Below are 72,089 nucleotides of genomic sequence, written 5' to 3'. Positions count from 1 at the left end.
GAAGAGAGACATGTAATAATCACATACAGACTTGATCGTGCCACAATCCAGGAACTGTGTCTCCAGATGGAGCCAGACCTGATTTCAGCTATCCGCACACAGCAGACCTCCCAGTTCCCATGTTTTCCTGGGCCTCTGTCCCCTGAACCGTGTGCCCACTGCCACTGCCCCCAGGTCCCTGCTGTACTTGGGGTGGTGGGATTGTCTGGGTTCCCTGTAGTGGTGGACACACTGCTGCTTGACGTGTCCTCGGGACAGAGGGATGGTGCCGCTGGGTGGGTGCTGTGCTGGTGTTTCCTGAGGGGGGAGGCTCTGTGGTGGCCTGTGACCGTGTCAGGGGAACCGACTGTCCTGAGGTCCCAGATGGGCCTGGCTGGTGATCTAGATCCAGTTGGACGGAGCTGCTGTCATCACTGTGGGCCTCTTCTGTGGGGGGGTGGACATGTCTGGAACCTCCTGTCCAGTGACATTGGGTAGGGGTCCTACAGGGGTGTAAAGGCATGATTATTGCATGTGTGTGTGCCATTGGTGTGCAATGGGTGGGTGACCCTGTACACCAGTGTTTTCATTCTTGTGTAGGACCTTGTGTGATAATTGTTTTGGGGTCTGTGTGGGTATCTGTAGTGAACATGCTTTGGTGATGGGTGTCCGTGCTTTGCTGTTGCATGCAGGGCTTGGTGTTGGGATGTGTGGTTTGTGATAATGGGACATATGTGAGGAGCTGGAGTAATGGGGGTGAGGGTGAGGGTGGGGGTATGTGATAGCATGCAGGTAGGGTGGGGGATATGGTAGTTAAATATCTTACTTACCAGAGTCCATTCCTCCTGCTACTTCTGCAAGGCCCTCAGTATGCAGTATAGCCAAGACCTGCTCCTCCCATGTTGTTAGTTGTGGGGGAGGAGGTGGGGGTCCACCGCCAGTCCTCTGAACTGCAATCTGGTGTCTTGAGACCACGGAACGCACCTTCCCCCATAGGTCAATCCACCTCTTCCTGATGTCATCCTGTGTTCTTGGATGCTGTCCCACTGCGTTGACCCTGTCCATGATTCTGCGCCATAGCTCCATCTTCCTAGCTATGGAGGTGTGCTGCACCTGTGATCCGAATAGCTGTGGCTCTACCTGGATGATTTCCTCCACCATGACCCTGAGCTCCTCCTCAGAAAACCTGGGGTGTATTTGCGGTGCCATGGGGTGGTGTGGGTGATGTGTGAGGTGGTGTGTGTTGTAATATGTGAGGGGATGTGTTTGTGTGTGTTGTGTGAGGTGCGTGGATGTTGTGTGAGTGATGGTGTTGAATGCCTGTGGATGCTAGTTTGTTGATGGTGGTGTCTCTCTCTGGCCTTCTGTCGCAATTCTGTTCGTAAGGATTTGTGGGTGATGTGGGTGTGTGTTTTATATTGTATTGAGTGTGTGTGGTGTGTGTATGTGTATCAGGTGTGTGTATTTTGAATTGTCCAATGTGGTTGTGTTTTGTAAATGTGTGTGTATTTTGAGCGCAGCGGTGTGTACCGCCAATAGTTTACCGCAGTTGAAAGATCGCCACGTGGATTCGTGGGTCGTGATAGTGTGGGCGTATTCCTATTGGCGTGACAGTGGAGGTTTTGTTATCGCCAGTTCTTACTGACCATTGGTGTGGCGGACTTTTGTAGGTGTCTGGATTTTGGCAGACTCCGAGATGTAGGTCGTAATAGCTGTAGTGGAATTCGGTGGCCGCGGCGGTGTGTTGGTGGTCTTCTGCACGGCGGTAGGTGGGATTTACCGCCAAGGTTGTACTGAGGGCCATTGTGTTTTGTTGTTTACTTTAAAATTGTATTAATTGAACTTACCACACACTTCTTTGTGGATTGTCTGCTGCTTGTGCCATTTCCTATGGGGCTGAGCAGAGATTCTCTCAGAACTTCTTTGACTTACCAAAATTGGGTTAATTGAGCTATTCACAAGTAATTAATTCACAACACAACCAGTCGGCAACATGCATCCAACTCAACTACTGTCGACCTTCACAAATCTGGCCTGCAACCCTAAAATTGCAACTCCTCATGCTCTATCGAACACTAAAAATTCCCATAATATCAAGACACAAAAACCTACAGGAGGCTACTGTTTCCAATTTCCAATTGTGCTATGGATTAATCAATAAAACAAACCATATGCTTGAAAATGTACAGTTCCCCATAATGCTCCTGTAAAGATAATGGCAAAGAAACTTTAGATGCCAAAGGTTATGAATTTCCTAGAAGAGAGAACCAACCTCAGTCGCATAAAACTGAACAATTTTAAGAAAATTAAATGAATGAATATTTCCTCCTTAGCGATTGCACAAAATATATTTTTTAGAGTGAGCATGAAAACTTTGCCAGCCCATTACAGCATAGCATTTTATTTTTTATTATTGCTCCACTGTTCCTGATATCCTAGTGAACTTCTTCAAAGCCTTCTACCAATTACTGCAGACAGCATAGACACAGACCTCAAAAGCTTAAGGACTACTCACTGTATTCTTTAAATTTCACAATATGTGCAATTCATTAGATCAAACAAATTCTAGAGTTGAAAGAACAAAACATATGCAGAACAATCTTGCAATGTCAACCTTAATGCCTTTCTAAGGAACACGTTTTTGAATAAATATGTTATTTCTTACCAGTTTTACCCGACCCAATATTCATATTAATCATAATATTTTTGTTCTACTTAACTGTTTTACCAAACTGTACTCAACGTAAAAACAGAAACATCTTTAAAACTGACTGCAACATCTATAATTGATTCACCCACTGTTAACCACGCCAAGAGGATATATCAAATACTTTCTATGTAGAACATATTCATAAGAACAGTTGTGGAAAACACTACATTAATTCCTTCTTCCATCTTCATAGCCTTGGGGCATAGTCCTTTCTCCCTGTCTCTCATCACCTGTGTTTTCACTCTCACCACCTCATAGTCCAAATAAAAACTACCTCTGATAAATACAGTATCATTTCCAAAGTATACTCTCCTCCTCCTCAACGCTTATAGGTAAGGAGCATTACCGATGCACCTGTTATTTTAATCCCAGAACTGTTTTTTAAGTACCACACTCACCTTACAGAACACCTAGGCCACAAACCTTCTTTTTGATTGCATTCACACAAGCTACTTTTCCTTTAAGGGCAATTGCAAGAATAGTTTGCTGAGTCTAAGGCCACTAGCACACTTTGAGTAACTCACAGTTGATAGGTATTTCAAAGTTGAGTCAGAGCCCTTTGATGTTCCTGTCACAGTTGTGGCAGACACCTTGAACTCTCTGTTTCTGCATACTGTTCTCCTCACTCGCACCACAAACTGAAATATTGACACCATGCTTAAGGTAAAATCCACACACAGTAGAGTTTTAAAGTGGAATGAAGCATTGCTTGTTTGTGTGAGGCCGTAGAGGATTCCCTGACAACTAAATGCTGTGAGTCTTGTATACCAGCAAAAAAAGGTCCCTCTGGCTCCAAAAATAGAACATTTTATAATTCCCCTTGCACCTGCTCCTAAACAATGTCCAAACGATTACAGGTCTCTGTCTTGTCCACCTCCTCACTGAGCCCCTGCTGCCTAGAAGCCAACAAACAATTTGTTTCAGAAAACAAACAAAAGTTTGATCAGTGGGGCCAGAAATGTGCAAAAAGTAACACAATGCTGTGTTTCATCATTAAATGTTGTGCTGTGTTATACAACCTTTTAAGACAAGGGAAGCCCCAGATTTACTATGTGATGCACAAATATGCAAAGCTCTGCATTGTAGAGCAAGATGGTGTAACACGTCATCCATGCATGACACAAATCCTACTTGCATGTTGCACGTAAATATTGCATCACACTAGGGGCCTCATTTACAAGAATCTTATTCAATGGCTCTAATGCATAAAATTGTTTGCGCTGCCCTGCACTCCCCTAATGACACCATGGTATCACTGTGTTTACTATACAGAGCTCCATGGTGCACATTTTCCATAGCTGCATCAGAAATTCTGATGCATCTGTGGCTCTAAAGTCATGCATTGCTGTACTAGTGTAAAAAAATGATGCTACTTAAGCAATGCATGGAAGGCTCCCATTTAAAAAAACCTGGCATTAGTTTAACGCCTGCTCTGATATTATAGATTTCAGATATTATAGATTTTACTGCACCAGTTCTGGGTGGCTTTTAACAAGGGAACGTCTACCTTGCACACATTATACCTGGTGCAGGTATAATGTGGCACAAGGTTTTACCAACTGGCTTAATGGTCCCATTGCACTAGTTTGTAAATGAGGCGCATTCTAGGGGACTGCTTAGTGCCACTACTGTGGCAAATAAAATGACTCAACGGTGGTGCTAGGGGCTTGCAAATAAGCCCCTATGTGTCTTTGTTTCACTTTCCAGTTGAAAAAAGGTAAGCCAGGAAGATGCTATCACTCAGGAGTGTATCCATCAAGAAGGAGAGGTTGTCTAGGAGGGGAGCAGAAAAAGAAAGGTCAATTTTATGCAGGAGTGTTAGACCTGGCATCCTTGGCGTTGTCTACCCTAACATTTTGCCTCTGCTTCCCAGGTTGTTGCTATGTGCTGGACTCTGTTTTTGCTGTTTTTGTTACTCTGGGCACTTTCCAACTGCTGATCAGTGCTAAAGTGCAATTGTTATGTATGTGAAATTACATGTGTAATTGGGTTTTCCATGATTGGCATATTTGATTTACTAGTAAGTCCCTTGTAAAGTGCATTAGAGGTGCCTAGGGCCTGTAAATCAAATGCTACTAGTGGGCCTGCAGCACTGATTGTGCCACCCACATAAGTAGCCCTGTAGACATGGCTCAGACCTGTCACTGCCTGGCAAGTGTACCCAACCATGTTAAAGGTTGGACACGTACTGATGTGTTTTACATGTCCTTACAGAGAAATACTGATAAATTTGTTTTTCACTGTTGCAAGGCCTATCCCTCTCATAGGTTAACATGGGGGCTGCCTTTTAATATCCTTAAAGTGAAGAGTCCCTTTGAGAGTAGATAGAAATATGGAGTTTGGGGTCTCTGAACTCACAATTTAAAAATATATCTCTTAGTGAAGTTATTTTTTAGGCTGTTAGTTTGAAAATACCACTTTTAGAAAGTAGCTATTTTCTTGCTTTAACCATTCTGTGACTCTGCCCGTATGTGAATTCCCTGTCTGGGTCAAACTGACAATTGAGCTGTTTGTGAATCTCCTCTAGACAGTGACAGAAAGGGAGCTGGGGGGTAGCCTGCATATCCTGATGAGCCATCTGGGCTACAGTGGAGGGAGGAGTGGTCGCTTACACCTTAATGGGCTGTGCCTGCCCTCACACAATGAGGTCTCCAACCCCCTGGTGTGTGTCTGGGGCCTGGCCTGGGCAAGATAGGATCCTGTAAACAACAGAGACTTTCCTTTGAAGATTGCCTACTTCAAAGGCAGGAAGGGATATAAGTGTCCTATCCAGTTACTGGGCCCTTGAAAGGTAAAGTTGGCAGAACAAGGACAGAAATCCACGCACAGAACACCATGCAGGATTTTTCACGCACCACCTGCAACGCTGCTGAAAAACGACGCGGCATCCACTTTGTGGCTAAAATCGAAGCTACACCTGCATTGCGGCTAGGAGATCAATGCATTGCGGCTGTAGAAATGATGCAACACCCTCTTGCGGCTGCTGATAATGACGCAAACCTCACGCAGTGCGGTCTTCTATCACCCTGCCACCGGATTTCTCATGCATCATCGCTGGGCATCAAAGTCATCCTGAACCTGCGTAGATCTGAGGTGCGCTGTCTGGAAATCGACGCATTGCTCTCTTGTGAGGGAGAAGAACAACGCATCGCCTACCCAGCCAGAGAAGAAACAATGCACGACCTCACTTACTAGTAAGGAATCAACGCATCACTGACTTTTCCAATGCAAGCTAGCCCATGCGGCTTTATTTTTGACTCAAACCAGGTACTTCCATTGTTTTCTATGGAGTAAGAACATTCTTATCTTGACGTGTGTATGTTGGATTTTTGTTGTTTTGGTCTTATTTGATTAAGATAAGTATTACCTATTTTTCTAAACCTGTGTGTTGTCCATTTTTAGTGTGTTCAATGTATTACTGTGTGTCTTGGTACAAATACTTTACACATTGCTTCTGAGTTAAGCCTTTCTACTCGTGCCAAGCTACCAAGGGGGTGAGCAGGGGTTAACCAAGTGTGTTTCTCCTTTGCCCTGACTAGAGTGAGGCTCCTTGTTTGGACGGGGGATAACCTGACTGCCAACCAAAGACCCCATTTCTAACAAGGGGCAATGTGAAAGTTTAATTTCTAGGGTGCCAGAACAAGGGAAATATCTGTTTGTCACCTCCAAATTAATGTTATCCAAGAAGGAAGCTTTATGGAGACTTACGGCCTCATGAAAAGGCTGGCGGTCTTAAGACCGCCAACCTTGCGACGGCAGTCAGGACCGCCGCTGCTGTGGAGGACCGACCGCCATATTAAGACCCTGATGGTTAAACCGCCAAGTGTGTACCACCATCACCGCTGAGATCCATGATCCTGACAGCCTGGAGGGGCGGAGATCGCAATCAGCCAGGAGCGATGCTACATGCAGCACAGCCCTGCTGAATATGACCTCATTTTCTGCCAGCCTTTTCATGGCAGTTTTGCCACCATTAAAAGGCTGGCGGAGAACAGGTGCAGGGATCCACGGGGGGAGGCAGACAGTGAACATTGCTGGCGCATCCTGTGGCGGCAGCATTGCAGACGACTAGTTTATAGATCAGAGACAATGCTGCCGCGTGTTTCCCGCTTGGCTGATGGGCAGAAATCGAGGTTTCTGCCCATCAGCCTACAGGGAAACACTCAATAGGTCCAGCTGGGTGGTCACCACTATGGTGGTGGCAACCCTGTCGGGAGTTTGGCGGACAGGCTTTCCCGTCCGCCAAACTCAAAATGAGGCCCTTATTGTTGATTAAATATACACTGTAGCACAACACACAGAACTGTTGTAGAATGCAAGAAAATAAATTGGGAAGCATTGCGAAGGCAACTAGTGGGGTCCAGACATTCATGAAGAATTGATAACAATGGAAGAGAGAGTGGCAGCACCAAAAGAACCCAGGATAGTTGCTGGCATTGAGGGCACAAATGCGTCCAAAGTTGAGGACTTCTCAACATCTGAGGGTAAGTATGCATAACAAAAACAGATTGGAAATGTATATTTTCAGATTGATTTCCATGTATCTAAATATAAAATTTAGTTATTGTCCACATTGTTATCAGTGTGTAAAGTTACATCGCAACAAGTTGGTAAAGAAAAGCCTTTATTCAGCATAGCTTACATTATGCCACAATATAAAAATAAACTATTTTTCTCTGCATAACTAATTTGGAAATATTATGGGGGTCATTCTGACCCCGGCGGGCGGCAGGAGCCGCCCGCCTGGAGGGAACCGCCAGAATACCGCTGCGCGGTCAAAAGACCGCCGCGGGTATTCTGGGTTTCCCACTGGGCTGGCGGGCGACCGCCAACAGGCCGCCCGCCAGCCCAGTGGGAAACACCCCTCCATGAGGATGCCGGCTCCGAATGGAGCCGGCGGAGTGGAGGATGTGCGACGGGTGCAGTAGCACCCGTCGCGAATTTCAGTGTCTGCTGAGCAGACACTGAAATTCAGGGTGGGGCCCTCTTACGGGGGCCCCTGCAGTGCCCATGCCATAGGCATGGGCACTGCAGGGGCCCCCAGGGGCCCCACGACACCCCATACCGCCATCCTGTTCCTGGCGGCCGAAGCCGCCAGGAACAGGATGGCGGTATTGGGGTCAGAATCCCCATGGCGGCGCAGCAAGCTGCGCCGCCATGGAGGATTCTACAGGGCAGCGGAAAACCGGCGGGAGACCGCTGGTTTTCCCTTTCTGGCCGCGGCTGAACCGCCGCGGTCAGAATACCCTGTGGAGCACCGCCAGCCTGTTGGCGGTGCTCCCGCCGACCCTGGCCCCGGCGCTCCTTGACCGCCAGGGTCGGAATGACCCCCTATGTCTTGATATATTAGACTTTCACAATACATTTGTTATTGCCAAATTTCTGACAAATGAATAGAAATGTAAATCATAATTAATTTTGTTATTAAGAAATCAGGGGGTGCTAAATCATATAAAAAAATAGAAAATAGAAGGCTGAAACACTTACGTGTAGCAGGATAGTATTTAATTAATCAAAAACTGTGTCTAAGTTTTGTTATTTATTGCTATATAATAAATATGATACATAATGAAGGCATATTTTTAATTGGAAGCTTATAGTCCACACACCAATTATGTATGTTAAATCACTAACACACTTGTCTTAATATTAAAATGTCTCAATGTTGGTGCCTGTAGTAAACTTTTTTATATGCAGAGTGACATCCTTCAACAATTTTCACAATTAAAATTATATTTGTATTATCATAGAAAAAGTACATACATTTTCTGTATTGAACTGTATTTATTTTTATGTAGATGTATTTGCTGTGCTTTATGAATGGAATATTTATGTTTATAAATAAAGGTAGAAATATTTTGAATTTCAAAGAGGTCTGCTTCACTGCAGAGTATCATAAGCCAGTGTAAAAGAAACAAATGCAAAAATATTTTTTTTAATACTTGTTTCTTTGTTGAATAATTTGCTAAATTGACTGTAAAACATAAAGAGCCCAACTTAAATACAGAAGGTTGGGCCACCCTCCACCAGGACAACAAAGAATTTTACTCCATCACCTTGTTGAAAGTCCCAACAGCACAATTTAGAAATGTCTCTATGGCCGTCATTGTAACTTTGAAGTATGGATCTATGAAACATGAGGGAGCCATACAGCAAAGTTACAAAGTTTGTTTTAATTCCAAAAACACAACCCAAGAGTGGGATTAGCTTTTTGAAAAAAAAAATCACTGTGCCTCCGTACCCATGGGACTCATCACCTATACTGAGGAGGCATATTTATGTTTTTACTGCCACTTACCACCAGGGTTTTCCTGGTGGTGACGGGCAGTAAAAAAATGGCTATATGTCTGACCTTCTAAATTGGGCGGGCGGACATAAAGTCAATTGTCCAACAACCCTTACACTGGCAGACCATTTCAGATGACCAGAGCAGAGATGGAGTAGTCTCAGCTGTTGCTAAACTACGGACTGACAGTTTTTAAGTTTGGCAGGTGGACCATTATGTTGTGAAGCACACTCCTCCACTATTGTAATGGAGTACCTTTCAGCCAACATGTAACTCAGACCCAAAATAGTTTTATATGCTGTAAGTCATACATTGCAATTTAGTAACCATACTGCTGATAACAAATGATGTAATTTTGTTGCAGGTTTTGTAATGTCTGAAATACACATTATTCTCTCCTGTATTTCCATTGTAAATTTCAATATGCACTTGGCATGATATTTCATAATGTTTTTTTCAGAACCAGAGAATTATTCTCATGATGTAATTATTACTCATTGTGTATTTCAGACCTTTTATGCCACGATGATCTCCTGCGACTATGAAACATCGACTAAACCAGTGGTTCCCAACCTGTGGTCCGGGGACCCCTGGGGGTCCGCAAAGCCTTCTCAGGGGGTCCGCGACTGCTTACAAAATTAAAAAATATTAACAAATATTGAAAAATTAGGTCTCCTGCCTCCAGTAATTACTCAGTGGGGGTCCCCGGATTCCAATGATGATTCAGTGGGGGTCCCTGAGTTCCATTAATGATAAAGTGGGGGTCCACAGAAGTCAAAAGGTTGGGAACCACTGGACTAAACTCATGAATATTTTGGACAATGCTCCATCAATCTTGGCATGGGAATGGCAATATAACAGTGTCTTGACTAGTTCCGCAAGCTGCTTCTTCTGTAAGAAGAACTGATCAACGTGTCCTGTGAAAAGCGATGGCCCAGAAGTCATGTTCATGAGAGAAATCCACAGGATACATTAACTCATTTTTGAGGAATTCAAAAAGGGGATGGAAAAACTGACAGACACCCCGAGATGAGTCCAAAGCTCTCTAAGCACAACTAAGAAGTTAGGGCCTAATCACGAGTGTGGTGGTCCTAGGACAGCCACACTCATGGTGGCCATCGGACCGCAGCGGTTATGGCAGTCCAACCACCACATGACGAGGTTGTCGGGCAGCCCTTACAACCTACCACCATCTCTGCTGGTGCAGGTTGGAATCAGTCAGGGCAGCACTGAACTCAATGCTACCCTGCTGATTATAATGTGGCTCTCCACCAGCCTTTTTATGGCGGTTTAATCACCATAAAAGTTGGCGGGGAACTGGTGGAGGGGGCCACAGGGGGCCCCTGCACTTCCCATGCCAGTGACATAGGCAGTGCAGGGGGTCCCTTGCCCAGCACCCTTGTAATGCACATTGTCTGCTGTGCAGCTAGTGCACATTATAAGGGTGCAGGAGCTCCTGAGGGTGGCAGCATTGCTGCCGGCTCAATTACGAGCCAGCGACAATTCTGCCACCACTTTCCTGCAGGCTGATTGGCCCATTGGGAAAGTCTCAATGGGGCCAGCAGGGAGGAAGCCAGCACAGTGGCAACCACCCCGTTGGGAGTTTGGCGGACTGGTGTTCACGTCTGCCAAACTCATAATCGGACCCTTAATTCAGAACTAGAGACACTTATTCTGGGCTTTAAAGAATTTATGATTCTCTAGCTCATATAGCTGAAAAGAAACAAGAACCATGAACATCAAATTTGACACAAATTGAAATGCAGCGACAGAACACCAATTTCTCCATGAACATACTCCAGCAAGGACTGAAGGACAATATGGACTCCTTCATATCAGTAATAAGTGTCCTGAATAAAAACATTGCAACTGTATTAACATCTCAGCAGACCCTTACGAGGGATTTGAGTGTAGTGTTCACTACACTTACTGAGGTCTTAGGCAGCATGAGGCTTACAACTTCTTCCTCTGATGTATCATCAATACACATTGGTAAAAGTGTCTGCTCCAACTAAGCTGAGAGATGAGCACAAGCATTAATCAGAGTTCGCAGAAGAAGAGCATCAAACCTGGAGCCAGTAAGATTGATATATTATTCTACACATTATGGAGGGATTCACAAACAATAGAATTTGTTGATCCAAATTTGATGAATTAAACGGTTGAAGGCATATGTTAGTTGTTTTTTATAAATATATCTGAGAGGTGATTTCACAAAAGACACATAACAGGCACAGGAACTACAAGACCAACAATGTTTCATTGTTATAAATACTAAAACGTGCATGAAGTGGTGCAGGATTACATTATCTGTTATCTCACTAAAAGGAGATTTCTTAAAAGAAGTATTAATAGGTGAAGGAACTGCAAGACCCATAGTGCTTCCTTGTGACCAATACCAAAATGAGGGTAAATTAATTCAGAAATACTGACATACAGAACCGACAATGATCCACCTCAACACACACTATAGTCTTGTAGAGAAAAGTATTGTGTCTAAAACCTAGGATCACAAATGTACACAATTACTTGCATCAGATTGTTGAAAAGGAACACACAGCCAAGTAAAAAGAAGTAATATGATTGTTGAAGCAAAGAAAAAATGGCTATTGAAGAATTTCTAAAACAATTGTAGTACACATTCAAATACAGCTAATCAATTTATTAAGTCTACTTTTAGTAAAAAACTGAATTGATCACTGCATGAACTTTCATCTTAAACTGTTAGCAACTATGGTGGTCATTCTGACCCTGGCGGTCTTTGACCGCCAGGGCGGAGGACCGCGGGAGCACCGCCGACAGGCCGGCGGTGCTCCAATGGGGATTCCGACCGCGGCGGTAAAGCCGCGGTCGGACCGGCACCACTGGCGGGGTCCCGCCAGTGTACCGCCGCCCCATTGAATCCTCCGCGGCGGCGCAGCTTGCTGCACCGCCGCGGGGATTCCGACCCCCCCTACCGCCATCCAGATCCCGGCGGTCGGACCGCCGAGATCCGGATGGCGGTAGGGGGGGTCGCGGGGCCCCTACATGTATTTCACTGTCTGCTGCGCAGACAGTGAAATACGCGACGGGTGCAACTGCACCCGTCGCACAGCTTCCACTCCGCCGGCTCGATTCCGAGCCGGCTTCATCGTGGAAGCCTCTTTCCCGCTGGGCTGGCTGGCGGTCTGAAGGCGACCGCCCGCCAGCCCAGCGGGAAAGTCAGAATTACCGCCGCGGTCTTTCGACCGCGGAACGGTAACCTGACGGCGGGACTTTGGCGGGCGGCCTCCGCCACCCGCCAAGGTCAGAATGAGGGCCTATGTGTCCCAAAATGCCACATAGAGACATGTTAAAATATCAGTGTAAATAAGGGCATGAAAGAAGGATTTACTAATCTTGAACAAGGCCTGTTGGTTGAAATATGTAAAAAACTGTATCTGTGATTTATTTATGGGTGGAATTAAATATTAAACATACTCATTGATTAGTGTGCTCTTCCTCTTTATTTTCCCTGGATGTGAGGAGTTGGGATCTGCCTTAAGCTGGCACATACTAAAATTGAAAACTGCTTTATTATTGAACACTGCATTGTTTTACAGATATATACATATATATGTTGCAATTGTTGCCACAGAAAGACATCAATCCCTTCCAGCACTTTGTGGTGGTGCCTGCTGGGAGCTGTAGAACCACAAAGCATTATAAAAGGTAATCGACTTAATGAAAGAAACAGCACTCCAGTTACAAATGTACTTATTTATTGTGAAGACACACAAAACAATGCATTGTGGCTTCACAGAAGCATTTGATAAGCTGTATGTGAAAGCACTGAAAAAAAGGGTGGAAAAAAAGAGAAAAATAGAGATAAAAATAATGTTTGTGCCAGAGACTAGGCAGGGGGCTAGGATAAGAAAAGAACATGCAGTTCCTCATCTCTGTTCAATACATTGAGGCTTTGGTGTTCATAATGAGGCATGATTCCAATATTTGGGGTCATTTCTCAAAACAGTTTGGTAATCCTGTCACAACCATTAAACTTGTGTCATGTTTCTCAAAGACAAGTCTTGCTACTGGGTAGCTTTCACCAATATTCTTGATAGCCTATAGACTTTCTAATATCCTTTTGTAAATTGGAAGTATTATACTGCCAATGAATACAGAATAGTCAGAGGCACATGTGTTGTATTTGAGTATCATCCTCATTTTGGCTGTTGATAATCTATACCTTGTCTGTTTTGGCATTTGGACAAGCCCTTTTGAGTGTTAGGCCATAGCTTTGGGAATCTTAAATGACTCTGCCCCTATATGTCACCTAAAGCGCTAGGTTTCCTGTATATAATGGGTTGATGTGTTCCTACCTCATTGCCTAAAATAGGATCTGTTTTGAGAATATCTCAATGTTTAGTCAGAATGGATCTAAAATGTGAGACTTGCTGTTGTCTGTGGAAATTTATCTGACTTGCTCTATGGCGTTGGGCTGTCTTAGATGTACTATTCCCACTTTAGTAAAAGCAAAATCAGGGAAACTGTTGGACTTTGGAGGATTAAGATTTACTATTCCCACTCCATTCTTATCAACAGTAAGGAAAGTGTTTCATTTGTGTGGGGTTAGGTTTTTTACTTCTGACTCCACTTTAGCAACAGTGACAAGTAAAGTGTTAAAGTGTTGGACTTTAGAGAGGTTATGTTTACTATTCGCACTACAATCTAAGCAACAGTATGGGAAGTGTTGGACTTTGGTGGGATTAGCTTTACTATTTGCATTCCAGTGTGGGCAAAATCAGCAGAGTGTTGGGCTATGATGGGGTTAAATTTGCTATTCCTGCTCCAGTCCAAGCAACAATAGGGAGGGTTGTACTTTTGAAGTTTAGATAAACTATTCCCACTCCAACCTAAGCAAAAGCAGAGAAAATGATGGCCTTAGAAAGGGTTACATGTACCATTCCAATTACTAATAACTTTTTATTTAAAAAAACATTTTAAGTCCTAACAATGGAAATGTTGAAACATATTCACAATAAAAATATACACATTATGAACAAAATGAAATGTAATTGAAGAGAATATTAAAAGAATAGTATATGAATTTCAAAGAAATATGCTTCTCTCTCTACTACCTAAAATACAAACTACAACTTTAAAATAAAGTGTAAAAAATAATAATATAATAACATGATTAAGATAGTAATTAGATAAAACAAACGCAATGAAAACAAAATAACATTCGTTTAAAAAATGTATTTTTTACATATTCTTATCAATAAAAGAATAATTAACATAAAAAAATTGTTGACATAAATAATCAATTGAATATTCTCCATAATACTTATTAATTAAATATTTAATTAACATGAAATTAATTCAAACAAAACAAAAATGAATACATTAAGTAATGTCCTAAACTGTTCTCATGCAAACCCAATACAACAATACTAAATTATTAATTAAAAATTAAATTATAGAAAATTAAAATTAAACATCACCACTCACATTTAGAAATGTAAAATATTAGTTTATGAAATAAATAATTTATATGATTAATATAAAATCTGGGTTATGTTGGATGACTGCTTCTTCAGTAATTGAATCAGTATAATTGCATACAATGTCATTTACTTGCAATAGGTGTTCAAAGCATTTTATTACTTGGTCTTATATAAAGATTTAACCATCTTATTAAACGTTTAACTTCCTTATATTCCAACAACTCAAATAATGCTTATATTTCTACAGCAAATCATAAGTCTGAAAACGGATTTAGTAAGTAACAATATAAAAATAACACCCTGAAATTGTATATGAATATCTACTTAATTGAATGTTATTCAATTTCAGCCAACTGACTATAACTTTAAATTGTCATTACTACTTTTATATACGAATAGTATTCTAATTCTGTTTATAGTCTTACAGTAATATCAAATGCATATTAATTTATTTCTATAGTTTACTTTTCACATAGACATCTTGAAAGGTTTGCATATGTTTAGGTTAAAAATTTAAAATATTTGAAATGTAGTTTAGGTTATTATAAGATAACACATGTATTCAAAATGTACATATGCATACAGTATAAAAAACTGTTATATATATGAAATTATCAATCCAAATTTAAAGTCTGGCTCACATGACATAGTTTTGTGTGATGCAACTTAGTATTTGCGTGCAAATGCATGACTTTTACCACACATTCGCACACCTCTACGCTTTGATTGGGAAAAGTCATGCAATATGCTGCAAAACATAACATATGGAAAAACATTTGCAAAGAGTGCAGTGAGTATTTTCTTTAAAAGTTTGAGCTTTAGGAGGGTGTGGAAATCTATAGTGGATTGTGGGTTGATTGGTGGATGTTGGAGGTTTTCAGAGCATTTGACTGGTGTGAGAGTTTGTACTTTTGTGAGTTATTTCACGGAGCCTAGATGGGCAGGGTATCCCTACCGAGCTCCATTATACATTTTGTTTTACTTTAGAACTGGTGGCCATGTCTTTGAGTCCTGTAATGGCTGCCCACAAGATTTTTCTCATGTTGCTGACAGCCAATCAGTGTGCTCACTCTCACAGGAGTCTGACTCCCATGGGAACAAATTGGCCAAAGGAGAAAAAATCTCTCTGGGTCAATCAGAATGCTCTATTTTTAAATTCATGCTGCTGTGAGAGTCTTGTGGGAGTCCCTCGGACCCAGTGATCCAGATGTACAAATATTTTTGTATCTTAATTTTTCACAAACTACCAAATGGATTTACACCAAACCATACAGAGCACAATCTGCGGGCCAAGCTCTAGCTTCCTGCAAAATTCAGTTTAATTCCCTTTAGCAGTTTTTGTGGTAGCACCGCTTAAAGAAGTCTATGAAAAATGCATGGGGAAATTTGCTTTTGGGACCTCCCTTTTTCTCAGACTCACTTGACATATATTTTTTTTCCAGGAATGTGCTGAATTTGCTTTTTTGGGAAAGTTTCATGATGATTTGTCAGACAGTGCCAAAGTTATTAGCAAACCAAAAACACCTTGTAAATGGAAAAGCAATCCTAACTATATAACTACCCAGTGGCAACAGCACAGCACATTACATATATTTTTATACATGTTTAACAATTACATACATTTGTGTTATTTCTTTATCATTCATTTATATATCAAACAGCATTTTAATAAACCATGGGCCTCATTACGAGTTTGACAGTCGGTCCGCCAGACTACCAGAGTGGCAGACACCAAAAGACCTCCATGTTGGCGATCTCACAGACCTCTGTATTACAAGTTACACAGGGAGGCACGCCAAAAGCCAGCCAAAAACCCAACCCTGTCAGGACTCTGGAAGGTGGGAAATAGGCGGTCCAATCACAGGCACTGCCAGTCCGCCAACCAACCACTAAACCTATTACAAGTCAAAAATCACAATGGCAGTCTCATCATGGCGGTCCTCCAATGGTGGTTCAAACCATGGTGGTCGGCGGTCACCACAGTACTACACAACACCACATTGGATGCATTTGAAAACAACACAGCTGGCACACATTCCCACACTTGACACACCTGCAAAGCACCATATAAAACACACTCCTTCACACACCACAATCCTTTGCAACTTCCACGCAATATACACCATTCCAAGCACTCACCCATACAAACTTTCCAACTAAATAGGCACCCCCCATCTCTCACTGAGCACACATCCCACACCCTCAACACACCCACATCACACACATTTGCACATCTCAACTGTAGATACTCCCCGTCACCTGTTTAGCACCCAGCACCCACCCTTTTATTTTTATGATCACCACCATGTCACCCCAGAAAATTCCCTGTTTCACAATTGACGAGTGAAGAGTCACAGTCAATTAAATTATCAGAGTTGGGCCACAACTATTTGGAGCCCAAGTCCAGCAAACTACTATCTCTGGGATAATGGAAATGTGGCAAAGGATAGTCGACAGAGTGAATTCTCTAGGCAGCTCCCCGCACGCAAGGGTCGACATCAGGAAGAGGTGGAGCGACCTCAGAGGGATGGTCCATTCCATGGTGCCCAGGCACCAGCTTGCGGTCCTGAAGACTGGCATTGGTCCCCCACTTCCTCCCCTACAGCTCACATCATGGGAGAAGGTCTTGGCCATCCTGCATCCTGACGGCTTGACAGGAATATCCTGGGTAAGTCACAACCACAAAAAGGGCACACAAAGGTATTGTCATGCATACTTACTGACCACCCTTAGCCACCTTCACTGCCAATCCACCCACCAGCCCAGTCACCATCAGTCCAAAAACCACTGTCTACCACCTCACACGGGAACTAGACCCACCTAAGGGAACCATATCTCTGTATACTGAGTTTAGCACAGGAAATGACTGTACCACAAATCCCAGCAGGCACTGTACCATGTCCTTCAATTCCCTAGTGAACACTGCACACCTGAGAGGAGGACAACTCTCCAGTGTGTGGGAGTAGGGCAGGCACAGACAAGAATGCCAAGGCTGGGAGCAAACGTAGTGTTACCCACCCTGACCCAATACAGAGTACCCCCATACAAAACACCATTCCCCCCTACCCTCCCACTCAACTGTACTCACCTGAGAGGAGGACAACTCTACAATGCGTGGATCCCTTACTCACACACCAAGCAACAGTACACTGTACACCTGCTAAAATCCTTTACCTGGGAACACACACATGACATGCACACACCCGTGTCGAAGGATGAATGTCTGAGATATGGCCCCATTCACTACCGCCTGTGTGAGCAGGTAAGTGTAGAGGAGTCACACCCATGCTGCAAATCGGGGGCCGGAGCCCAGCCTCTCCAGCACATCAAATAGGTATGGCCATTTCACTGTGTCGAAGGCCATACGAGCATTGAGCGAGAAGACCACTGCGTCTTCTTTCAGTGTTCCAGCCTGGCCGAGTACTCCATGTAATCTACGGAAGTTTAGTGCTGTGTTCCGGCCAGAAATAAAGCGGACTGGTCAGGGTGTATCAGCATGTATATGATCGGGTTAAGTTGGAAGGTCAATATTTTAGCTAGTATTTACACCTCTGTAATGAGCAGAGAGATTGGTTGGTAGGCACCTCATTCTCCCTCCGGTTTCCCTTTCTTATGTATTACTACTATGGAGGCCAGGTGTTGATCGCCGCACATCTTTTGTAAGTGGAGGGCAGGCTTAGTGGCTGACATTTAATATAATTAAATTGGGACACCATTGGTGCCCTTTGCCTTGCCATGCTTCAACTCCCTGCTATTTCCTCTGGTGAGAGTTCCCTCTCTAATGCCTCTCTATCTTCTGCGGGTAAGGTTGAGAGGTGTATATCGGCTAGGAGCTCACCTGAGTCCTCTCTCATGGCTGTAACTCCCAGCAGGTGTAGCCTAATATAGGATGACACAAAGGTCTCCGCAATACTCTCTCTATTGCTGATCAGCTCTCTGGTAGTGGTCCAGATTCCCCGAACCCATCTATTTGCTGCTTCTCTTCTATCTAGCTAGGCCGGGAGTTTCCCGGCCTTGGCAACAGTCTCATGAAGACACAGTTGTACTGCTCTGTGGTAGATCTTGGCCACCTTCTGTGCTACGTCCCAGTACTCTTGTTCCTTGAGTACCAATATATGGGCTGTGTCTGTTTCCTCTTGCATCAAGAGCCTCGTTGCAAGGGCCATCATTTACTTGTCTGTGCTGAGTCTACCGATAAGGCGTTTTCCTCAAAGTGGCATCCTATCGCTTCTGTCAATGTGGCTCATACCTTTGGCACCTTGAGTTGCCAAGGTTTCCGTATAATACCTCTAAGGCTGCTACTGTCCCTATAGCTGTAGGTCATCCACAAGGGAGAGTGGCCGGAGATGCCCTATGTTCTGTGGTAGTGTTAGTTGGTGGGCCAACGTAATAAAGTAGTCAACACAGGAGAAACTACTGTGCGCCTCAGAGTGAAATGTAAAGTGTTTCTCAGTGGGATGGAAGGCTGGCTATACATCCATTAGTTCCTGGTATTCAATGAAGTCGGCCAAGGGTCATAGTGTTGGTTTTGTCTGTTGGGGGCCTGTCGATCTCTAACATCACAGAATGTTGCATTAAAATCCCCTGTCATTATTAATTCCTCCTCGGGGAGCTTGGGCAGGAGTGTATTCAGCACTGGAAGCGTGGAGTCGTGGGGGGATGTACACTGAGAGTATATTCACAGTGGCCCCTTCCCAGAAACCAGAGAGGGACATGTTTTCTCCCTGTGCATTGGGCCAAATGTGTTGGATGGAGAAGGAGAGCAATGTTTTTCACTACAATGCTTAACCCACTAGTGGCAGTATCAAAGCCAGCGTGTGCGACCATTTTATACCCCCACCTGTCTAATGGCTGACATTTATTTCTCATTAGGTGGGTCTCCTGTAGGAGGACCACATCAGGGGAGTGTCTTTTGAGATTCTGCAGGACTAACCCCTGTTTGATCTTGTCTCCAAGTCCATAGAAATTCCAGGATAGAAGGTGCAGTGTTGGCGTGTTTATATGTGCATGCATGTAATAGAGTATGTGGTCGACTGTGGGCTATTGAGACTGGCAGCGAGGCCTTCGGTGGGCAGTTTCAATTTATCAATAGTGGTGTAACAGTGTCTCTCTTCTGTTATAGGGACAGAAATGCATCTTGCCTTTGCATCAACAGTAATAACTTACAAACAAAAATCCCAAGTAACTGCCTCCCTGCAAAGCATTTTTTTTCACTACAATGCCTAACCCCCTAGAAATCTAAGAGATTTCTTTACGTCATTTTTTTGGCTCTTTTGACGCGTGCTCTGAGCAAGCATTAAAAGGAGGCTCCCATTGGTTACAATAGGCCTCTGGGTGCTTTGCAGGATTAGCGTCAAAGTTTTTGATGCAATAAAAAATTCTGATACCAGTTCGCTAATTACCACCATGGTGTGCCGTATATTAAATACAACGCACACATGGTGCCGTTAGGGGGGCGCTAAGGGGAGAAAGAAAAGTGGTGCTGCACTAGTTGCATCACCACTTTTCATAAATATGCACCTTAGCGCTACTATTCCTAGAGGTGGGCAACAGTCAACCCCAAATAATGATCCACTTTATCACAGTCAATTAAACATTAATATACAGAATGATGACACTTTTGTTGCACTGATCCTGTAAGAAGTGTTTTATACAATTTTCTTTTTTCCATTTTGACCAAAAAATATGTGTTACATGTGAAATACTCTGGAGATGCCATGACATTCAAATGTTATAAATAAATTAATCTCTTAGACACATTTTCAAAAACAAATCATTTACCTTTAAATAATATTGTCATCATATGTGAATATGTATCATTTGCATAATTACTGAAACTGGAGAGCTCCACATCATCAAGAGTTTCTGGTGAACTTGCAAGTAAGAAACATTTTTTTTTAGTTATATATATAAACAAAAATATTTTTTGCTCAAAAAATGTGTGAGCTACTGATTTTTAATCAACATTTTTTAAAATACCTTATTCAGTCTACTGGTTTCATTGAATGTCCTTTGGGCTTTCTGCTTTTCATCACAAATTCATAATTACATTTGTAGAATTTCAGATACGTCTTTTAAAACTGATTATTTCAATTTAAGGTATAGGGCACCAAGGAAGAAAAATGTATAGGGAACGCCAAACATATTATTAAGACTTACCAACTTCTCCACCAGTTTAATTGTCAAAATGGTCAAGGAGTTCTCTTCATACGATACAAAATTGGTTCCTTTGTGCTGCAACTGCTGAAGGCTTCTGGACATGTTAGACATATAAGCTAGGTGGCTGGTTACCCTCTTCTAGTCTATCTTGCAACAGGTAACCCTGACCCACTCTTTCTCCAGCAGCAGTGTTTGCTTGGCAAAAATTAGAAGAGTACAATATAAGCGCTCTCCTTGTCTCTTTCCCAAGCCAAGGGTAGCCCCATAGACCCCATCCCCCAGAGCTGATTAAATAAAAAAGTGGTAGGGGGGCCAAGTGAACTCCTTTCCTGAGCTTTGTTAGGCCTACAGGATCCCATACCCTGGGCCAAAATAGAGTTTAAAGGGAGAACGGTAAATGGCACCCCTGAATGAGCAGAAGGATGCCTGGGGTCCCCATTCCCAGGGGCCAAAATAAACTTAAAAGGGAGGGAGACCATGCGGCCCCCTCCCTGAGCTTTTAAAAGCACCTCAGACCCCACACCCTGGGGCCGGTTCACTTACTTTGTTCCTGGAAACTCACCCCCAAGACACAGTAGTGTCCCTGTCTGCGCTACCAGGGGCAGGGATAAATGTGTTTTCTCCTATGTGGCTGGACCATTTTTAAAACTCCCACCAAATGAGAGCAAACATTTAGAGGGTCATTCCAACTTCGGCGGGCGGTGGAGGCCGCCCGCCAAAGTTCCCCCGCCAGAAGACCGCACCGCGGTCATTTGACCGCGGCGGTCATTCTGACTTTCCCGCTGGGCGGGCGGGCGACCGCCAAAAGGCCGCCCGCCCACCCAGCGGGAAAGACCCAGCAACGATGAAGCCGGCTCCGAATGGAGCCGGCGGAGTTGCTGGGGTGCGACGGGTGCAGTGACACCCGTCGTGATTTTCAGCGTCTGCTAAGCAGACACTGAAAATCATTATGGGGCCCTGTTAGGGGGCCCCACGACACCCGTTCCCACCATCCTGTTCCTGGCGGTAAGAACCGCCAGGAACAGGATGGCGGGAAGGGGGTCGGAATCCCCATGGCGGCGCTGCTTGCATGCGCCGCCATGGAGGATTCCTATGGCCAGGGGAAAACCGGCGGGAAACCGCCGGTTTCCCTTTTCTGACCGTGGCTTTACCGCCGCGGTCAGAATTGGCCAGGAAGCACCGCAAGCCTGTTGGCGGTGCCTCTGCGGTCGTTGGCCCTGGCGGTCCATGACCGCCAGGGTCAGAATGACCCCCTTAGTCTGCTCCCAAACAGCATGAGATTTAAAATTGCTGCCACAGGCTGGGAACAGACTTGTGTTCTGTTTCCCTGCTCACACCAATGCAGGCAGGAAAACAGAACACAGATTGCTCCCCCCCTGCAGAGGCCAAACAGAGATAGCTTCTCCCTCCGGGTGGGAACAAAGCCGGCTCCTGCACCATGCGAGGAGTCGGGAGAGGTATGGGGTCTCTGGGCTCCCACCGTGACTCCCAACATGTGGTGTGTGGATACGCTGGGTTGGCAACGGGGCACCAGCCTCTGGACCTGGGAAATGGGGGTTCACAGAGCCTGCAGCCTCCCTCCCCTTTCTGGTTACATGCCACCCCTGGGGGTTGGTAAGGCTCAGGAGGAAGGCTGCCCTATGGCCAACACCCCACTGGGCACTGCTAAACAGTGAGGGTGGCTGCCTGTGTTGGAGGTTGGCTACCTGCATGGGGTGGCCAGGCCCTGTGGCCAACCCTGCTCACATGGTTTGGCTTTCGTATGGTAATAAAATATTAATTTACATTAAAAAAAGCAACCAAAGGTTAAAATAACGTTATAGGTAGGAGAAATGCTCAGTTAAAACGTAATGTTTGAAGCTAAAAATAAAAAAACACAGAAAATCACTAGTTATAGCTATAGTTATCTCAAGTAACTGTAACTCATGCCCCATGGTGACAATATCGCGATCCTTCATCATATACTGCTTATTCCTCTGCATATTACATCACTTTTGACATCTTCAATGACATTGTTGATAGTATCACTGCAACATTTGCAATGAATTGTGTATTTATTACCAACGTTTTATTTTGAAGAAATTGATAAGTTACATGTATTAGGACTGTATCAAGCTGGCTCCGTACATACCATATCAAAATGCGATATAGTATGCACAGAGTCCAGGGGTTCCCCAGGCCTGTCTCCTGCTGTCTCCTGCTTCAAAGAACCTGCAAGAAGAACAGCGACACATTCAGCGGGCCCAGCGACCTCTGACAACTCCAGATGACTGTCCTGCACCCCAAAGGACCAACATCTCCCGAGGACAGTGGCTATGTCCAAAAGAAACTTTCAACCAAGGACTTCCACCTCACTCCAGATGCATGAGTCCTGACCCCTGTGCACCCGACGTCCATGGCTCGTGTCCAGGTGGTCCACCCAGCAAGAAAGGCTTCCCAGGCGATTGGGTGCAAAAGTCCACCCTGGGTAGACCCCTCCAAACTTCCATGATGACACCTGCAGAGGAAATCCAGAGGACCCATCTGACCGTGAGCTCCGGACGAAGATATCCGACGCCTAAAGAACCCACTGCACTCTCAGCCACCAGGCCTTGGAGAACCTGACCTCCGGTGCAGCATCGACCAGCAGGCGGCTCTCTTTCCTGTCCAGCCGGTGGTTTGCCCAAGAAGCCCCCCTTGAGCCCCCCAGACCCTGTCTGCAGCCTCAGAATGACCCCCAGGGTCCCCTCATAGAAGTGCATTGAAAACCTGATGCCCTGTTTGCACCCTGCACCCGTAAGCCCTAGTGCCGCTGTGGGTGTGAGTTTGGTGCTTACTTGAGGCCCCTCCAGTGCTCTCTTGAAACCCCCTGGTCCGCCCTCCGAGACATGGGTACTTACCTGCTGGCTGACCGGATTCCGAGTACCCCCTGTCTCCATAGGAGCCCACATTAATTTAGTTCCTTTTTGACCTCTGCATCCGACCGGCCCTGTGTTGCTGGTGGTGAGTGTTTGGGGTTAACTTGAACCCCCCACGACGGACTACCTGTAAAACTGTATAAGCTTTTCTTCCCCAGGGAAACTGTTGAAAATTGCAGTGTCCACTTTTAAAATAGCTTTTTGGCATTTTAAAGAAAACGGTATACATTGTTGATTCCATTCAAAGTCCTGATTATATCTATGCAAAGTACCTTTCATGTTATGTAATTACCTGCAAACTGAATCTTTTGGTTCTAGAAATAAATTATGACCATGGCGGTGATATCTCCGATAGACTGCCAATGTACCACAATGACTGCAAGGGCGGAAACAACAGGCACCACGGCGGAGGCCGCCTAAGCCAGATGGAAGACATAGTACCGTCCAGCATATTATGACCCTGCAAACCTCCACTTTTTCCGGGACGGTACCAACGCTTTCAAAAGCCTGGTGGAAACAGAGCACAAAAGTCAAAGGACTCACCATTGGAGACACAGAGAGGAACCACGCCACCATGGAACCAGAACTGCAAGTTTTCCTGATGATCTTCTACGTTATGATCCACCTGGGACACCAATGCCAGCGAAGATGACAACGATGAGTACAGTCGTCTAGCACACAAGGGAGGGGGAGGAAAATGACAGTGACACACCCCCGCACGACACACACCCGACACACACACACACACCATACACGCAACCATATGCATTACAAAAACAATTTGATCACGAAAATCTGCAGAATAATGCGAAGGCAACAGGAATTTACGAAAAAGATTGTAATCAGTCCAACAATAAATTCAACAATCTGATTTACACACTGAACAGATCTGATCACGTGAATAAAAAAGGGACACTGCCCAGTCCATAGTTCACAGGGCCCAAATGGCCAAAGGGCAAAGTCCAAGGCCCCACTCGAATCCTGCCCCAATACAGAGTGAACACTGCTCAGGCATCAGTTGGCAAATAGGCAGGCACCTCAGGTTATGGAGGTGGCAACATGCCCTGTGCTTGGTCCTGGGGAGTGCAAGGCCACAGTCTCTCAAGTGGGTGTCTTCCCCACTGGTTCTGGAGGGGGCAGCATGCCGTGTGCTTGGTCCTGGGCAGTACAAGGCCACAGCTTCTTGAGAGGGTGAATACCCCACTGGTTCTTGAGGTCGCAAGCCGCACAGTAGCCCTTGGAGGCTGGACTATATGGCGTCCGACGGCAGTGACGGCTGCACTGTGGTGGTTCTTGTGGGCACCTCCTGCTTAGCCCCTGCACACGCCGATGGCTGCACTGTGGTGGTGGTTATGGAAGGCTCCTGCTCAGCCCCTGCACCCTCCGATGGCTGCACTGTGGTGGTGGTTGTGGGAGGCTCCTTCTCAGCCACTGCACCCACCGATGGCTGCACTGTGGTGGTGGTTATGGGAGGCTCCCGCTCAGCCCCTGCACCCTCCGATGGCTGCACTGTGGTGTTGGTTGTGAGAGGCTCCTGCTCAGCCCCTGCACTCTCTGATGGCTGCACAACCACTGCTGGCGGTGGGTGCTCAGTGACAGCTTCTGGTGCAGGCTCCTTCCCCTTCTTTGTGGCTGGTGTAGGCTCCTGCCCCTTCTTTGTGGCTGGTGCAGGCTCCTTCCCCTTCTTTGTGGCTGGTGCAGGCCCCTTCCCCTTCTTTGTGGCTGGTGCAGGCTCATTCCCCTTCTTTGTGGCTGGTGCAGGCTCCTTCCCCTTCAGTATTTGTGGCCTGGAATCCTTTCCACCACAAGTAGGTACTGCTACCACTGGGCCAGTGGACTGTTTGGCTGAGGTGCCTGGCTGGGTCCAGGCTAACCTGCCCATACGTGAAGGACGGGAGGATGAAGGGGTAGGGAAGAGGTCAATCTGGGAAAGGAAAATCTTTTTAGCGACATTGGGGCGGGAAGAGGGAGATGTAATGGGAGTGGAGGATGAGGGAGTGGTTGTTGGAGGTGTTTGTCTGCTTGATTAGGGTGCAGGTGCATGGGCTGTATACTGTTATGAGGTGGATGGCTTTTGGGTGTCTGAGTGCTTGCATCTGTGTACTTTGGGAGTGGGGACCGAAACAGTGGGGGAGGACACAGGGGACGTGTGCATGGATGTTGTGGAGGTGTCTGCCAGTGAGGTGTGTGTTCTGCTTGGTGTGGTGATGATGCTAGTAGTGGATAATGATGTAGTGCATGCAGGTGTGAGTGTGGACGTAACTGGGTGGGAGGTGGAGGACGAGGAGGAGGGGGAGACAATGGAAAGAGTGGATGTTGTTGTGTCTGAAAATGAATGTTGTTTGTGTGAGAGCCTGTGGGATGAAGTGTGGCGTTTGTGTTTGCCTGAGACACTATTGGGTGTTGTCTTGTGAGCATGCTCGTATGGCTGTGTGCTTGGGATGGGTTGGGGTTGAGGAGAATGGGACTGGGGAGTGGAAGTTGGAGGGGGGACAGTTGAAACAGGGACAATGGCTGCCATCAGAGAGGAGGCCAGAGCCTCAAACGATCTCTTTTGGGCCACCAATCCACTGTGAATGCCCTCCAGGAATGCATTAGATTGCTGCATCTGGGCTGCCTGCCCCTGGCTGGCATTTACCATGGTTGACTGCCCTACAGAGATGGATCTCAGGAGGTCAACAGCCTCCTCACTCAGGGTAGCAGGGCTCACTGGGACAGGGCCTGAGATGCCTGGGGTGAAGGAGATGCCCACCCTCCTGGGTGAGCAGGCACGGGCAACTCGCTGAGGGACTACTGGGAGGGTGGTGCTGGCACGGGGGTGGCGGCTGTACTTGCAGCTGGGGTGGTCACAGAGGTGTCCGCCACCACCTGGGAGCTCCCATCGGAGGAGGTATCAGAGTCTGTGTTGTCCTCTCCAATCTCCGCAGTGGTGCTCCCCTCGCCCTCCCTCCCACTGTTGCCCTCAGCATCAGTGGACTCTGCCATCAGGGTCAGGTGGGATGCAGCTCCCTCTGTCACTAGTGCCTCCGCTCCTCTGCCAGATGATGTTAATACACACAAGGACAGGATGACAAAACAAGAAAGGGGGGAGCGAGACAAAGCATACACTGGGTCAATGACTGCACCAACACCATCGTTGACGTACACAGCACCCTCACATACAGGGAGCAGGCCTATGCACTATGCATTGCACTACCAGTGAAATGGCTATTCAACAAGGAATGATGAGTGGTACACATCTCCCACTGCAACACACCTGTGACCCACCCAGCCCTGACCAGTAGTGAATACCAACAAGCTAGGTAAGTAGTATTCCCCCTTCAGACCCTTAGCCACCAGAGGACCTCCACTGCTATGTCTGGCCTGGCCTAGTGACACTGACACACAACCACCACCCGGACACCACCCCTCCAGCCGTGAGCTTCAATGATGGCCACTGTACTCACCCTCTTGTGGTGATATGATGGTGGAGTGTGTGGGATGGAGTGGAGAGATGGGAGTGAGGGTGAGGGTAAGTGATGGCATGCAGGTATGGGGGGTGATAATGGTTGTACTTTGACTTACCGGAGTTCAGTCCTCCTCTGAATCTGGCCAGGCCCTAAGGATGCAGTATTGCCAAGACTTGCTCCTCCCATGCTGTGAGTTGTGGGGGAGGGGGTCCACCACCAGTCCTCTGTATAGCGAGCTGGTGTCTTGCTGCTATGGAACGTACCTTCCTCCGTAGGTTGTTCCATCCCTTCCTGATGTTGTCCCTTGTTCTGGGGTGCCGTCCCATGGCGTTGAACCTGTCCACTATTCTCCACCATAGCTCCGTCTTCCTAACTATTGATATTTGCTGCACCTGTGCTCCAAATAGCTGTGGCTCTACCCTGTTGATTTCCTCCTCCATGACCCTTAACTTCTCCTCAGTGAAACTGAGGTGCCTTTGTGGTGCCATGGGTGTTGTGTAATGTGTGTTGATGAGGGTGTGTTGGGTAATGTGAATGGGGTGTGTGATGTGGAGTTCGTGAGGGGTGTAGGGGTGTGAGTGGTCTGTGGCTCAAGTTGGCTCTAGTTGTGGCAGTGGTCTTGATTTCAATCTTGTGCCAATGATTTGTATTTGTAAGGGGGGGTGAATGTGGGTGGGTGTTTTATAGTAGTGTGGGTGTGTGGGTGTGGTGTATGTATGGGTGTCAGGTGTGTGTTGCTTGAATTGTCCACTGTGGTGTTGTTTTGTCTGTGGGTGGCCATTGTGAGCGCAGTGGTATGTACTGGCAATGGTTTACCGCCGTTGAATGTCCGTCGTGGTGATTTGTGGGTCATAATGTGATGGGGGTTGTTCTGTTGGTGTTAATGGCGTGGGTTTTGGGACCGCCAGTTTATCACTGACCTTTGGTCTGGCGGATTTGTGTATGTGGCTGTATTCTGTCGGATTGCTGTGTGTGTGTCATAATATGGTGAACGGATATTTGCCACCGCTGATTTACCGCCGGTGTCATAATGAGGGCCTATATCTCATTTTGATATAGTATATACAGATCCAGCTTCCTAAATTGGTGGATCAGCGGTAGGGTCTACGACTTTGCATTTGCTGGACTACTCAGCCAATACCTGATCACAAGACTAAATTCCAAAATTGCCTTTAGAAAACGGATATTTGAATTTGATTATTTTTTCTAATTTTTTAAAAGTCCTACTAGGGCCATGGTTTAGTCCCTTTTAGCATCTCTTTTTAAGTTTAAAAGTTTTTGTAAAGTTAGGATTCAGTCAATAAAAGTAGTTTTTAGTTTCTAAAAAGTAATACCAACTTTAGTAGCATAATCAACAGCTCAGAGGAAATAGTGATGAACTCATCCTCAGTCCTTACCTCCATCTAGGGGTGGCAGAGCGAAGGTCCCTCTGTAAGCTGAAAATGATTAGAACTGGTTCCAATCCTACCCAAGTAGAGTACAACAGGGATCACCCTACTGAAGAGGAATAACTCCCCTCAGAAGGAGAAGATGTTAGAGATGAGGAGGATGATCTCCCCTCTCCTCACCTAACTAGGGAGACCAGGGTCCCCAGACCCTTGTCTCCAAGGATAGTACTCACTGGATCTGGATCTGGTCAAAACACCAGGTCGGTAGGGCTGGGGCCAAAGTAGTTATCGTCTTCCTTCTTCTCTGCTGGGGTTTTCAGGTTAGCAGTCCTTCTTCTTCTTATAGGTCGCCAGGAATCTGGTGAGCTGGGTTCAGGGAGGCCCTTAAATCCTGGATTTAGGGGCATTACAGGTGTCAGAGGGCAGTAGCCAATGGCTACTGTCCCTGAGGGTGGCTGCACCCTCCTTGTGCCCACTCCTTTTGGAGAGAGGAGCACATTCCGATCCCTATTGGTTCCTGTCCTCCAAACCAAGATGGAGGATTCTGCAGGGAGGGGCTCACCTCATCTCTGGACACCTTAGGGGTGGTCACTCCCCCCTGTGGTGGTCACTCCCCCCTGTGGTGGTCACTCCTCCCTGTTTTCCCTAATTTTTCCACCGGACTTGCTGCCAAAAGTGGGGCTTTGTCCAGAGGGCGGGCATGTCCACTAGCTTGAGTGCCCTGGGGCACTGTAATCTGAGGCTTGAGCCTTTGAGGCTCACCACGAGGTGTTACAGTTCCTGCAGGGGGAGGTGTCAAGCACCTACACCAAGGATAGGCTTTGTTTCTAACCACAGATTGCACAAAGGCACTCGCCCAATGTGGTCAGAAACTCATTTGAAAGTGGCAGGCTGGCACAGACCAGCCAGTCCTACAGTACCAGTACTCACAACCTGCAAGGCAGTGTGCATGTGCTGAGTGAGGGGTTCCCCGGGGTGGCATAATACATGCTGCAGCCTTTAGAGACCTTCCCTGGCCACAGGGCCCTTGGTACCATGGGTACCTTTTACAAGGTACTTAACTGTGTGCCAGGGCTGTGCCAATTGTGGGAACAAAAGAACACTGGTGTTGGGGCCTGGTTAGCAGGGTCCCAGCACATGTTCAATTAAAGTTGGCATCAACACTGGCAAAAAGTGTGGGGGTAACCATGCCAACAGTGGCACTTTGCTACAAGGATATAATAGATATTTAAAACTACATAGGTAAATATGTATGCTACCAACTATTAGAGAATTTCCGTACACTCCAGGCTGGAAGCAATGATTAATGGTAGAGTGCCTAAATATTTATAGATCATAGCCACTTTCTAGGATATTTTGCAACAATATTTGTGAAATACTATTTTAAATCCACAATAGCTTGCAAATTGATGGAGTAGCTGTGCTTGATGTTCGTAAAGAGGTGCTGCTGCTGGAGGTACTAATTGATATGAGTACAGTCTACTGCTCTCAATATATGGGGACATTGAACAATCAGATAAAATTGTTGCTCACTTTTGATGTGGTGGACCCCAATTATATTAGGGCACCTAGGGGGAAAACTGTGCTCTGGCGTTTTTGCCCTATGCATGTCCCCTTCCCCCATTGGGATGAGTAGAACTTTGCATACATCCTGAGGTTATTTTGAAGATGTCACAAAGCACTTTACAGTTTGTTCTCTGACTGGTCTCCCCTTAGATTCATTGTTCTCCTGGTAATGAACCCTCATTCAGATTCCTGCCTCCGAAAGGTGTAGTTTTCATGGGGAAATTGATTTTTACCGCTCCCTGTGCCAAAAATGTCCTCTGTCTGGCCTTCTGGTGCTCTCTCCTGCTATGGGACTGTCTTCCACAGCCCCTTCACAGCTAGCCAGGCTTTTCGAGGGGCACCTGTGTGTCAGCAATGGCACTGGGGTCAAACATCAATCAACAGAACTCCCAGGGAAATTCTCCAGAGTCCTTCAGCACATTCATTGCCCCAACTGTTCCTTTGAGAGCATAAGAGGGCCAGCATCACTGGGCCTGGAGAAAACCATTGTAGGCCTGGGGTCAGCTGGAGTCAAAGTACTTGAGTCCATCATTGCTGGAGCATCAGGTGGCTACTCCTCTTCCAGCTGGGCAATCTTTTTCCATTGTCACTCTCTCATCCAGCTCATCTGTCTCTCTCTTGTGCAGGGGTTTTAGAAGAGGGATGGAAAGTTCTAGAAGCCAGGTACCCTGGCTAATCAAAGGGTGTCACATTATCACTCCAGCCATGTCCCAATCCTCCAGCATGGTATTGAGGGACAGCCCAACATGGCAACTTCAAGTTGTCTCTGGAAAGTGCTTCCCTGAGAGTCTTAACTCCACACCTAGCTGTCACAATTGCCTGATCCTGGGCCACCAAAACTTCAAAGGCGAGCCCTTCCTGGGTTGATCCACAGATCTGGCCCTCCTCCTTTGTTTCTGTGGGGCTGGGCTTTCCCAGCCCAGGTGCAGTGTGACAAACTAATTAACAGATGCAGATTTCCTCCCCACCCCTTCCTTTCCCATGAACAGGGTCAAACACTGTTAATGGCCTGATTGTCTTATGAGGCCTTACATCTTTCTGCAGGGCAGCATTGTAATTAAATTGGTACGGGAGTGGGGACAAAGGCCTGGAATCTGATTATAAGCTGAGCCAGGAATATATGACAAGTCAAAGGAAATGACAAGTGCCATAAGGAGTGCATGTGTGATGTTAGTGACCGTAAATCTACACTCAGGTGCATGTTTACCTATAGGTCAATACCTCAGTAAGCCAATATAGCGCAAAACTCTACTTAAGTGCAGATTTCACCTATAATGTAAGCACCACAGAACTTCAGTAAGCACTACAGACCTACACTATAAATGACCACTCACATTAAAAGGCTTATCCTAGGTTAGTACCAATCCTTGAACAGTTTCTTCTGTGACAGGCTACCTGTGTGTACAGCCTGGGCAGGCAAGACACGTGCATGCAGATAGGAACCTATTACCCTATATGCATAACAGATTTTTATCATAAAAGACAGCCACTGGTGATGAACACTCTCAGTTCATTTACCATGAGTTTACTATGAGTGAGACTCAGGTTGTGAGGCTCACTCACAGTATAAGTTCAAACGCCGAGTAGTCAAATGCAGACAATCCAAGGGCATTAAATAGGAGGAACCCACTTTGCAACAGTTACATATGTTGTTCTCTTGTGCAATGCATATACCTCACTAGTGTTTTGTAAATCTGGACCGTTGTGGCTGCTAAACATTCTTCTCTGCCTACAGAAGATCAATAGATGCTGACTAACTGTAGCTGCTCCTCCTCTGCCAGAGGAGCAGAGGTGAGGGCCTTCCCTAGCTTTTAAGGACAACCCACCCAGCCATAAATGAGGTCCTTATTCAAAAATTATGAATTATGGGTCCATCTATATTGAACAGGATCTCTATACATGTATAGAAGAAACGCATTGCTTCATTATGAGTTCAGCTGCAATTTTAATTTATAAGCAAATGTAGGTTGTGAAATTCAGACTCAACTTGCACAGTTTTACCCTGCTTAAAACTTCTAGGATCTGTATGTGGAATCTACAGTCTTAATTTTGCAACTCTGAAAAGTGAAGCATTGCAAAATCACTGCTTTATCTCCCATTCTGAGGTGAGGATCTCAGAACCGGAAGGTAATACCATACACAGTATTTTGGAATTTACTGAATGTGATATTACCACCAAAATATCAGGATACTTGGAATGAATTTCTTAGTGGTAGGATTACTGGGAGGCAACCATGGTGGATACTTTTCAACACAGGGAAAGCTGAATACGTTTGTGAGGGTGAGATGTTCTCTGAGGTAGTATGTCTTTCCATTCTAGAAGTGATAGAAGTATACAGCCCAATGGATTTGCATGTAAATGCATTTACAGTATCTGGGTGCATAACATATGAATGCCTAGCATCTCCTCCTCTCTTCCATTAACTTTTTTGATTTGAGTCGAGCAATATTGGTATTGTCTAAGCTATTTTTTCCTTGCAGAGTATGCATGTGGAGTGTTCAAGCTCACTGCCTTGAATCAGATGAAGCAGATTTTGAAGTTCTTGCAGGTGGGGAGGGAGAGGGAGCCATGCATTTCTTGCGGGTGGGACATTTGACTGTATTTATTCAGACACTTGATCAGTCTCATGTTGCATGAATGTTACTCTTCTGAAGGTCATGTAGGAGGTTAGGATGCCAGAGTTGCCTCCAGATGGACTAAAGAAATGATGACTATTGGAATCTTTTCTCTCCAGAATATGAATAGCTGGCACCAGGCAATCTATGATTTCTTCTTGAAGGGGCTTCAGGCAATGTGAAACCTTAGAAATGTTTTGTAGGCGGACAGTTAGAAGACATTTCTGTTCATTGCAGAATACCAAACTTCAACTTTCACTTGCTTGCTGTCACTGACATTAAACCCAAATCCTGCTTGTAGGAGCTTACACTTGAAATTAGTCTTCTGCTTATGATTCTACTCACTTTATGTTAAACAGCCTAACTATATCATCTCATAGAGCCCCCTTTTTCTCACCAAAATCTAAAACCCATTCTAACTAGCTAGCTTTTTTCTGCCCATGCTCACTAGCACTTCCTTGTTGTCATTTAGTTTCTCAGAGTATCTGACTTTGCCTTATTTTTTACTTTTTTCAAAAACTTTTTTACCCAGTGCTTTTATAACTGTTGCTTAAAAACCTGACAAACGTCTGTACACGGTTCATGTTTCTGGCCAATTCTGCCCCATCTCAATTTCCCTAGCCTAACTTTCTGCAGTTGTTTTTGTCTTTGAAAATGAAATCTTTCCCTTATTGTGATTACAAGAGTTTTCCTAGTTTAGCTTTGAAGAAGTCTAAGATCTTATTAAAGACAATGGGGTAAAAACAAGAACAATGTAACTTAAAGGCAGAATCCAGTTCAGAGCACAGCATTCAAAGGAATCCAGTTCAATGAATACCAAGCTAAAGGGATCCAGTCACTCGAAAGTCATGTAAAAGGTATACTACCCAGAGAATAATCTAAAAAAAAACTTGGATTTCTTCTTTGTTAAAGTTAAGAAAATGTGAGATGGAAATATATGCAAGCTCTAATGTGATCAACAACTTTAAACTCAGTGGCCCTACGTGCTTCATTCGGGAAAAGGGTCACTGTAGGACCAAAGTGTGGACACCAGCACCACCAATGAAGGGAAATAGCTTTTGAGAGCTTAGGATAGCGCAGCGTAAGCAAGCAGAGAATTAGAACAAAATTTCTCTCTCATACTGGTGAATATTGCAAAAAGACAGCATATAATTTGAAGGTGATTTTAAGGGGGTGATGAGGGTTGGAAGCTATATCCCTCTGAGGAAAGCTTCTTAAGAACACTCAGAACAGGGTAGCAAAGTGGAGCCACAAACGTGTCCCATATCATAAAACACCTTGTGTTAATCTCAGCTTTTACCCAAAAGCACTTGCATTCTTGTTCCAATTGACCAACATACCACACAGCCCATGTTAATAGGCAGTGCCTAAGCTTAGAAGAAATGCAAAAAGAAGTAAGTTGATTTATCCAAACCATGGGCAACTAGGCTAAGAGCACACTACTTACTCTAAATATTAACATGAAGGGGTTTTTTGCCTTGTTTTTTTGCTATTTTATATAACACGAACAATATCCAAGGCCATTGGAGTGATTTACATGAGCACCAGATAACATTACACAAAGTCAGCCCCATTTTTAAGGGACGGGGAAAAAAAGGGATTTGCCCAGAATCACAGAATGTTGAGCAGGATCCCCAGTTTCAAAGTGAGCAGCTCCAGCTATTGGACCACATCCCAGCTCAGTTAAGATCCCTGAAAAGACAGAGGGAAAGAAACCAAATAGATTTGCATGTGTTTTCCCACAAGAGAGGAAGCAAAACCCAGGCAGGTGGTGAGATGAGGAGGAAACAAGCAGAGCTGGGAAAGGAAAAGTATGGCCACAAAAAGAGAGTGATTTTGATATGGAAGAAGGTCTCATTGGAACAGCCTTATACTTGAGGTATCCAGAGGTATCCCGGATCCTAACCAAGGTTCTATAAAAAATCAGAATATCTGTGAACACTTGGCCCGAGCACTGTAAGAGGAGTTGCAAAAAGATTTGAGTAAGCATCAAATTTGTTGGAACACTAGATCCAAGAAAAACCTGAATTAGACAGGCCACAAGCATCATTTTGGAGGTATGAAGAAAGATCCAGGGCCCTGATCAAGATTTTATGCACAGTCAATATCTTTGTCAATACTTGGCCTTAGTATTATAAGAAGACCAGCAAAAAGTGTTGCTTAAATCAAAACTAGCCAGAAATGTGGCAGTGGGGGCAGTCTGAGTCAAGAGTAGCACAGTCTGACTTCTCCAGATAGGACGAGTACCATGACTGAGGGGCATGGAAGGAACTCAGATGTGGAATGTGGCAATCCACAGCCCTGACACCCGCACGGGTGAGTAGCGCGCTTTATAAATGTTAATGATTTGATTTGATTTGATTTGACAATTCAAATATTGGTTTGTCTTGAGGATCTAGGAAGCGAGAAGAGGACCACTGAAAAGAGAGAAGTTGGAAATTAAAGTGTGGTACATATATTTTGAAAATAAAACATAGCTACCATCTTCATTGCTGGGTCTCAATAGAAGAGCTTCTTTAACAACATTATAATCCTTCATGATATAGGCTTCAAGGGAGAGTCTCAAACAAAATTTGGGATGCCTTGCTGGGCCTTTTTGAAGTCCTAAAGGCCAGCTTCTCTCAGACCCTGAGGAAAGGCTCTTGCTGTTGATTGGACTTTTAACTACTATCTTAGAACTGCTGGTCTCTTGGAAGGGAATGCAGACATAACAATATCGATACCAAATAGATTATTGATAAAGGCTCAGTTGGGCCGTCACCTGAATTCAGTTCTGGAATAGACTGTTTACTTCCACTCCAGCATCCTATAATGAAATATGGCTTTCCGTTCTCAGTGTTGTCAAATCAACTGCGCTGTTCTCGCCCCCTTCCATTTGTTTTAAATGTAAGAAAATTGAAAAGTAAGGTAAATGTAACAACCTCCAAGCATCTCTATTTGCCTCCAGGAGAAGTGTCAAAGCTATTAAGAAACATAGCATCTGCAATTTTGGCAACATAAAATAATTTTATTATATAAGGTTGTCTGCCTGGGTGTCTTCATGCTAACTTTAATTTTAAGTTACTCACTTTCATTAGCCTGTTTTAGTCCAGAAGGCAGTGTATGTATTAAGATAAATGCAAATACAATTTTACTGATTCCTTGCTTTGACTGTATGAAGATAATTTTGTAAGCAACAATTTCTTTTGGTTACTATCACCATCACAATTTTAAAATGTCAGACCACTAAAAGGAAACATTTAACAGTAAAACAAACATCAAAACAATCCACTTGTGTTTTACTACATTTTGCTTCAATATTTCTGTATCTTGCTTACTTTATTTCGGAACATTGGAATGTTGGGCGCTCTCTTGAAGACAGTCAAGTAGCTCAGGGCTAACATCGGCTTGTATAAGTGTTTTGCTTCAACACTTTAATGTTTGTTTTTCTGTTTCTCCTTTTTTACTTTAGAACATTCTACCCTCAATACGTGAAATGTCTAATACCATTAGAGCACTTCAGTCATAGGCCATACCAGTTGACAGAGTCCCTCTCCCTCATTATAGGCCTCAACGATTTTACTACTGGCACCTAGGACTTTGAAGGTTTCATACATATCTCATTGTGCTTCTGGTGATCTCTTGTTATTCTCTGCTGAGCTGAGCTGCTGAATTCTCTTTGTACTCACCTGTTCCTGTGCTGATTCATCCCAGTGTTTCACTCAATTTATAATGGGTACTGTTGATACCGACAATCATCCAATAAAGCTTCTGTTGGAGGTACTGTGCTCCTTCATTATTGGTCTGACACAAATTCCTTCAATGATAGCCACCCTGAAAAAGTATAGCAACACAACCACAATGAAGTATACAATTTGAATGTCTCTTCAACTGCTGACAGTTTCAAGTCTGACTATGTGTGTGCTGTCATCCGAAGATTATCATTACTTACTTATGCATATTACCCCTTTGGGGGTATAGGACATCAACCAGGACTCTCCAGCTATGTCTGTCCTTTTCTGTAAATCTGACTCCAGATGTATCACATTTCCTTGTACTCAGTCTTGAGGCCTCAGAGCCAGATGGTTCTTGGTCTCCCTCTTTTCCTTTTCACTTGAGAGTTTCAGGTCAAAGCTTGCTTGGTAGTATTAGATGTGGGTTTGTGGAGGCTGTGACCTGTCCAGCCCAGTGTCTTCTCAGGATTTCCTCATGAGCAAGGAGTTGGAAAGTCTGCTGTCATAGGTCATTGTTGCTGATGGTATTTGGCCAGCGGAGTTGGAGGATTTTCTTCAGAGAGGTGTTGATGAAGGTCTGGACTTTATTGGTGATGGTCACTGTTGTCCTCTACATACAGAAGGACTGATTTTAAGTTGCTATTAAAAAGCGTGATCATGGTTTGAAGCGTTAGGTCTTTGGAGCACCAGACCTTGTTTAGCTGAATCAAGGCAGCTCTTGCATTGCAGATTCTTACTTTGACTTTGGCATCTGTGTCACCCTGCTGTTCTATGACACTGCCCAAATAAATGAAGGCCTCAACCTCTTCCAGTGCATTGTCTGCAAGAGTGGCTGCAGTTGTGTTGACCTTATTAGTCTTCATAATCTTGTTTTTCCCCTGTGGATGTTGCTTGAGGCCAATGTGTGCTGATGTAGCTGCCACATTGTAGCTTGCTATGGGAGAGTAGGGCCAGGTCATCTGCAAAGTGCAGGTCAGTAAGCTGCGACCAAGGTGTCCATTGGATCCCATTTCTTCTCCTTGCTGTGAACGTCTTTATGATCCAGTCTATGGCCAACAGTCAAAGAAAAGGTGAGAGCAAACAACTCTAGTGGACACCAGTCTTCACTTGGAAGGCTAACAAAACTTGTCTTCCATGGACAATCTTGCATGTCAGTCCCTTGTAAGTGTTCCTGAAGTTTATCTGGCACACCATTGTTGCAGAGGAGTTCGAAGGAGTCTTTCTGTCCACTCTACCGAATGTCTTCTTTTAGTCGATGAGGTTAACATAGAGGGGAAGTTACATTCTATTGACTGTTCAATGATGATGTGGAGTGTTGCAATCTGGTCTGTGCTGATTCTATCTTTATGGAAGTCTGATTCTTGGTCTTGCAACTGAACTTCAACTTGTTCCTTCATTCTGTTTAGGAAGACTCTGTTGAATGCTTTGCCTAGGGTTGATAGAAGAGTTCTCCCTCTGTCATTTACACAGTTACTCAGGTTACCTTCATTAGGGATCTTGATGAGATATCCCTTTCCAGTCTGATGGCACTGTTTACCTTTCCTTCCAAACATAGGGTAGAGCATGTCTGATGTTTCAATGTCTGCCTTCAGTGTCTTTGAAGGAATCTTTTCATGTCCTGCTGCCTTACCATTTCTCAGACGTTTGATGGCTTGCAGTATTTCTTCCTTCATTGGTCTGCTGCAGTCGATTGGCAAGTCCTTGTTAACGGGCTATATGTCTGGTGGAGACTGCAACAAGGGCTGGTTCAGCAATTCTTCAAAGTGTTCCACCCATCTTCTTTGTTGGCCTTCCTTACCCATGATTGTCTTCACAGCTTTGTCTTTAACAGTTCTTTCTAACTTGCTGTATCTGGGGGAGAGTTTACTTGTTCTGTCCTAGAGTTCTTTCAAGTTTCTATGGCTTGCTGCTTCATTATTTACTGTGGCACGACCATCTGTGAATCTTTGCCTGTCTGCTGTTAAGTTTCTCTTTGTGTCTTTGTTGGTTTTTTGTTATTCTTCTTGAGCTTTTGTTTTTTTCTGCTGTTGTTTGGCTAGTGTTGAAGGCAGCTTTCCTTTCCTTTCTCTCTTGAATTTTGCGGAGAGTCTAGGTGGAGATCCATTCTTTATGCTGGGCTTTCTTGGAACACAGTATTTCCTTGCAAATTGATGTCACTGTTTATTTCATCTTCTCTCGCTGACTTTCAACTGGGTCTGTGTGATTAGCTAGCTCTTGTAGCACTTGAAACCTGTTACTGAGAATGACTGAGTATTCACTCCAGTTCTGTGCATCCTTGAGGAGGGTAGTTTTATATTGCTAGCATTGGTTTGGTCCATCCATGCTTTCTTCAGCTTTAGCTCTAGGCTGGACATGACAAGGTGATGGTCTGACACCATGTCCGCTTATCTCATCACTTCCACATCCTTCAGTGACCTCCGGAACTTCTTGGTAATGCAGACCTGGTTGATCTGATCCTCTGTTGAATGGTCTGGTGACACCCACAGTGCCTTGTGTATTATTTTGTGTGGGAATATACTACAGCCTATCATCAGGCTTTTCAGAGTATATAGATCTGTGAGCCTTTCACCATTCTTGTTCATGTCACCAAGGCCATGGTTGCCCATGAGTTCTTTGTACCCAGTGTTGTCACTTCCAGTCTTGGCATTGAGATCCCCCATCAGTATGGTGATGTCTTTCTCAAGGCATTTCTCCAGGATGGACTGGAGACTGTTGTAAAATTGTTCTTTTTCTTCTTCTTTGTCTTCATTTGTAGGTGTAGAGCACTAGATAACATTCATGTTCATCCTCTTTTTCACTGTGATGATTCTGGGACCATGAGCTTCCCATCCAATCAGAGCTCTGTTGGCAGCCGGTGTTAGCATCAGTGCTAAGCCCTGAATGTGTGGGACATTCTATTTCTCGTATCCAGAATACAGCAGCATTCCTCCTTGAGACAGTCTTTTCCATCAGGTCTCACTGATGCCAAGCTTGGCAAGGTTGCGTTTTGACATCTCTGTTGCCACTGGAGCTGTCTTGCTTGCCTCATACATGGTCCCCACATTCCATGTCCCAGCAGTGGCGATGACTGGTGGATTGGCCTTATGGCATCCAGAGATTTACATCAAAAAATAAGGGGATTCGGAGGGTTATGAGGTCCAGTGTATGTCCTCCAATAACGGTTATTTATAATGTGATACACTGTTCCTAGAAAGCAAGGAAACGACAGGGAGAGTAAAAAAGGATCCCATTAAGTAGGAGCAAGAGTCCTCACACACCTAGTTAGGTGTCATGCTTCATCATTGGACCAGCTCCTCGCCAGACTGGCGCTGCAATGTCTGGCGGGCACCACCCTTTCGGGGGGCTCTTTGCCGGAGATCTTTTTGATGATGCCAGCCTTTCCCACAAATCGGTGAAGGGGAAAGGAGAAAGAGAGAGCAAAAACTAAGATGGAAAAATTAAAATTGGCTCAAGAACCCTACTCAAAGTTACCTTTTATTAATGTGGGGTCTTGGACAAGATTAAAACGGTAAACAGGAGGGTAGAGTCGATATAATGCTCGACTACTCTCAGACTGTATTATACATAACGAGGAAGTCAAGGTATTACAAGACCCACCTCAACAATGGGTCGACATGTTTCGCGTCTATGAGGTCCCACAGGATCCAGCGACGCTTCTTCAGGACCTAGTTACAAGACATGATGCTTCTCTACAAATAAACTAGAGTGACTGTTGCCTCTGTCAACTGATAATCAGAAAGGGGAGGAGTATGATTATCACCAGTCACTTACATAAGTCCATTATGACCCAGTCTTTCGTTCCTATTCGTCCTATTCTACCATGTAGACGGCAGTACCACCTACCCCTTCGTCGCGCTCCCGCTTTCCGGGAGCGCGACGAAGGGGTAGGTGGTACTGCCGTCTACATGGTCCAAACAAAGCCTTGGAGACCAGGTATATGGTCAGCGTTATCCCATGAAGCCCTGTCTCAGTGTAGGAGGGGCGACGAATAGGAACGAAAGACTGGGTCATAATGGACTTATGTAAGTGACTGGTGATAATTATACTCCTCCCCTTTCTGATTATCAGTTGACAGAGGCAAGAGTCACTCTAGTTTATTTGTAGAGAAGCATCATGTCTTGTAACTAGGTCCTGAAGAAGCGTCGCTGGATCCTGTGGGACCTCATAGACGCGAAACATGTCGACCCATTGTTGAGGTGGGTCTTGTAATACCTTGACTTCCTCGTTATGTATAATACAGTCTGAGAGTAGTCGAGCATTATATCGACTCTACCCTCCTGTTTACCGTTTTAATCTTGTCCAAGACCCCACATTAATAAAAGGTAACTTTGAGTAGGGTTCTTGAGCCAATTTTAATTTTTCCATCTTAGTTTTTGCTCTCTCTTTCTCCTTTCCCCTTCACCGATTTGTGGGAAAGGCTGGCATCATCAAAAAGATCTCCGGCAAAGAGCCCCCCGAAAGGGTGGTGCCCGCCAGACATTGCAGCGCCAGTCTGGCGAGGAGCTGGTCCAATGATGAAGCATGACACCTAACTTGGTGTGTGAGGACTCTTGCTCCTACTTAATGGGATCCTTTTTGACTCTCCCTGTCGTTTCCTTGCTTTCTAGGAACAGTGTATCACATTATAAATATCCAGAGATTTACTACAAGTCGTTATAACTCTCAGTGAAGGATATTCTTCTCTTCCCGAGGCTGGGATGTCTTTTGTTCTCGTGGTTGACATTTTTAGGTAGCTATGATTTTGTTTTACTTGATAGGGTAGCTATCCCATACATAACCATACTTCTTTCGCAAATGTGCTTTTAAGCGGCCATGGTGGAGATGATTATTATAGGCATGTATTTTTCAGAGATTCTTAAACGCAGTGTAAATGTGCCACCTAAAAGTTGTTTTTATTATCGTGCACATCATTCAATGGTTTCTTTTGATCTGTGTACTCAGTATCCAAGGAGTGTTAACCCTCTGCCATCACTTTTAAATTAGATTTTGATATTGGCATTGAGTATTGGTTGTGAAACTCACAATGCAGTGTGGCAGTCAGTCCCACCTTTTCTGAAACAACATGGAGAGCAATCGATGAATGGAGCAAAAGGGCTCAGGCTCTTTAACAGTTACAATGTCACTATGGATAGGAAGTAATGTGACACCATGTGCAGGCAATGCAGTAAGTCATTGTGATGTTTTAGTGAGACTCTGGATCAAGTAAAAAGAAAATCACTGAGGCGGTAACCAGTAGAAGCTTTTGTTTACCTTTAAGAATATTGGCTTCAAATTGTGACTTTGAACATTTAGTTGATGTGTTGAGTGACCAAATAGACATATTTTTTCATAGTAAAATAATCAAGGGACAACTTTCTAGACACTGTAATCCATATTTGTTGGAAGTTATTGACATAGTCAAGACTGTTGAGTTGTGGATGATATCTCTAAAAGTGCTTAGTGAAAATGCAGGTACAGATAAAATAGGGGTTTTGGAGGTCATGGCTGCTATTAATAAAAAAGGTGGAAATACTGGAGAAAAGGATTGGTAAGTAGATTAAAATGTTTTAAATATGGATCCAGAAGTCATCTTGCTGAACAAAGTTTGTTAAGTTTAGGGCAAGAAACTTTTTAGATTTTATACAATTGCCCCTTTGCCCCTGTTTGCAATAGTAAGAATAGAACCATTAATGTTTTACATAATACAGACTTAGAATCTGGAGTAAAGGTCAAGGTAGTTTTGAATGTTCAAGACAAGTAAAGTGATCATATAAAGAGATGGCAAGTGGCAGGAAAAAGATTCTGGGGTTAGATGGGCAATCATATGACCCTCCATTATGCAAAGTTAAAATCAATTAAAAGGAATTAGAAGTATTGCCAATTCAGGTTGACCATTTACTATTATTGTTAATTATACTTTCACAAAAACTGATAAAACAAAAATAGTAAGCCAATGAAGCCAAAGGTTTGCACGTCGCATAAGTGTAAAGAAAAGTATTGGGTTTTTTGTCACCACTGCTCATTATCGGGATGGATGTGTTTGGGGGAGAGTAGATATAGCTATTAAGTCGCAGCATGTGTTGAGTTGGAAGAGCCAAGGAAATGTTGTTATTACTGGTTACATAATAGCTAACCATAGTATGTGTTTGAGAATTAAGTTGAGGTGTTAATTTACAAGTAGAGTAATGAACGCAAATGCCATTTCGGTCAAACACGAGTTTAGAAACATACCACTCAGTGCTATAAAAGAATGAAAAAAGATGTTAAAGGACATGCTTCAAGAAAACAATATAGAAGCAGTAAAAGCTTCATAGTGTCTTTCTCAAATTGATTTAGCTAAAAAAGGTCTGACTCAATGAGATGTTGTGCCAATTTGCACTGGTAAAGAAGCAAGTTTTTGTTCATTGCCACCCTCTTCCAAGGATTCAGGATACATTGGCCAAACTAGAAAGAGAAAGGTTTTCTATGACAGATTTGAAGATAGATCATCATCAGATCAGCTTTATTACAGGTGGTAGCCACAATGCCGCATTTATTGCACCAGATGATGCAATTCAGTTTCAGCATATGGCGTTAGGACTGTCTTTTGCTGCTTCTGTGTTCCAGAAATTAAAGTTCTCCTAGTTTGGGGACAGGGAAGTGGTGGGTGCCTTCCAAGATGCTATGTTGTTTTTTTCATCACCTGTAGCACAGCATAACATTAGATAGGAAAATGTTTTGTTGGTATTACAAGATAAAGGAATTAATGTTCAATTAGAAAAGTGAGGATACAAACATAGGTCACTTACTATAGGCCATTCCTGGATTACTGTGACTGTTATTCAAGGTTTGTAGTATGGTTTTCTATGATAAATCGTTCACTTGAGATGTTATTTTAAAAAATCCAGATTTTGTGGCTAGAGTAGCAGGACATTGCATTTAATTCTCTAAAAGTGTTGGTGATTAAAAGTCCTGCTGTGTCACCTTGTTCACATCATGCCATGTGTGCTTTAACAGGGAGTAGTGTTGTTCTTTCCAGAAAGCGGTGAATAAGAAAAACTGTTGCATATGCATCTTGAATCTTGAGTGAATCAGCAACCAGATACTCCACTATTGAATGAGAAGATCTAACTTGGTACACGTTTAGGGCTTCTAAAATAAGAAATGATCCTAAGCCTTTAATAAATATGCTCAACAATAACGGTACTGAAAAAGCATCAGCACAAACAATTCAAATTTTATTCAAATTATATGAGTGCAGTTTTAAACTTGATTACATTCCTGCTCTTACCCATCAGTATCAGAGTACATTTTGATGAAGGTGAAACCCAATAAGAATGTGTAGTGTCATATGTGAATGATGCTGATATGTTTGCCAATTATGATTTTAAAGAAGAATTGTGGTTGGAAGGGCTGAAGAGCAATGATGTCTTGCCACAGGGAGATGTTGTTGAGGCCTGAGTTACAAGTGTTTTGGAATGTAAGAGACATCGACCAAAAGAAAGACAAGAGAACATTTTTGGTGGCTATATAAGGATACGTACATTTCAATGATTTTGAGGTTAGTAAGTGTTCTCAGGAGGCAGCTAAAAGTCTTAACGCCCAAAGTTTTCCACCATTCTGACATGATGAGGTAACCATGTGGGGTTCTGACTTAGGATTTTCTTGACACATTTGAGACTCTCAGAAGTGGATGTAAAATGTACATTATTTTTTTTCCTTATGTTTTTGATGGACTTGGTATTACATTATACCATGGAAAGTGTCATTGGATTTCACTATGATATAATTTTGAAGGTGGATGTGCCAAAGTCCATTACAATTGATAACAGAGTTTGTTTTGAATAAGATGAGATGGATAATGGGAGGATTGAGAATTTGCCTTAAGAAGACAGCTTTATACACGCTTCACATAAATGGGATAGTTGAACATTTAACCTAGGTGATTATTAAGAGTGTGAATTTGGCAACGATATCTAGGCTCGGTGTTTGGAGTTTAAATGTGTGTTGCCTGAATTGTATTAAAAATTTCAAATGTTATACTTTTCAGCTTACATTCAAAGTCCATGAGTTACAACAAGTTGTTCAATTGCATTTTAAATGGCATTATATTCACATTTTACCATCATCCATGCATATGAGTATCGATGTATTCAGACATTTTCTGTCATATGACAGTGTGAACATGTGCATGGTGAATGTAGAGTCTATGCCATGCCATTAGATAATCTAACTTAGGATCTGCCATAATTAACATTGCCATAATTAACATAATTAGCACACATTCTGTAAAAAAATCAAATTAGTAATAAACAATGAACAAGAACAGTTTCCTAGAGGCTAAGGTTGAGGGGTATTGGTATTTGGATGGTTAGATGTGAGTCAGTGGTTTGATTCTTGTAATATATCTTTAAAGGCTGCTGGTATGTTGGGTGTTTAAGAGGAAAATTAATGAAGTGGGAGTCAATGTTGTTTTCATTATGAGAGCCATGCAGCGGCATTACCCAGATGTTATCCTGCTAGGAAACACTTATGTAGTGATAGCTTTGGGGGTGTAGCATAACAAGGGCAATCCATTCTGATTTTCAGGGGGAGTCCTGTGTCATTATTTCTAGCCTAAGCTAGGGCTACGCACAGCTTGTGCCATTCTTTGGTGATAGGGAAGTTGCAGAGACCACTAGCCTGCTTTCTGGATAATACTATGTTTTCACTGGTCATGATTTTTTTACAGCTACTTTCCACTGTCTAATATGTAGATCTGAAGAGCATTTCCAGTGCATAGTTGTAAGAAATGGGGTCTTTGGTTGGCAGTCAGGTTACCCCCTGTCCAAGCAAGGACCCTCACTCTAGACAGGGTAAGGAGAATCACCCTCAGTTAACCCCCGCTCACTAAAAAATGACTCAACACAGGTTTAGAAAAATAGGTAATATTCATCTAAACAAAACAAGACCAAAACACCCAAAATCCAACATACACAAGCAAAGTTATGAACTTTTAAAGAATAAGAGTTTTAAATCCTTTAGAAAACAGTGAGAACACTGTTAGCGTGAAAAAGTGCCTAGGTTGCATCAAAATAACACCGCACGGGCTAGTGTGCGTCGGAAAAGGCCAGTGATGCATCGATTTCTCACTCTCAAGTAAGACTGTGAGTCGTTCCTCCTCCGGTTGGGTTGGCATGTGTGGTTTTCCCTCTCTGCAAGAGAGCGCTGCGTCGATCCGGACAGGCACGTTGGATCCAGGCAGACTTTGCCTTGATTTTCGGTGCCCAGCAAGGTTGCGTCGAAATCCGGTCGCACAGTGTCAAGAAACTGTGCTGTGTTGGGCTTGCATTGTTAACAGCAGCCACTGCGGGTGTTGCGCGTCCTTTCCCAAGCCATGTTGTGCCAAATTTGTGTGGATTTCTGTCCTTTTCCAACAGCTGAACCTTTCAAGGTCCCAGAGACAGGTTAGGGCACTACCTGGCAGGCAGGACTCTCAGCAGAAAGCCCAAGTGCTGGCAGAGAGAAGTCTTTGCTGTCCCTGAGACTTCAACAACAGGAGGCAAGCTCAGTTTTAAGCCCTTGGAGATGCTTCACCAGTGGGAAGTCACACAAAAGTCAGTCTTTGTCCTCTCTCAGGTAGCAGCAGCTACTGCAGGCCTACCCAGCAAAGCACAGTCACAGGTAAAGGGGCAGTACTACTCCTCCTCCAGTTTCTCCAGCTCCTTTCCTTGGCAGAGCTTCCTCTTGGTTTCAGAAGAAATCTAATTTCCAGGGTTTTGGGTGCTCTTCTTATACCCATTTCTGCCTTTGAAGTAGGCCAACTTCAAAGAGAAATCTCTGTTGTTTTCAAGATCCTGCCTTGCCCAGGCCATGCCCCAGACACACACCAGGGGGTTGGAGACAGCATTGTGTGAGGGCAGGCACAGTCCTTTCAGGTATAAGTGACCACTCCTCCCCTCTCCTCATCCCAGATGGCTCATCAGGATATGCAGGCTACACCCCAGCTCCCTTTGTGTCACTGTCTAGAGGAGAGGTGCAAACAGCCAGCTGTCAAATTGACTCAGACAGGGAATCCACAAACAAGCAGAGTCACAGAATGGTTTAAGCAAGAAAATGTCTGCTTTCTCAAAGTGGCATTTTCAAACACACAATCTAAAAACCAACTTCACTAAAAGATGTATTTTTAAATTGTGAGTTCAGAGACCCCAAACTCCACGTCGATCTGCTCCCAAAGGGAATCTACACTTTAATCATATTTAAAAGCACCCCCAGGTTAACCTGTGGGAGAGATGGGCCTTGCGACAGTGAAACCCGAATTTGGCAGTATTTCACTGTCAGGACACAAAAAACACATTAGTATATGTCCTACCTTAAACATACCTTGACCCTGCCTATGGGTCTACCCAGGGCCTACCTTAGGGGTGTCTTAAATGTAAGAAAAGGGAAGGTTTATGCCTGGCAATTGGGTACACTTGCCAAGTCAAATTGGCAGTTTAAAACTGCACTCACAGACACCACAGTGTCAGGTCTGAGCCATGTTTACAGGGCTACTAAAGCAGGTGGCACAACCAGTGCTACAGGCCCACTAGTAGCATTTGATTTACAGGCCCTGGGAACTTCTAGTGCACTTCACTAGGGACTTACTAGTAAATCAAATATGCCAATCATGAATAAGCCAATGTACACATATAATTTATACAGGGAACACTTGTCAGCAGTGATAAAGTGTCCAGCACAAACAAAACACAGAAACAACCTGGGAAGTAGAGGCAAAAAGTAAGGAGAGACCATGTCAATGATGCCAAGTCTAACAACAGTAATGACATGCTTATCATATTAAATCAGAAAATGTAGCTACAGCCTTGCCTCTCTTAGTGCGAGGTGAGGTATAGAGACAATTGGTAAATGGAATGCTTGAAATAATCTCAGCCACTGGTAATTACTCAGGCTGCATCCCAGTCAATTTTTATTTTCCACACCATGCCACATCAGTTGAGACCCAGCCATATGCAATTCAGTCTTGACCCTGCTCCAATGGGAACAGTCCAGCACAAACTGCCATGTCCTCTCGGAGCCATAACACATGCAACTCAGGACCAGTTTTGCCCTTATTAAAGCTCATCTGCAATTTACAGCTTGGTTCCAGTGGCACAGTATGCACAGGACCCACGTATGTGCATGCCAAACACACTTAAGGTGACACACAGAAGTATACAAAAAAATGATGGATGGAATGCTTGAATTCATATCAGCCACTTGTTATTTCTTGGAATCATATTCCAGTCTATCAACATTTTGTCTGGAGGCATGGCAAGGCCCATAGAAAAGGCTTCTAGAGCTGTGTAGCTCTGTTTTTGCTGAAGCCTGGCACTACAAAAGATTTTCTAAGGGTATTCAAGGAACGTATTCCAGTCCTTGTCAGTGAAAGGGTCATCTAAGTCCTTCTTCCAGAAAAGTTTCAGCTCGATTAAATGGGCGGTGAATAAATTGAACAATGATCTATATAACCATCTTATAGGCTTGCAACCTGTGCCTATAGTGAAAAGTCTGGATGTACATGTGCTGTTGAGGTTTGGTGCTAGTAGTGCACCATTAAGTGTGTATCAATGCTACAACCTCTCTGTGGATTACGAACAAGATTGGTGCTCGTTCTGTTCCGGCTAGTAATGAGTCAAAATGGGTCAAAGTTCCAGGCTCAAAAAAGGTCCCCCCACTGTGGTGAGTCTGGCTTGTTCCCACCGAGCTTTTGCAATACTGCCCTTCTTTGTCATCAGGGTGAAAAACAGGAAAAGCGGTATATTAGGAGTATAGGACTGAGTATCCCTTGCATAGTCTTCCAATGACAGTATTATGCCACTCTTGAAGTGATGTGTGGTATTCTTCAGTCTTGATAATCTCAAGACCCATTGTGCCACTTGCATTACCTGCAGGTCATTCCCAAGCTCATTCAAGTTTTGCTGAGCTAACCAACATGAGTCGATTGTATTTGGGCTGCTAAATAATATAGTTCAAAATTAGGGACCTCCCCCAACCTCCCTGCTCTGTCCTTCACTTTAAAATAGGTAGAGCCACCCTAGGAAAACTGTCATTTTAAATACAGTCTAATAACACTAACCAAACAATAAATCAATCCATCAAAAATGTGTTTCATACAAACAGAACAAAGCAAAAAATTCTAGAAAGTAAAAAAAAATGTAGATCAAAGCAAAAGTGCAGTCTGAAAAAGCGCAATACGTGATTTTTTTAGTGCCTCTGACACTGCCGAAATCTCAAAGTAGTCAAAAATTAGGAATGTAGAGTGAATTAGACAGTTTCCATACTTGAATATAATAAAGAGTACAGATATTCAAAGTGCAAGCTAGAAAGAGAAACCTGTAAATTACTAGTAACGCCATTGGTGCTGGCAGAATCATTGAATACTTAAGATTTAAGAAGGTTGGATTGCTCCAGTCTATTTCCATGTCCTATTTAATGTCCAACTAATGTTAAGGGCAACTCTTCCAGGCAGGAGATTTATATCAGTTGGAAGGCAGAAAGATAATGCCTCTCTACATCTGATGTTGTAAGTTACAAACAACATCAAACAATAGAATCTCCTTTTTCATCTCCAGCATGTAACCACATAAAAGCATAAAATGTAGAACAATTTCCAGACCACCCAGCTTACATGTCCATTGGCCTGAATTGGTCGGGCTATTAGTCCTATGGCTTGTGTAGGCCATCTCTGGTAAGATACTCAGAATTTCAAGTACAGAGTTCACCTCACTATTGGGACCAGAGAGCTTAGATATGGTTGGTAAATTAATGACAGCTTGAGACAGGGGATGGTCCTCCAGTGGTGGTGCGTCTCCCCCTGCCAGCAGAGGCAAAACCTGAAAAATAAAATGATAATTAACCATGTTTATTAACATTTTTTCATCGCTAACCGAGTCTTGGGGCGGGGTCATCATCGTGATTACAGGCATGAAGGGGGAGTAGTGTGTACTGCTGTCAGTGTGCATATGAGTTTGGCCGACCTTCTCAGGACCGCCAAACCGACATGTGCACTGAGATGTCTCCAACCTGAGCTATGTTGCTGGGTTGGAGACAGCAGGTACAGGCTCCCAGTCTGTCTGGGAGTGGAAATCGAAGACACTCAGGCCAATCCTGATGCTGCTGTCATGCTGGTGGCAGCATGAGAGCAGCATTAAGGTTGGCTGCAGGGCAGTCTGGGAGCCTGTGCCTGCCTTGAAGCAAGAGGAGCAGAAGAGTGGTGATCCGTCGGGAGGCAGGTAAGTTGTTTTTTTGTTTTATTTACTTATTGTAGTGCACCATGCACCCCCCAGCCCTTGTCCCACCTCCTGCCCCACCACCTTCCTCTGACATCAGCCCCTACTGTCTTGAGATTAAAGCATGTTTTCGATAAACTGCCTCCATTAGTGCCCATTGCACTCTGGTGTATTGAAGGTGTAATTGCTCAACAATTATTTCAGTGTGCTGAAACAATATGATAGGGTTGGGTCAAAATCAGGACAGCCTATATGTTTTTAAGTGTTGGCAATATGAGCCAACCAGGCAGGTTTGTAGAGCATTTAATAGAAGTGATATCCAGAAGGGCCGCTCTATAGCTTATTGTCCTTTTGTTGGCCCACAGTCTGTTCCAATATAAAATTGACTTAATGGAAACTAAGGATTCCATTTCAGGGAGTCCCAGCTTTGCTTCTAGAGCTTTCATTGGTTTTCAAGGACCTAGAGGCAAAAGCTGGAATAATAATTTCAGCCTGCAGCAGGTCTTCTAACCCTAAAGTTCTGCCCCATAAGAAGCAGTCAGAATGGCTTGGGTTTTGTAAATGCTAATGAGTGGTTCAGGAGACCTTCCTCCACCTTTGCTATCAAAGCGTAAAATGGCACCAGTGCATTGGCTCAGCACAGTTTCACTCCTGGTAACCTGGGCCAGCTAGTAAAGGTCTTCATCAAATCGTATTTCCAAGTAGTCTGCATTTTTTACCCTCTACAGTTTTGCTCCATAGATTCAGTAAATCATTCTTAAATTTACTTTTAGAAGTAGTGATCAATTGTATTTCATTGGGCAATATTTCTCATCACCCAGGAATAGTTGATATATGGATTGTTTTGCCTGTGCTAAAATTACTGCATCATTGAGGAAGTGTATTATTGGAAGTTGACACCTCCTATTTTTGGGTCATCCAAATCCAAATCTGTAAGCATTTTGCACATCACTGATGAGGAGATTAATAATCAAGGGCGAAGTACACAACCTTGATGCACACCTTGGTTGATTTCTATTTCAGGGATGCACTCACCACACCACAGTGGCAAATCATTGCGGTGTTCTTTTCAGCTTATACTGAAAACTCAACCTCACAAAATAAACCTTTTGCCTGGCCTAAACCTTCTCCCTTTTTATATATAAAAGTCACCCTAAAGGTAGTCCCTAAACAACTCAAATGACAGGATGCAGTATATTTAAAAAGTTGGACATTTACTTTTAGATTTTATATGTCCTGGTAATGAAAAACTCCCAAATTATTTTTCACTACTGTGAGGGTCTACCTTTCCCATAAAAATAACATTGTGTTACCTTATTACATTTAATAAGTGATAACTTTCAATTCGGAGCTAGTGGAAATGCTGAGTTTGCTGCTAATAAATTGTAATTTAAAATCCTCTTTAATGGTAAAGTAATTTTAGGTCACAATTCCGAAAATTACACTTTTAGAAAGTTGGCATTTTCTTGTCCTAACTATTTTGTGCTGGCAGGCAATTATAATAACCATGACTGTGAATAAAGTGACAGTTGGCTTTTGTGTATTCTTCCCAGACAGTGATTCAAAAGGGTACTAGATGTTGGTAGGATGTGCAATCCTGCGAGAATAAGAGAGGCAGAGTTGTTCCCTGCCCCACTTACATTTCAAAGGGGCTGCCTCAGTACACTAACAAAGAACTTGACACTAGTCCTTTGTCACTGCTAGGTAAACAGACCTCTTATTGGACTCTATCTTCTGTACTTATTCTGGTCTTTCTAAATGTTCATATCTTTCCTGGTAGACTTTTCATCATTGGCATGGCCTCCCTTAACGTTTTTTCCCTGTTTCCCAGGTTGTTGATGTGTGCTGGACTCTGATTTTGCTGTTTTTTTATTTGTTTTTTTATGTCCTCATCCATCCGTCCGGCACACAGCATATAATCCTAGGAGCCTCCTCATCTACCATTAGAGGCTCCCATCTGGGAATATCCAGGTCTCTGATTGATACACTCAATGGCTCTCCCCCGGAGCCCTTCTAAGACCGGCTGTTAATGTAATCATGGGACACAGTGAATTATTTCCTTTCCAACTATCTTTTTAATGGAGCCCAAAACTTATTTCTCCTATTTTCACTCTCGCTGACTCCTGCATCGAAAGTTAAGTTATACACCAGGGTGTCTATCCACTCAATGAAAGTGGGAGGGAAGGTACTAATCCATTTCCTACAAATCTCCCTCCTGGTCAGCAGTATCATATAAAAAAGCAGTTTGGTGTAATTCCTACTCAACCCTGCTGGGCCAGGAAGGCATCCAAAGATAACCAATGGAAGGCTTACCTGGCAGGTGATTGATAGAATATTATTGATTCTTTCCCCAATCTCTTTCCAAAACCGGGAGAGCTGAGGGCACTCCCAGAACATGTGCCCGTCATCTGCCAGGCCCAGACCACACTTCTTACAGCTAATCAAGCTGCCTTGTGAACACTTGGATAGCTTCTCTGGGGTCCAGAAGGCTGTATGAATTGAAAACAAATGATTCCTTTTTAGGTGAGCAGGTTCAACTGTGGAGTACAATAAAGCTGTGGATATTTGCCATAATTCTTTTGCCTGTGATCCTGGGAGACGATCCCTCCAGATTTCTTCTGGCATGTTGAATTCTCTCTCAATGACTTCCATTAACATCCAGTACCTTCTCAGCAGTTCTTTCTTCCGAGGTTTGCTCTTGTAAAATAACTCCTCTATCTCATTCGAATCAACTTTCCCTCCTTCACACTCTTGCCCCAGCTTGCGATTTGAAGATACTTAAATTTGGCTAGCTTGCCCTCTGTTACCACATTCAGATCTTCATATGGTATCAACTTCCCGTCATTAAACAGTTGCCCCAAACACACAAATCCTATTTAGCTAAAATATCCTTAGTCTATTCCAGTGAGCCCGGGGAATCCCAGAAAGGGGCATATTTGCTATAGTATGGCCATTTGGTGGCCTTCCTTATCCCAGACCACTGCTTTGCAAAATCATACATAAGTTTAAATCTAACTTTATAAAGTATTTGGGGTCTCCAAATTTGTAAAGAAAATTTCCTTGCGTTCCGTGGATAATCTCTATCATTTCTTTTACGATCTGTGCCAGCTCCATGGTCCCTGTCCGGTTCATTACCCCCCCATATTTTTTAGAAAAAGCGCCCAGGCATAAAGTTGGAGATCGCTATCCCCCCTTTCTCCTTCCTTCTCAGTTTCTTCCATAAAATACGTACACCCTTCAAAGCCCATATGAAGCTACTAATCTTGCCCTGTAATTTACTCAGGCACTCTTTATTATATTTTAAAGGTGCTGTATTGAAAATAAATAGAAGTTTGGGTAGTATTAGCATTTTAACCAGATTGGCCCTGCCCATGATTGTGAAGGGTAAGTTTGCACAGTTCTTCATTAATTTGGAGGAATCTCTCATAACTCTCAAGAAATTAAATTTCGCTAGTCTTGCTGTGTCCTGGGTTATCGTAATCCCCAAATATCTTATCTCACTCTTAATTGGAATACCCTCCATCTGCATGTTCCACGCAATGATTTCAGTTTTTTCATTGTTAACTGCATACCAGCAATCTCTCCGAATTTATTTGTGTGTTCTTTTAAAGCTGGTAGAGTTTGTTGTAAATTTGTGGTACATATCATTAAATCATCTGTGTACAAAGCTACCTTCCTGCACCAACCACTATACCTAAATGGGGATATCCTCTGCTCCCTTCTAATTTTGGAAGCAAAGGGCTCTATATACAGGTTAAATAGCAACAGAGACAATGGGCACCCATGCCTGGTTCCTCTTCCAATTTTAAAAGAACACGTTAATGAGCCATTAACCAAGACTCTGGCAGCCGGGTCTTGAGATATCTTCTGCAATACCCTTGTAAACCTCCCTCCCAGATTAAAAACTTTGCATACAGTATCCAAATACACCCAGTTGACCCTATCAAATGCCTCAGTAGCATCAATTGTTACTAGAGCTAAAGGTTCCTTACACGAGTGAGCTAAATCTATGGAACCTATCAAGCTGTGGGTCAGTTCGTGCATATATCTACTTTTCAAAAAGCCCTCTTGATCTCCCTGGATAAGACTACCTAGGACACCCCCTAACCTATCTGCCAGTTTTTTGGTGAAAATTTTATAGTCGCAGTTTAACAGAGAAATCGGCCTATTTGAATCGCAACTTCTGGGATCTTACCCCGGCTTTAGAATTAACGTAATAATGGCCTCCTTCTACGAGGTGGGTAATGAACCACCTTCCTCCAGAATGTTATTATGTAGGCCCACCAAATGCTTCATAATACTTTCTCCTAGCGCTTTATATATTTCCAAGGCTGGGCCATCTGGGCCAGGCGCCTTCCCCAATTTCACCAACTTTATGACTTGTTCTATTTTGACATGCCCTATTTGTTCAATTAAAACTTTATTATCTTCCTTCTCCAAAACTGTCAGGTCGAGGTCATTTAACCATCATTTCACTAATTCCGATTACACCACAAGGTTCTCTGAATAAAGCTCCTTATAGTAATCCTGAATGACTTCCCCAATCTCCCTGCTACTACTACAGATCTCCCCTGTTTTTATTACCATAACTTTCTACCACCTTGTTCCTGACCTGATTTGTCCTTATTTTCCAAGCTAATAGTTTCCCACAATTTTCTCCATATTCAAAATGCCCAATCCTATTAGCTTCAAATCTTACTCTTATCCTCTTATCAACTACAGCTACCAATTTCAGCCTCAGATCTTGGCGAAGCCTATTTCGTTTTTCAACCTTCTCTTCTTTATGATCCAGGGCTATCAGCTCTTGCTTTACCTGGTGTAGCCGGTATTCTAGCCGTATAATCTCTCCCTTGTAGGTCTTCCTTTAAATAGAGGAAACTGTTATCAATCTACGTCTCAGGAAAGCCTTAAATGTATCCCAAACTATAGCTGGTGATGATGATCTGGAGTTAGTGCTAACAAACTCTTCTGTGTCTGTTTTTAAATCTGCTGCTAACTTCTCATCTAATAATAGGCTCCTATCCAGTGTCCACCTTCTCTGAATATCCCTTGTCTGCAATCGGATATTCATGCTCACTGCTGAGTGGTCCGACATGTGAGCCTCGATATGTACTATGTCCTCGACCTGATCACTCATTCTTCCATCCACTAAGGTATAGTCTATTCTGCATTGATGTCTATATTTTTTATTATTATATGTGTATCCGCGTTTTTGTCCCATCCTCTCCCTCTAGACATCATACAACCCTAACTGAGACATCATACCTAATACTTTGGATCACATATTTCATTAGTTTTTGCCCTACTACCTGAAGACCTATCTAAATTATAATTCAACGCCACATTGAAATCTCCCATCCATATTACAGGGTTGGGATACTGCAACACGTGATGGAAGAGGTCTAGCACAGGTGAGGGGTCATCTCAATTAGGTCCATAATAGCCTACCATGGTAAATGCATGCTCAAACGCCATAAGCCTTCCAATTACCCATCTACCTGCCTTATCCACTGGCCCACACTGAAAGGAGATATTAGGATGATCTCTAACTAAAATAGCCACTCCCTTACTCCCCCCGGCCTGCGTAGTACTTGAAAACTGCTAGAGCTATCTACATGATCTAAATAATTCGGTGCATTCCTCATTGGACAGGTGTGTCTCTTGCAGGATTAAGACATTCACCTGGGTGTCTCTTAGATACTGCATCAATCTTCTCTGCCTGTTCCTTACACTTAAACCATTGACATTCCAGGATAGGAGTTTTAACTCATTTACCCCTGCCATCTGTATTCTGCTTTTAAGTGCAGCTGGTAGAGCCCCCCGTGATCTCCCGGTACTCTACTGGATGAGGACATTCTTTTATTTTATTTTCCCCTTTGCTCCCCACCCGGTGTTCACGCCCTCCACCTCCACCTCCCACCCCCACTTCAACCTCCACCCCTACCCCTAAATCACTGGGAAAACTAATCCTATCTCTTTAACTGGGCGATAATCTCACCCCAGGGAGTCTGCCACTGGGCCACTATTTGCAAAAACACAAAACACAGCAGATACTCTCCCTAGCCTCCAGTCATACTAGCCGGCTTTACCTAACGTCTTAATCAGGTCATCCATCTCCTTCCAGTCTTTAAAATTATACATTTCGTTGTTAGCCATAACTCTCAGGGAAGCTGGGATCTGCAGTTGGGCCCTAGCCCCCAAACCTTTCAAAACCTCCATCCTTCTTCCCAGCTCCCATTGTTTATTCAAAGTCACACTTAACAGGTCTGACCTGATTTCAAATCTGACTCCATCCATTGCTAGCGGCTTCTGTTTCAGAGCATCTACCAAGATACGCTCTTTGAGTGCGTACGTGTGAAAACTAACCAGTATTTTCCTGGGCTTATCTCTGTTTGGAATTTTCCTATAGGGGTCCCTGTGAACTTTTTGAATATCTCTTGCAATGTCTTCTTCTGTGTCTACAATCTGCACAACCTGTTTAATTAACCGAATTACCAGCCCTTTCAAATCACTCCCTTCCGTGCCCTCTGGAACTCTTAAGAGCCTCAAATTACACCTTCTTTGGTTGTTCTCCAGAGACTCAAGTTTAGATAAAATACTCTCTTCATCAGATTTCAATTTCTGGATTTCATCCTTATTTACTTCATCGCAGACATCAACTCTGACACCTGTTCCTCCAGGGCAGCAGTCCTCCCTGCAAGATCATCAATCTTCTCTCCAAGGGTCTCACACAAACTCCTTATCTCCTTCTGATTATTAATCAAGGTCTCAAAACCACCCTTAACCTCCAGGGACAGGGCTCTTAACATTCCTGCAATAGGATGATTGGGAAGTTCTTCTGCTGAATCCCACTGCTGCCCATCCTCGCCTCTTGAAGGTGCCCTAACAGGAATCTGAGACGATAGGCTCCTGGTCCGAGGGCCTTGGATCTTCCGTCTCACTTCTTCAGTGCCGCCCTCCAGACTTGGACCCTTATCCATCTTCTCAATTTCCAGAAATTGAGCTTCCCTACCCAACCCCTTGCTGACGAAACCATCTAACGAGGCCCGCTGAGGAGGTCTGCCGCCCCCCACTTCTTTCTCCTTTGCTACCATACCCTCCATATCCTCCAGTGGTTGAAACCTATTAGGGCTGCACTCAATCTGCAAAATTTGTCTGACCCCCTTACTTGTGCCGACTCCCAAGGCTCCTTTTTCCATGTGCGCTATTTGTTACGCAGAGTCTAATTCCTCCATGCCTGAGGGCAGGATCCTAAAATAAGTTTTAAGTGAGGGAATAATCTTAAGGCTCCTATCACGTACACTCCCAGTTTTAGCAGAGGACTTATCTTTCACCCAACATCTCTGCTACTAGCTTTGGCTTGATCTTTCTGTATTTTATAATGTTCGCTGAGGGGCTCTGGTTCGCCAGGGCCCAGGTTTTCTTTGGTCCCAATGGTCTTCCTGCTGCTCCTCAGGGAGTAGGTGAGCTCAGATTTCATTGTTGCGTTCACCTCACCTTCTCTTTTATTTCCCCTCAGTCCTCTATAGCCATACATAACACAGCTCTTCCCACCAGCAAAAGTCACGAGTTGCCCTGCAGTGAAAAAAAAGGAAAGCTAGATACCTTGCCTTTGCACCTCCAGCCTTTCTCCCGAGGACCCTATGCCTCTTGTGCGGCCTGTGCTGCTGCTGCTACTGCTGCTCTTCCTGCTGCCTCGGAATGGGATCCTCGAAGCCACCTCCATGCCGTGTTCAATTTCCGCTGCTGCTTCCCCCACTGAGGCTCCACCGCCACACTCCTCTCTGCGCAAAGGTATTTATTTTTAAGTGTTATGCATGTGACCATGTGTGTCACTTGAGGGGGGAACCCAAATGCCCCAAGAGTACACCGGCACTCACTGGTGCACCGTCCCAGGGTTTGGGCAGTGTAGCGCTTGGCGAGGACTTGGTTCCAGGTGGGTGGGAACCAGCTGAGATGACCCTTGTCTCACTAGGGGACAGTGAGATGGTCCAGAGAACCCTCATGCCTGAGAACACTAAGGAGTACAGGCAGTGGGTGACCATTAACGGACAGAGGGTGGAGGCTCTGAGAGACACAGGAGCCAGTGTCACTACAGTGAGAAGTCAGCTGGTGTCTGAAGAGCAGATTGATCCCCGGGAACTTTATCAAGTAGTTGCAGTGGACAACTCAGAGCACCTGTGCAGAGTGTCTCAGGTTCCCTTTGAATGGGGGAGTGGTCTCAGGTTCCTTGAAGGTAGCTGTGAGTCCAACCATTCCTGTAGATTGTTTGCTAGGCAATAACCTGGAGGATTCTCCTTGGAAGGAGGTGGAACACATGTCTCACTTGGAGATGTTGGGTCTGCCTGGGTAGGTATGTGTATCTACCCAGTCAATGGCAGCCCGTCAGGGTGGTCAAGAGCCCCTGGAGCCTGAAACAGTGGCCCAGGGGACCGCCAAGAAGAGGAAGGGCAGGGGGTGTGGAAAACCGGCCCCCAGAAGTTCCCACGGTTTGGGAGGAGGCGGAGCCTGAGGGTGACTACACGGAGCCTACAGGGGAACAGGTGGTTGAAATGGGTGATGTCCCTGAGCTGTCGCAGTGGCAGCAGGAAGGGGGACCCACCAGGGAAGCATTCTGTGCAGCACAGAAGACATGCCCTACTTTGAAAGGTTTGCGGCAGCAGGCTGCAGACCAGGTGGCTGGCAAGGAGCCAGGATCACACCTGATTTATTGGGAGGATGACCTCCTGTATAGCGAGCCTAAGGTTCCTGAGCCTGGGTCACCCTGTGTGCTGGTGGTACCCCAGTGCTTCAGGGCCTTCCTACTGGGGTTGGCTCATGATGTGCCTTTAGCTGGACATTTGGGGCAAGACAAGACCTTTGAGAGGCTTGTCACCCACTTTTACTGGCCCCTAATGCGCAGGCACTTAAAGGCACATTGCAGGTCTTGCCAGACTTGTCAGTCAAGTGGCAAGATTGGTGGAAATGTAAGGCTCCTCTCCAACCTTTACCTGTTGTTGGTACTCCCTTTGAGAGGGTAGGTATTGACATTGTGGGGCCTCTGGATCCCAAAACAGCCACGGGTAACAGGTTTATCCTGGTCTTGGTGGACCATGCCACCCGGTACCCAGAGGCCATTCATTTGAGATCAATCACTTCCCCTGTGGTGGGTCGTGCTTTGATGGGGTTTTTTACCTGCATGGGGTACCCCAAGGAAGTGGTATCTGATAGGGGTACCAACTTCATATCCACGTGTATGAAGTCTCTGTGGAAAGGAGTGTGGGCTACAAGTTTACCACCTCTTAAAACCCCCAAAGTAATGGTCTGGTTGAGAGATTCAACCACGCTTTGAAAGGCATGATCATGGGCCTGTCACACCCTTGAGGCAGAAGTGGGACTTCCTCTTGCTGCCTACTGTTCGCCTACAGGGAGGTGCCTCAAAAGGGACTTGGGTTTAGTCCCTTTGAGGTCATCTATGGCCACCCTGTGAGGGTACCTTTAAGTCTCATCAAGGAGGCTTTGGAAAAAACTCCTAGTGAACCCCCCATGATGTCTTCAGTTACATGCTGGTTCTGAGAAACCAGACGGCCTGCTTCAGGTGTCTTGCACAGGATAACCTAGAAGCAAGCCAGGAGGACACAAAGTGTGGGTGATGGCACCAGTGAAGCTTAGGGCACTCCAGGACAGGTGGACTGGCCTATTTGAGGTGGTAGAGCGCAAGAGTGAAGTTACCTACCTGGTGGACTTGTGGTCTCCAAGGAACCCATAAAGGGTCCTGCATGTCAACTGCCTAAAGCCGCACTTTGAGCGGACTGAACTGTCCATGCTCCTTGCGACAGATGATGGGGTGGAGGAGCAGAGTGAGCCTCTTCCTGACCTTCTGTCTGCAGGAGAGAAAGATGAGTCTGTGGAGGGAGTGAGCCTCTCCCCCACCGTGAATGAGGAGCAGCAGAGTGACTGTTGCCACGTGCTGGGACTGTTCGCCCCACTGTTCTCCCTGATCCCAGTGGTCACACACTTGTGCACACATGATGTGGATACTGGGGACAGCCCACCCATTAAATGGAAGGTTTACAGGGTGACTGACAGGGTTAGGGCTTGCATTAAGGATGAAGTATCCAAATGTTAACCCTAGGGTTTATTGAGCACTCCACAGTCCTTGGGCCAGCCCAGTGGTATTGGTCCCAAAAGCTGCTGTACCCTGTGCCTCTCTAGAACTCTGGTTCTGTGTGGACTACCGCGGACTCAATGCGGTCAGCAAGACTGACGCACATCCCATCCCCCGAGCTGATGAGCTCATTGACCGGTTGGGATCTGGCAAGTACCGCAGTACGTTTGACTTAACATCTGGGTACTGGCAGATTGCCTTAACTGAGGGCGCCAAGGAGAGGTCAGCATTTCCTACTCCAGATGGTCAATTTCAAGTTAAAGTGATGCCATTTGAGGAGAAGAATGCCCTGCCACCTTTCAGAAGTTGGTCAACCAGGAGTTGGATGGGCTGGATGAGTTCAGTGCCACCTACCTGGATGACATTCCTATGTTTAGTTCCACATGGGAGGAACACCTGCAACACCTCTGGAGAGTGTTAGAGGCTCTGCAAATGGCAGGCCTCACTATTAAGGCAAGCAAGTGCCAAATAGGGTAGGGATCTGTGGTGTACTTGGGACACCAGGTAGGGAGTGGCCAGGTGGCACCCCTACAGCCAAAAATTGATACCATTCTGGCTTGGAAGCCTCCCAAGACCCAGACTGAAGTGAGAGCCTTCTTAGGTCTCACAGGATACTACAAGAGTGTTTTCAAGGGATATGGTACCAATGTTACCCCCTTGACTGAGTTGACTTCTAAGAAGCAACCCAGGAGAATGATCTGGAAAGAGTCTTGCCAGAATGCTTTTGATGCCCTGAAGGCTGCCATGGGCACAGCTCCAGTGCTGAAGGCACCTGACTACTCCAAGGAGTTTGTTGTGCAAACAGACGCCTCAGACCATGGTATTGGAGCAGTATTCTCACAGCTTAATGAAGAGGGCCTACATGAAACCGTAGCCTTCATTAGCAGGAGGTTACTTCCCAAGGAATGTAGGTGGAGTGCCATAGAACATGAAGCATTCGCTGAAGAAGCTAAGACCCTACTTGTTTGGGACTCACTTCTGGGTTCAAACAGACCACAGGCCACTTAGATGGTTAATGCAGATGAGGGGTGAGAATCCAAAACTGTTGAGGTGGTCCATTTCCCTGCAGGGGATGGGCTTTACGGTGGAACATTGTCCTGGTACAGAACACGCCAATGCTAATGGTCTGTCCAGGTTCTTCCGCCTCAGTGATGACAACTCCCATGAGGTTGAGTAGTTGCTCCCCATTTTCAGCTGGGGGGACACGTGTTAGACTTTTTATCCTTGGCGTGGTCTCCCTTAACATTTTGCCTCTGTTTCCCAGGTTGTTGATGTGTGCTGGGCTCAGTTTTTTGCTGTTTTTGTTACTCTGGGCACTTTACCACTGCTAACCAATGCTAAAGTGCTCCTATACGGAATGTGTATGTAATTGGCTTATCCATGATAGGCATATTTGATTTACTAGTAAAGTGCACTAGAGGTGCTCAGGGCTTGTAAATTAAATGCTACTAGTGGGCCTGCAGCACTGGTTGTGCCACCCACATAAGTAGCCCTGTAATCATGCCTCAGACCTGCCACTGCAGTGTCTGTGTGTGCAGTTTTAACTGTAAATTCGACTAGGCAAGTGTACCCACTTGCCAGGCCTAAACCTTCCCTTTTCTTACATGTAAGACACCCCTAAGGTAGGCCCTAGGTAGCCCCAATGGCAGGGTGCAGTGTATGGTTAAGGTAGGATATATAGGCCCTCATTACTAATGTGGCGGTAGGTGTTAAAGTGGCGCTAATACCGCCAACAGTCCGGCACTAAAAAACATGGGATCACGAGCACAGAGGAAACCGCCAGCACAGAAGCCACTTTAAAACTCCGAACGCCACGGCGGTAGCAACAAACACTGTGGCGGTAACCCCCAACAGACAGGCGGAAGACAATGTACCACCCACCTCATCACAACCCGCCAATCCGCCAGCTTTTCCAGGGCAGTACCAACGCCATCAAAAGCACGGTGGAAACAGAACACAGAAGGGAAACCACTCACCCCTTGACACTCAACACAAAACCAGGACGCCATGGAGCCTGAGTTACAGGTCCTTCCAATGCTGGTCTACCTCCTCATCTGCCAGGAATACGAGAGGCTGCGGCGATGACCACGGTGAGTACTGCACCTAGTACACAGGGTATAGGGGAGGAAAAAGAGAGTGACACACACACGCAACATGCAACACTCCCACCTCCACCCTCACCCACACCATACACACAAATACATGTAACGACATTACATTTACACCCTGTAACCTTCTGGAAGAACGCAAGGACAAAAGGAATTGAGTGAAATCAGTGATTTATTAGAAATAGGCAGATATACTTAACAAATAGAAAAACAGTATTTACAAAAATATACAATATGTACATAAGGCCGTAAATTGTCCTTCCAAATGTCCGTGGGCCACTGGGCCAAAAATCATGGGCCAAGCCTACACTTGACTCCTGCCTCAATACGGAGAGAACACTGCAGGGGCATCAGGTCGAAAACACACAGGCACCACAGGTAGATGGGGAAAGGGGGCACCTCAGCCGGAAGATGGGACAACGCCACCACTCCTAGAGGGGGCTCCATGCCCACAGCGATGTCCTGGGGAGTGCAAGGCCACAGTCTCTCCGGTGGGTGGTTTGCCCACTGCTTGGTCCAGGGGAGTGCAAAGCCACAGTCTTTCAAGTGGGTGGTTTGCCCACTGCTTGGTCCTGGAGAGTGCAAAGCCACAGTCCCTCAAGTGGGTGGTTTGCCCACTGATTGGTCCTGGGGAGTGTAAAGCCACAGTCTCTCTAGTGGATGCCTTTCTCCACTGGTTCTGGAGGGGGCATTGTGCCCAGTGTGCTTCATCCTGCCAAGGAGAGGGTTAGTGGATGCATATCTCCACTGGTTCTGGAGGGAGCCTTGTGCTCAGTGTGCTTCATCCTGCCAAGGAGGGGGTGAGTGGATGCATATCTCCACTGGTTCTGGAGGGGGCATTGTGCCCAGTGTGCTTCATCCTGCCAAGGAGGGGGTGAGTGGATGCATATCTCCACTGATTCTGGAGGAGGCCTTGTGCTCAGTGATGCAGCACTTGGGGTGTGGCAGTTCACATTCCCTCACCTAGGTGTCTGAGGCACAAGATTTGCAGGGACCAGGTTGCATGATTGTCCATGGAGGCAGGGCTAGATTCCATCCTGCGGCATCTAAGGCTGCAAACTGGTGGTAGCGCCGGTGCTGGTGGGGGTGCTGCCAGTGGTGGTGGGAGGATCTAGGCCATGCACTACCAGTTACTAAGATAGTCACCAGCCCATGAGGTACAATGCCTAACTCCATTAGCTGCACACCTGAAACCCATAGGACCCTGCCCAGTAGTAGATGCCCACTAACACTATTAGGGTAGGAGTGCTTCAGAGCATGCCCAACAAGGGACCTACCCTGCCATCTTCGTCCTGGCCTAGGGGCACCCACAGCCCACATCCCCCACCCAGGTACCTCTTAACGCACGCAAAGTCAGGATTCAGAATCTGTACTCACCCCATTGTGGCTCTGATGCCTTCAAGCGCCCATCCAACTCTGGATAGGCCACCGTCAGGATGCGGAACATCAGGGGGGTCATGGTGCGATGGGCACCCCTTCCTCGTTGGGAAGCCAGCCCCAGCTGGGTCTCTGCCGTCTTCTTTGCCCAGCGGCGCAGTTCAGCCCACCTTTTGCGGCAGTGGGTGCTCCGCCTGTCAAAGACCCCCAGGGTCCGCACCTCCTTGGGGATGGCAAGCCAAATACCCTTTTTCTGGTGGGCGCTGACATGCATGAACAAGACAGCAGAAAAGGGAATTAGTCAACCGTCTGGACCGTCACAGTAATGGCCCACCATATCCCTCCTATTCTCTGATGCACATACATTGACCACCTTACATGCAGCACTCTGGCCAGGACGCCTCTGCCCCCTCCTACATGTGGCTTACATACACAGCACTCCATATATTCATGGCCCATGCATCATGCTCACAGTGTACTCACCTGTTTGTCTGGAGGACCATAGAGTAACATGTACTGGGGTAGGACCCCATCCACCAGTTTCTCCAACTCCTCTGCAGTGAAGGAAGGGGCCCTTTCCTCAGACACATGAGCCATTGTCGATTCCAGACATAGGTCACAGCAGCACTTGCAGTGTAGGTCCTCTACTGTTGAAGGTCAGGTAGCAAGTGAGTGAACAGATAGATAATGGTGGTGACGTCCGCGGCGGGGCGTACTGTCACCGCCAGCATACATCGACAGTGGCTTCTGGAAACCATACAGCCCAATGATAACCAATGCGAAGTTGTGCGGCGGTCTTCGACCGCCTACCGCGCCGGCGCATACCGCCAGCGCCATTACCTCATTTCCTCTTGTACCTTCTCACAGGTCAGGCAGAAGCCATTTCAAGGGGGCACAGGGCATGGCACCTAACTGCGTCACAGCAGACATTGGCACAGCAACTGATTGTCGGATTCACATTTTGTTTCTGTAAATCATCATTAGTGCAATAGATGTGTGAATACGACCCTCTGCTCACCATTTTCTTCCATAGGCTTCAACCGCTGAGGATAAATATGAGATGGCGGAATTCTCCGGTGTACAGACCCCTGGTGGACCTTGCGACATTGGAGGACAGACACATTATCATAACCTACAGACTTGATTGTGCCACAATCATAGAACTGTGTGCCCAATTGGAGCCAGACCTGATGTCAGCTATCCGCCAGCCCACAGGAATCCCCCCTCTAGTGCGGGTTTGTCAGTGCTCCATTTCCTGGCTAGTGGTTCCTTCCAAACAACAATGGCCATGGCATCAGGGATGTCCCAGCCAATGTTCTCCAACGTGTTGACCAGAGTGTTGTCAGCCCTGCTGAAACACATGCGCAACTACATCAGGTGGAGGATTTGGCCACAGTGAAAGCTGACTTTTATGCTCTGAGACATATCCCCAACATCATTGGTGCCATTGATGGTACACATGTGGCACTTGTCCCCCCCCCGGAGAAATGAACAAGTTTTCAGGAATAGAAAAAGCTATCACTCTATGAATGTGCAGATGGTGTGTTTGGCGGACCAGTTCATCTCCCATGTGAATGCCAAATATCCTGGCTCTGTGCATGGCACCTTTATCTTGAGGAGTAGCAACATCCCATATGTGATGGGCCAACTCCAGAGGCACCGGGTGTGGCTAATAGGTGAGCCCAAGTTTCCCAGACAGTATGAGTAGGCGTCTGGGTATGGGGTTGTCCCTAAGGGTTAGTGTGTGTCTAACAGTTGTCCTTCGATATTTGCAGGTGACTCTGGTTACCCCAACCTCTCATGGCAACTGACCCTAGTGAGGAATGCCAGGACAAGGGTAGAGGAAAGTTACAATGAGGCACATGGGCCTCCATCTGACAGGTGGCTCCCTGTACTACTCACCCAAGAAGGTGTGCCAGATCATCGTTGCATGTTGCACAACCAGGCCTTGAGACGCCAGGTGCCTTTTCTGCAGGAGGATGTGCCTGGAGGTGGAGCCTGTGGACAGTGAGGAAGAGGAGGCAGAGGAAGAAGATGTTGACAACAGAAGCAATATAATTCAGCAGTACTTCCAGTGACACACAGTTAGACACTGTAAGTTCACTTTGCATTTCAGTTTTCTGTTGGACATTGTACATAGCATCCTGTTTCCCTATGTCTATGGCCACTGACTGTAGCCTTTGGCATCTCTATTTTCAGATCTCTGTGCCCACTCTGGCTCCTGCTATGTGTACTGCTGCCCACCAAAGGTCATTCCAAAGTATATTTCACTGTACATTTGAGTTGCAATGCTTTGATAATGTTGTACTAATACATATGTGAATCATTTGACAGACTCCAGATTAGTATTTGTTCCAAGGGTGTTTATTTAAGTGCTCATAAGTAGAGGGGGATGGGCAATGGGCTGGGTTGATGGTGGAGTAAAGTCCTTGGTAGAGTCCAGTCTCTTGGTATCACAGGTGCATTGTCCAATGGGGCATAGGAAGGGGAGTAATGGCAGTTCACGGTGGACAGGGTGACAGAGTTGGACAGAAGGATGACAAGCAGGAGAGTCTTATTTCCTGGTGGCAGTCTTGGCAATGTTCTCTGGCTTCTGCCTGGATCGCAGGGACTGTTTGTGAAGTTGTTCTCCTTCTGCAGGGGGTGGGGTGCTGGTGGCCGGTTGTTCCTGTGGCAGGGCCTCCTGTCCACTAGCGCCGGCGGAGGTGGAAGGCTGTTCATCAGATTGGCTAGTGTCAGGGGCCCTTTGTTGTGCCACTGCCCCCCTCATGGTCTTGCCCATGTCAGCCAGCACCCCTGCAATGGTGACCAGGATGGTGTAGATGTTTATTTAGGTCATCCCTGATCCCCAGGTACTGTCCCTCCTGCAGCCGCTTGGTCTCCTGCAACTTGGCCAGTATCTGGCCCATCGTCTCCTGGGAATGGTTTTATGCTCCTAGGATGTTGGAGAGTGCCTCGTGAGGAGTAAGTTCCATGGGCCTGTCCTCCCCCGGTTGCACAGCAGTCCTCCCAGCTTTGCTGTTGTCCTGTGCCTCTGTCACCTGAACTGTGTGCCCACTGCCACAGATCCCAGGTCCCTGATCATCCTGGGTTTGTGGGGTTGTCTGCTGATTGGCGTGTCATGGGGACAGTGACATGGGCCCGCTGGGTGGGTGCTGTGCTGTTGTTTCATGAGGGAGAGGCTCTGTGGTGGGTTGGGACTGTGACAGGGGAACCGACTGTCCAGAGGTCCCGGATGAGCCAGGTTGGTCATCCTGATCAAGGTATGCAGAGCTGCTGTAGTCACTGTGGGCCTCTTCAGGGGGGGACTGGATGTAGCTGGCACCTCCTCTCCGGTGACGTTGAGTATGGGTCCTGTGGGGATGCAAATGCAGTGTTACTGTATCTACGTGTGCCATCTTGTGAATGGGTGTGTTTCCCTGTATGATTGTGATTTCCCTGTCAGCTTGGCCTTGGGTGAGTGGTGAGTTTGTGGGCTGGGTGAGTCTCTCTACTGGGCATGCTTTAGTGATGGGTGTCCATGCAGGTCTGTGTTGGGTGTCCATGCAGTGGTGTTACATGCAGGGCTTGGTATTGAGATGGGTGGGTTGTGATGGTGGAATATGTGTGAGGTGGTGGAGTGATGGGGTGATGGTAGGGGTAATAGTTTGTGATGGCATGCAGGTAGGGTGGGGGATAAAGTATTAAAGATTTGACTTACCAGGGTCCAGACCTCCTCTTATTCCTGCGAGGCCCTCAGGGTGCATTATTGCCAAGACTTACTCCTCCCATGTTGTTAGTTGTGGGGGAGTGGGTGGGGGTCCACCACCAGTCCTCTCTACGGCTACCTGCTGCCTTGCAACCACGGAACGCACCTTCCCCCGTAGGTTGTTCCACCTCTTCCTGATGTCATCCCTTGTTCTTGGATGCTGTCCCACGGCGTTAGCCCTGTCCACGATCCTCTGCCATAGCTCCATCTTCCTTGCAATGGACGTCTGCTGCACCTATGATCCGAATAGCTGTGGCTCTACCCGGATGATTTCCTCCACCATGACCCTTAGCTCCTCCACTGAAAACCTGGGGTGTCTCTGTGGTGCCATGGATGTGGTGTGAGTGATATGTGTGAGGTGGTGGAGTGATGGGGTGATGGTAGGGGTAATAGTTTGTGATGGCATGCAGGTAGGGTGGGGGATAAAGTATTAAAGATTTGACTTACCAGGGTCCAGACCTCCTCTTATTCCTGCGAGGCCCTCAGGGTGCATTATTGCCAAGACTTACTCCTCCCATGTTGTTAGTTGTGGGGGAGGGGGTGGGGGTCCACCACCAGTCCTCTCTACGGCTACCTGCTGCCTTGCAACCACGGAACGCACCTTCCCCCGTAGGTTGTTCCACCTCTTCCTGATGTCATCCCTTGTTCTTGGATGCTGTCCCACGGCGTTAGCCCTGTCCACGATCCTCTGCCATAGCTCCATCTTCCTTGCAATGGACGTCTGCTGCACCTATGATCCGAATAGCTGTGGCTCTACCCGGATGATTTCCTCCACCATGACCCTTAGCTCCTCCACTGAAAACCTGGGGTGTCTCTGTGGTGCCATGGATGTGGTGTGAGTGATATGTGGGGTGATGTGTTGTAGTGTATGCTGTGATGTGCATGGATGGTGTATGGGTGATGGTGCTCTGTGGCTCAGATTGAGTGGGTGCTCCTAGCTTGTCTCTCACTCTGTTGTCGATCTTGTTTTTCATTGAAAGGGTTGTGGGTAATGTGTGTGTGTGTTTTATAGTGGTGTGAGTGTGTGGGTGTGTTTATTTGTGTCAGATGTGTGTAGTTTGAATTGTCCAATGTGGTGTAGTTTTGTAAATGTGTGTGTATTTTGAGTGCGGCGGTGTGTACCGCCAATGGTTTACCGTGGTTGAACGACCGCCGCGGTGATTCGTGTGTCCTGATACTGTGGGCGTATTCCTGTTGGCATAACGGTGTCGGTTCTGCTATCGTCAGTTTATCACTGACCTTTGGTGTGGTGGGCTTGTGTGGGTGTCTGTATAGTGGCGGTTTTCTCAGTGTGGGTCATAATACCCGTAGCGGAATACCGCCATGGTCACAGTATGTTGGCGCCCATTAGCACAGCGGTCAGCGGCATTTACTGCCAGGGTTGTAATGAGGGCCATAGTAATGTGTTTTATATATCCTGACAGTGAAATATTGCTAAATTTGTTTTTCACTGTTGCAAGGCCTGTCCCTCTCATAGGTTAACATAGGGGCAACCTTTAAATCTGATTAAAGTGTATATTCTCTTTGTGAGCGGATAGGCATGTGGAATGTGGGGTCTCTGACCTGACAATTTAAAAATACATTTTTTAGTAAAGTTGATTTTAAGATTGTGTGTTTGAAAATGCCACTTTTAGAAAGGGAGCATTTTCTTGCTTATATTTTCTGTGACTCTGCCTCTTTGTCAATTCCCTGTCTGGGTCAGTTTGACGGTTGGGCTGGATTGCACCTCTCACTAGACGGTGACACAAAGGGAGACTCTGTGTAGTCTTCATTTCCTGATGAGCCATCTGTGCTAGGAGGGAGGGGAGGAGTGGTCACTCACACCTGAAAGGGCTGTGCCTGCCCTCACACAATGCAGTCTCCAACCCCCGGGTGTATGTCTGGGGCCTGGCCTGGGCAAGGCAGGATTTCACAATCAAGAGAGACTTTTCTTTGAAGAAGGCCTACTTGAAAGGGCAAAATGGGTATAAGAAGGGCACCCAAAACCAGACTTTAGAACACTTCTGGAATTCAAGAGGAACCTCTGCCTGGAGAAGAGCTGAAGAGCTGAGGAAGAAGAGTTGCCCTGTCTGTGACTGTGCTTTGTGGAGCTATCCTGCAGTTGCTTCTTCTGCCTGTGCTAAAGGACAAAGACTGGACTTTGTGCTGCCTTCCTTCTTGTGAAAAACTCTCCAAGGGCTTGATTTAGAGCTTGCCGCCTGTTGTTTGGAGTCTCAGGGACAGCAAAGACTTCTCTCTGCCAGCACCTGGAGTCTCTGGAGAGACTCCTACTCTGCCAAGTGGAGCCCATCCAGTTTCTGGGACCCTGAGAAGAGAAGCTGGCAGCCCAAGAGTGAGAAATCCACGCACCGACCACGTGTGGGGAAAAGATCGATGCAACTCCGATCTATGGCTTAAAAATCGTTGCACCGCCGGCTTCGCTGTTGAAAATCAGCGCTAGTCTGCAACGCGACAGGAAGATCGACGCCCGGAGCTGGCGAAACGACGTGCAGCATCACTGATGGAGGCTGGTGAGATCGCAACCCGCTCTGCGTGGTTTTCGGACCATTGTGCGGCTGAAATTTTGACGCAAACACCGCTGGGCATGTAAAAACAACGCAAGGCCTGCCAGGACCTGAGAATGCTGAACGGATCGACCCATCGCTCTCCTGTGGAGAGAACAAATGTCGCAAGCCAGCCCGACTAAAGGAGAAACGATGTAAGGTCTCGCTCGTGAGTGAAATCGACTCATCACAGGCCCTTTTTGATGCACAATCACCCGTGCGGGGGTATTTTTGATGCTCCGAAGGTAAATTTTCATGCTAACAGCGTTAGCGTTGTTTTTAAAATTATATGAAGACTCTTTTTGCATTTTTTGTGATAACTTGAATTGTGTATTGTGGATTTTTGTAGTTTTGGTCTTGTTTAGATAAATATTCTCTATTTTTCTAAACCTATGTTTTGTCATTTTGTAGTGTTTTCATTAAGTTACTGTGTGTGTTGGTACAAATACTTTACACCTAGCACTCTGAAGTTAAGCCTACTGCTTGTGCCAAGCTACCAAGGGGGTAAGCAGGAGTTAGCAGAGGGGGATTCTCTTTTACCTTGACTAGAGTGAGGGTTTTTGCTTGGACAGGGGGTAACCTGACTGCCAACCAAAGACCCCATTTCTAACATTGCCTACACATCAATCTTCGGATAAACTGATATCTTCTCATTTCATAGGCCTTCCTCCATCATGGCAGGCAGCCTTTAGTTACGTGAGGCCTTTGTTTAACACAAACACATATCACGTCACGTGGTGAGAGGCAGAGAGGGAGGAGGCTTCCTTTCATGACTGAGTCAATGACTAGCGCGGCTGGTGGGCATGGGCAGCAGGACAAGCAAAGGGCTACACCTGCCTGCCCCTGCTGAGACAGCAAGTTAGCAAATCAGCGTGCATGCCACTACGCGAATGCGGTGACAGTGAGACTGATGTCGACGATTTGCGAATAATGCGATTTTTGGCATGTGGCAATGGTATGGCAATGGCACCACAGGCGTATGTGGATGCGGTGCGTGCGCGCTGTGAGGTGCTGTGTCACAGACGAGTGAGCCTCAGCCAGGTAAGCCAGCCAGCAGTCATGTGCGTCATTTGTGGTTGAAAATGGTTGGATTGGGGCACAGGGCTGTCAATCAAGTAGTGCACAAAAGTGCTACCAATTGACAGCCCTGCCAAAAATGATTGGGCTGCCCCACGGCGCTATTTAAAATGCTGCGATGGAAGCAAGTGCGCACTGCGCATGTGGTGGTGTCTGGTGTGGGCCCGCCTCACTCTCTTCTCTTGTGTAATGGGGCGTGGGCCCCCGAGGCTGGCAGTCCGGTCAGTAACTCGTAAGTCTGACCTCCACATGTGTGGTGGTGGCCTCCCCAGACCAGTCTCTTCTGTTGTGCGCTGCTGTGCGCTGTGACGCTCCCTGAATCAACGTCTTCACTGACTTGTGTGTGCCTGCCTGTGCCCCCTGCTAGCCCCAGGGTGAGAGAGATTGAGGCCCAGAAGAGGGAACCCCCCCCCGGCCCCTTCCTGTTGTGTAGGTGCTACGCCCCTCCACCTACACTGACGTGCGGCCGGTTGGTGCGCAGCTGCAAAAGACAAGGTAGGTGTGCTTCAATTTGTGCGTTTGTGAGTAGATGTATTCCTTATTTTTAATATTCAATTGTGGATTGAGAGCGCAGTGGATCTAAAGCACGGCAGGATTGAATAAAACAATTATGCAGCTTGAATAAAACAATGCAGCTTGCACTGCAGAGGGGCCCCTTGAAGATGCAGCATATGGCTATAATACTTTATTATATTTATTGCCCAAACCCTTACAGGATATAATGGCTACTTAAGGGCCGGTGGTTTGGGTGTTGGCAAGCAAGGGTTATTTTAGAAAGTCAGTGAGAATTGCTGCATTTCTAAGCACCTTAGACTAGTGCCATTGGTAATAAACTGGGAGTATTAAAGGCTATGTGGGCTTCAAAAATCCCAGTGTTTGCAGCTTGTGATGCAGTTGGTGGAATTCTGCACTGGGGGCCTGCCTGCCTGGGACAGCCCCCCCAAGACCTGGGGTCCCAGAGATTTGCAGGTTTATGGTGCAGCAGGCGCAGGGCAGTGCAACTGCAGAATCCCACATCTGTTTCAATCGAATGTCCCAGGGCTCTGCTGCAGTGGTGACGTGTGTGTAGGTTATAAGAGGTTGGAGAGGGGGGTAGCAGAATGCTGAGGGCACTGGCGTTACGCAGCATGATGAACCGGTCCCTTGCTGAATGTGTGGGTGGTGGTGTGAGGAGGGTGTCGAGGGGGACGTGTTATGCCCCTGGCTCAGGACTCCTATATTTTGCTACAGCCACCTTGGAGATCTGAAAAACTGATCTGATTGGGATGAAGGTTTCCTTACATTACTAGCTAGAGACTTGGCACATCTGAAGGCAATCAGCCAGCCTACAGAAAAATACTACAGCTCCCAGAATTCCCTTTGGTAAAAGCCTCTGGCAGCCTTTCTCCCAGCTACAGAAGAAACCAGGCTGGAGTAACAGACAAGGGGACATCTTGTGTCCTCTAGCCTGGCACACAAGTGCACGTTGATCTTCAGGTGGGCACCAAAGTGAGTGGCATAGCCAGTGCCTAATTTGTAAATAAAAATGTGCAGGTGTTCAAAGCACTCCTCTTAAGCACCGGGCTGCTGCAATCAAATGTGCGAACACGGAATACTGAGGCAGCGTAATCCTGAAGCCATCTTGGGTCTCTCTTTTAACCATTTTAAGCT

General features: G+C 45.5%; 1 pseudogene; it reads right to left on the bottom strand.

Annotated features, from left to right (window-relative positions):
- Positions 1-36,625: 36,625 nt before the first annotated feature.
- On the bottom strand, positions 36,626-56,533 carry LOC138292785 (uncharacterized; annotated as a pseudogene).
- Between the last annotated feature and the right edge of the window lie 15,556 nt (positions 56,534-72,089).

The sequence above is a fragment of the Pleurodeles waltl genome, chromosome 1_1 (assembly GCF_031143425.1).
Source record: "Pleurodeles waltl isolate 20211129_DDA chromosome 1_1, aPleWal1.hap1.20221129, whole genome shotgun sequence".
In the NCBI taxonomy this organism is placed as follows: domain Eukaryota; kingdom Metazoa; phylum Chordata; class Amphibia; order Caudata; family Salamandridae; genus Pleurodeles; species Pleurodeles waltl.
The sequence above is the reverse complement of the archived record's forward strand: the minus strand, read 5'-3'. Positions and strand labels throughout refer to the sequence as shown.